Below are 72,089 nucleotides of genomic sequence, written 5' to 3' on the forward strand. Positions count from 1 at the left end.
GCGTGTGTGTGTATACGCCCATGAGGTGTCATGGTGCCAAACGTGAGGTTTCTAACTTCAACGGAAAAAAAGTTGTTTACTTTTTTAGCTTTCAATGCAAGCCTATGGGGGGGCAAAAACGGAGCTCCGGATCCGATCCGGAGCTCCGAGCGGAGCGGAGCGGAAGTGGGCGGAGCGGGGGCGGGGCGGAGCGACCCGCTCCGAAAAATGGCGGATCTGCAAGTGAAGCGGAGCGGGGGGTCCGTGCACACCCCTAGAAATTACATCACTCTTTTTTTTTTTTTACCCCCTTGGAAAGATGTACTTTAAACATTTCTGTTGCCCTTCCAAAGCACGTTGATGTTACAAAACATTATGTGAAAGGGGCAATCCACCCTCATTTGTATGTCTTACAGGCATGCCCTGGAAATTTTGAACTGAAGGGCAAGATAGAACTGTTAGAAATAAATAAGTTTAGGGTGCAATTCCACGCATATTTAGACAGAAAAAAGTCCTACAACTCCAAGCATTCCATAGCCAACTATGCCTTTTTCTGTCTAAAAATGCATAAGATGGTGCCTTTAGAGTAATCTTTGTATCAGTTTCTTGTTTTATTCTGATGTTCACCACTCAAGAATCTATTTTAGACAAGGAACAGTACATAAATATTGTAAACAAATGAATAAAAGTGTATTTATTTATTTATTTATTTATTTATTTATTTATTTATTTCATTTCATTTCTATACCGCCCAATAGCCGGAGCTCTCTGGGCGGTTCACAAAAATTAAAAACATTCAAAGTATAAAACAACAGTATAAAACCATAATATAAAATACAATACAAAATACAGAGCAGATAAGTGGGGAAAGGTGGAGGGGGGCTTACCTGGTTCCGCTGCTGCAGTCCATGCGGCAAGAGCGGCGGAGCCAGGGGAGGGGGAGGGGGGGGTTACCTGGGTCCACTGTGGTCTGGGTGGCGGCTTCACCTGAGGCCCAGTTTCCAGCCTTAAGCCTGGACCACAGTTGAAACCGCAACCCTGGCTGTGGCAGTGACAGAGCCAGGTAAGTGGGGGAGGTGGCTTACCTGGCTCTGCCACAGTCCATGCAGCAACGGTGGCAGAGCCAGGTAAGGGGGAGGGGGCTTATTCGGCCCCCATTTTGTCCCCCCTTCCCCACTTAAGTGGGGAAGGAGGGCAAAATGGGGGAGGGGCGAATATTGATCCAGACCTCTGGATCTCAGGTCCAGATCGACCCGAACTGGTTTGGGCCCGATCTGGAGGGTCCAGATCGGGATCCAAAGTGGTTTGGGTAGGGGGTGCACAGCCCTAGTTGGGAGATAATCTGGAGTAGATTTGATGACGTAGGGAACCAGAGGAGAGGTAGGAGAAAGTCCTACTGCCTAAGCCAAAATTCAGAGAGACAGAACAAGCAAGAGTTATCCTTCACTTGCATGCTGGATGTCAGCCAGAGTTTTTGTACAGTTTCCCCAATGTATTAGATTTTTAAGTGGGGCGTGGTTTCATCAATGTTTGAAAACTAAACATCTTTCATTAGTTTAATATTCTGCAGAAGTGGGGATACACTGTGGACAAAAATGTTGTTCAAAGATGAAGAGGATGTTACTGACCATGCTTGCAGGGTTGTCTTACAGACTACTGAGATAAGTATATGGAATAGTGGGAATGCTCTAAAGTAGCATTGATTGATATTTTTGATAGAAGTATGAGAGGGCTCCCACATCACCAGCTCAGCATTCACTTTCCTGGCATCTGTGTCCCTACCTGTTCATCTTGCATGACAGCTGGTGTAGCTTGCATGACTTTCACTTTTGCATTTGGTTACCTTAAATCCCTTCCAGCAGGTGGGCAGAGGTGTCCGTGTTTGCATCCTCTGCTGAGGCTATCATTGCCATCTGGACTCCGCCAGTGCCTGGATCTCTTCTCTGCTCACTCCTCCCTTGCTTGGCTGCAGAGAAGCTTTCTTTATAACCAGTGCAGGTGGCACTATACCACTTCCACTGTGGCTAAATTCTTGCTGAGTTTGTACTGCCATAGAGTCACTGAAGAGCCAAAAACTGCACAGCACCTGGCAGACCTGTGATCCCCTGCACTGTGGCATGATTTTGTCGACCAAGACATGAAGTAGCTTTAGTATAGGAAAGTCAGGCAAAGGTATATATGCTATTGCAATAGAACCTTAGGACCACAGTCATAGAAGAAGAAGAAGAAGAAGAAGAAGAAGAAGAAGAAGAAGAAGAAGAAGAAGAAGTCGTCACTGGCATCACATCAAAAAACTATACAGAAACTGGGCCTGCCAAAACACATCTGCACCAATATCCAGAAATCAGTCACATGCTCAATAGTCAGGAACTTCCTGTATCAGTAAAAGACAGCATGACTTGGATTAAACTGGATTAAAGACACAGTGGACTGCCCTGTCCCCTCTTTTCCATGGCAGCTCCTTCAACCTCCCGAAAATGCCACAAGGAGGTCAGAAGATGCTGCTGAATCAGTTGACATGTAGCCTGTAGAGGGCAATGGAGGCTGGTGGCTCCAATTTCAGTGGGACTGTGAATCCATTCTGGGTTTCAGTCAGAACCAGCCAGACCTCTAAAGGAAATATCCAAGGCGCTGAACCTCCTTTAGAGTTCTGGATGTTCTGAGTAAAATCCTGAGTGGATTCACACACACACCCTGCAAATCGGAGCCACCAACCTCCACTTGTGGAGCCTTCTCTGATCCCCGAAAATCAGCAGGGACCTTTTTTAGGGGAACCCTTCTTTTCCCAGAAGGTCCCTTCCTCTCGTGGAGAGCAAATCCAGAATCCAACCTATTGTTGTCAGGAAGAAGGAGGAGGAGGAGGAGACGACGAAGAAGACGACGCAGAAGATGAAGACGAAGACGAAGAAGACGACGCAGAAGATGAAGACGAAGACGAAGAAGACGCCGAAGAAGACAAAGACGAAGACGAAGACGAAGACGAAGACGAAGACGAAGAAGAAGAAGAAGAAGAAGAAGAAGAAGAAGAAGAAGAAGAGAAGTTGTTGTTGTTGTTTCCTGGTAATTCCAGTGCCTTATATCCCAAGCCTTTTTCTACAAGGTATGATTATTATTTTTAAGGAACATCCTTCCCATATGGGAAGTCAGGAGAATGACAGCTTTTTGCATTGAATTTAATAGGTGTGATGGCAAATGTATGCTCTCTTAAGTTTTGCTTCAGGGTATTTGGAGCAGCTCCTGTAGCTGAAATTAAGAAGGATACTATATAGATTGACTTGACTTTTCAGTTTCCCCCCCCCCTCCTCCCCATGAGGTCAGAGTATGGTAATTATTTATTATTTCATTCCAAGTATCGTGTTTGAAAACTACTGCAAGATTTATTGTAATAGCTGTTTTAGGGGGGAGGGATTATTTACCATATTTATATCTGTATACTTTAACCTTGTGTTTCATCTGATATAATAGAAGCAGGATACAATTATGAAGGTGTTTCTAGTGCAAATCTCCCTCTCTCTCTCTCTCTCTCTCTCTCTCTCTCTCTCTCTCTCTCTCTCTCTCTCTCTCTCTCTCTCTCTCTATATATATATCCCATCTTCTTTTAACTGTCATGACTCCCAAACAAATTTTCCTAGTCATGGTAGTTGTACAATATGTATTATTGGGCCTTATATTTGGGGTATTAAATATGATATTTGGAATTTGGAATTTTAATTTTTGTGAACTGCCCAAATAGCATTGGCTATTGGGCAGTATAGAAATAAAATTAATGAATGATATTCCTTTATTTCTTTAAAATATTTTCATCCCACCTTTCAGGACACACTGTGTGATGTTTTACTGTTTATTGCCAATCATATAAGATATAAGTATTTGTAGGGTGACCATATGAAAAGGAGGACAGGGCTCCTGTATCTTTAACAGTTGCATAGAAAAGGGAATTTCAGCAGGTATCATTTGTATATATGGAGAACCTGGTGAAATTCCCTCTTCATCACAACAGTTAAAGCTGCAGGAGCTATACTGGAGTGACCAGATTCAAAAGAGGGCAGAGCACCCAGTTATTCACAGCTAGCACCACCATCACCACCGCAGACCAGCTGCTCTTGGTGAGATGAAAGAAAAGAAAGAGATAGGAAAAAAGCACAACAGTGGAGAACCCCCTCAGGAGAAGTTTTGACACCAAGGACTTTTACCTCATTGACAGCACGACACAGCTTGTCTGCTTGGCTGCTGCTCTTAGGAAGAGAAATGGCAAAAGTTCAGGCCGTTAAAGGCGTGATTGATGGGTGCTGTCAGTCCCTACCTGTCAGGCTGCTATAATGGCAGGAATGAGCTACCCTCTCGGGACTCAGCCCTTCACAGCACAGCCACCGATCCCTTTCAATGAGAGTATAATATCCTGTTGCCACTCCCCACCCCCACTTCCCAGCAAGTGGGGGTCTGTTTCTCAGACAATGCCTATAAAGGCTGTGGAAGAACAAAATAAACCACCATTTTCATGGCAAGGCCAAGAAAGAGACTTCCACAGCTCTCTCCTCCAGAATCTTGTTTCCATTTCCCAATTTCTGCAGCCTGAGGCAACTGCCTCACTCTGCCTAATGGTAGGGCTGGCCCTGGACCAGAGGTTCCCATCCCTGTTAAAATTAAAGTAAGGTTGTTGTTGTTGGGGAAATGTTGAAGAAATTCAGAACAGCACAGCACTACTATTAAACCGTTGCTCATCTGGTGCTCTTGAGGTAGGGTGCAGCTTAGGTCAAGAATAAACTTTAATAAAAATGCAAAATAAAACAGAAATTAAAGCCCTGCTCATTCCATTGTGTACATATCAGAAGCAACGATCTGTGAATAAGGTTTTTAATCATCCCCCTTGTTTCCAGACCCTGGGCAACAATTCCAGCTGTCCAGCTTCCAGAGGTTTTTGTGCAGCCCATGCACATCTGGATTATCCTGCTCTATAAAGGAGCATGTAATTTTGAAACATACAAATAAGTCTTTCATCAAAATGATTCTACAGCTCCCTAAGTTAATTAAATGCTAATTTTCTAGTGAGGTGACAACAATGGTGGGGACCTGTTATCAGCATGGTAGCTGATGCCAGCAACCAATGAGAGAACCCGTGCTATTATTAAACCCCATTCCTACATTAATTAATTACCTTCACAGCTGTATTATTCAGAAGTGGGACAGCAGTGTGGATGGTAGTTAAAGACGAAAAATATACATTATTAGCAGTCACTTTGTGATAGTTATTGTTTCTATGACCTTGTTGTTCTCAAAACCTCTTGTGTGTTTGCATTCCTGTAGTGCTACTTTAGAAAGAACTATCCAGGGAAAACTCTCATTAAGTATAGGCTTCCTCTTGCTAAAGCCATTTCCGAAACTCAAGAACTGGGTACTTGAGTGGAATGTTAATTAAGGGCAAGCTATTTCCTTGAAATGTGTGCATGTAGGGAAAATAACTGAGGAGGGACCTCTCCCTCGCGTCCCCACAACCTGGGGACAGGAGAAGGTAGACATTGTAAGTACATTGATCTGGGCTGAAAAAACCAAGGATAAAGAATACACCCTCTAATAAGAAAAATGTTGTAACAAATGATCAAAGAAACCTTAAAAAGAAAGAAAGTAGGATGTAGTAATAATAAATTATAAATACTTGGTAAGATAACAGACAACGGCAGAAGGGAATTTACAGGTCAACTGTTACTGAATAGTTAATTGGGCCAGATTGGATATTTCCCTGATCATTCCTATAAGTCTGGTGGGAAACTGGCATGGCAGCACATGACACTAGGGATGGACAAAAGAGACATTCGTTAACTGCATCATTTTTGCACATGTTCACTGGTAAGTCCATTCCATCTCATCTTTTTGTACTGTTGTGGAATTTCAGAACACCGAACATGACTCAGGTTGCTTTCTTGCTCAAACGGCTTTTATTTCTTATCAGTAAGACAGACCACACACGCTGCAGTGGGAGAAGAGACTGCCGCCCAGCCTCTGTTGGTAAAATATATAGGTTACTTGTCGTCACTGATCATTCTATAGTTTTAACAAATCTGGTTACAGCTTATATTGATAACTACTCCCTGCTTCTTGTCTCAGGAAAAAGTTTGTTCAGCACTTTGGGTGTTTCCCACAGTGTTACATTCTAACGCATACGCTGGCCTTCAAGTAAAATTCCATCACTTGAAAAAGGCTCTTAATAAAATTCCATTACAGTACTGTTCAGATCTTGTAAAAAATAATAATCAAAAAATCACCCCCAAATTTGAACGTACATTCTTACTGTAACCATATTTTTCTCTCCAAATATACAGTTTGAAATATGGGTTTAACACATGTTTAATCTTTAAAGTCCTAAATTGCTTAGGGCCTAATCACACAGGGCCATGACATTCTGAAGGGCTCTACATCCGTCCAATCCAACAAGACTAGACTAGACCCACAAATAAAATCTGGGGATGGGCCATGTGACCTGACAGAGGAGCAGAATGTCAGTCCCTGGGGCTACATCCGGCTCTCTGAACACCCCAAACTGGTCCCCTGGAAGTCCTTGCCGCCTACTCCTGCCCCCCCTTCCTTTTCCCCTCACCACTGATGATTTGGTGGTCTCCCAGCTTTTTTGAACTTCTTTCCTCATTCCAAAGTGTAGAAATGTTTCTCCTAAGACTTAGTTACTGGTAGTAAGGGCTTTAAACTAGCATGTGCAGGGGTTGGCCCTGGTCTTGGCCCTGCACTTTATGCCTGTGGCCCTGGCTACCACTAGAATGTGGTCCTCAAAAGCTTCTCAGAAACAGAATTCGGCCTCTGTGCTGAAAGAGGTTCTGCTACATGAGCACACATTGTAATGTCCCAGGCAGCCTGGAAATAGGATGTTTTGCTTCCGACCGCCCCACCCCGCCGCCCCGTGTGAGGTGGGTGCCTATTACTAAAGTAAAAATGTTTGCTGCCAGGAATTTGAAAGAAGTGTCCCCCTACCTGGTTGTGACTGACATGTATAGTTAAACTGGTAGTAATCTCTTTCTAGCATTTTTATAACTATTATCTTAGCAGTACCAATCATAATAAGCAACAGGTCTGGTGCACCTGTAACGATTCCTTGGAGTGTTCTACAGCAGATGTAATGTTCTGCAAATAAATTCAAAAACCTGCCAGGATAATAAAGCTGTAATGTAGAAATCATGCTTGAACTTTCTTTCTTTCTTTCTTTCTTTCTTTCTTTCTTTCTTTCTTTCGACTGCTTCACCTAAATATCTTTGAATGCTGCTTCTTACCAACATCAGGTGAATAAATATATAAAAATACAGCATGGGCAAAGGAGAGCAAAACTCTTCTCACAGAGGAGTGGCCAGAACCTCAAAATACACCCGATACGCTTTATTCCACCAGATGCAGTGGGGTGGCATTTCTACTGTTTAATCCAGACCCGGTTCTGAGATGACAATATGCTAAATTGAATTTTATGTGACAGCATTTGAGAAATAGACATTTTCAGGGGTACAGTGACCTATAGCAGTGCTGGGCAATGATGGTTGCATTTTATTTTATTTTATTAATCTCTTTTTATTGTTTCCAAACACCAATAAATAAAAAACATTACAGCGCAAAATATAATACATATAGGCGCACACACAGAACAATCAAACGCAAAAACACACACACACAAATAAATAAATAAAGTGTTCTTCGAATATTCTCCCCAGCAGAAGTATGTAGCAATGTTGTAGTTATTTTTTTCTTACTCTATCACTGTCAAATCCAAATCTCTAATTTCTCTTAACATTTTCTCCATTATTGGTTGAATCCACAGAAGTACAAGCCATCTTTTTCTCATCCATTCAAAAAGTTTAGAAAAAGTTCCCATTCAGTTATAAATCTTAAAGCCGATTTTTCTCTCATTATTGCCATGAGTTTCGCCATCTCTGGTAGCTCAAACATCTTCAGTAGCCATTCCTCTGTTGTGGGCACTATTTTGCCCTTCCATCTTTGGGCATATACGTAGTAATCTGGCTGCTGTCATCATATATAAGAATATAGTCCCATGGTTCTTTTTCATCTGCTCATCCATAAATCCCAAAAGAAAGTATTCTAATTTCAGTTGGATATTAATTTTTAGGATTACAGAATGAATTTGTATCCAGAATTTTTTTGCTTTTTTACAGGTCCACCATGCATGGTAGGATGTTCCTTCCTGCTCTTCACATGATGATTGCATTTCACATTTGTTTCTTACAGGATTAAAAAAATGCACTGGTGTTTGTAGGGCTGACTTTTGCCTTCTGAAGCAGCCTTTTTTCTACAAATGGCAGTGAACTCCGAAACACAGGAGATCGGACACCAGGTTTTGCATATCCATGCCTCCCCAGATTTTTTGAGTAAGTGGTGCAAGGAGGGTGCCATTTATTCATCTATTTGTGGAATTTTTATACCACTGAATATAATAAAATCTCTCAGAGGTTCACAATAAATATTAAAATACATTTGAATACAATACTTTTTAAAAAACCACATTAAAAACATAACATTAAAAGCACAAAATTGAAACAACTACAGTAAAAGTAATTCAAGGAGCAGCAAAGCGGAGTGGCATGATTAATTTTCTTACAGCCCAGCAAAAACCTGGGTGAAAAAGTGTTTTCAAGACATGTTTAAAAGCTGTCACATTATCTGCCTCCCCAACTGCATGGGGGACAGTTTTCTGATGCCCACAGACCAGTGGTGTAGTGGAGGCGGGGCACACAGGGTCGAAGTGCCTTGACTTTTTAATGAGTAGGAATGATGATGTCATCTACCACCCGCTTCCCTGTGAGGTAAGCTGCAATCCTCACAGTAGCTGGTGGGAGAATGGGTTTTCCCAGCAACAATATATTGTTGTGGACTATCCAATGCACGCTTATATAATACACAGAGAGAGAGAGAGAGGGAGAGAGAGGGAGGGAGGGAGGGGGAGAGAGAGAGAGAGAGAGAGAGAGAGAGAGAGAGAGAGAGAGAGAGAGAGAGAGAGATGAATCAATACAGTTCATTTTGGAACTTTCCTTGAGGCATGGCTATGGGGACTGTCATGATGAGCACCTGCACTTGAAAATTTACCACTACACTATTGCTGTAGTCACTGGTAATGATGTAACTGGAAGTGCTGGGGACTAGCGGGCACAATGTCTATCATAATACCAGAACTCAATGGGGTCATCCTATGAATCTGATTGGTGAGAGATTCAGGACAGATAAAAGGAAGTACTTCTTCACACAATTAAACTTCCATGCAATGTAGTGATGGCCACCAATTTGGATGCCTTTCAACGAGAATTGGAATTCTCAACGAGAATTCCTAGAGAAGGTTATCAATGGCTACTAGTCCTGATGGCTATATAGTAATTCCAGTATCAGAGGAGGTATGCCTATGTATAGCAGTTGCTGAGAAACATGGGTGGGAGGGTGCTGTTGCACTGTGTCCTGCTTGTGAGTCCCTGGATGACAGCTGGTTGGCCATTGTATGAACTGAATACTGGACTAGATGGACCCTTGGTCTGATCCAGCATGGCTCTTTTTATGTTCTCCTCTGGAAGCTAGCATGGCACCTATGGTGCAGCTGTTCTACTGGTTAGTGAAAACATACCTATTCAGGTGGGCATTCCTAGATATTCTTACTGGTGGCTTCATTGTTGTATGCTTTAGTGTTCTTTTATCATATCATTTCTGTTTTGTAAACCGCCTGGTCATCTTTCATGATGAAAAGCTGTCTACAGATAAGGTTAATAAATCCATAAATAATAATGAAAAATGAAAGCTGAGTTTCTCCAGATGATGAATACTGTGCAGTATACCAAATTCTGCAGCTGTGCATATTCATGGACGATATACAGCTGGAACTAATTTAAGGGGTTTTGCTACTTTCCTGATATAGTAACAAAGTACAATCCACATTCCCTAGTTGTATGTAACCTGGATTGTCCCACAGAGATACAGCTATTTGGGGGTTATTTCACTCTCTGTGTTTCCCACTCCTGTTTCGTATAACTGGTTTGCTAGTCAGGAACTAGTTTCATTTACCCTGCCAATTTCAGTGTAAGCCAGCAGTCTCTAACTTGCCGGTCTCCAGATGTGTTGGTCTACAACACTTCAGCCAGCACAGCCAATAGGTTCTGCTGGTTGGGGGTGATGAGCGTGATATGCGGCAGGGCCTTGCTATTTACTGTTTTACTCTGTACAGCACCATATACATTGATGGTGCTATATAAATAAATAATAATAATAATAAATAAGTCCCAACACACCTGGAGGGCCCCAGGTTGGGGAAGGCTGGTGCAAGCCAATTGCAAGGTCAACATTCACCTTGCTGTGGTGCAGATGTAAGGCAATAAACCCCCAATCATGTGGTGCTTCCTGTATTCCTTTAGAGTGTTCCTATTCAGATCTTAATAGATCATGAAAGCATGGTCTACAGGTCAGGTTTTAATATGGGCCTTGGCAAGCTGTAATAGCGTACCTTTTACATAGAGGAATTCTACAAGCTGTAACTGAAATGAACCCAGACCCTAATATCTGTAGCCATTTAAACAGGAGTAGTTGGGCTACCATGTGGTTTCATTAAAATGTTCTTATTTCTGCAGAAAGATATAACTGGTGCATGTCTCCTTTTTCTTCAGCCGCTGAGGGGGATTGAGGTTTCAAAAGCCCATCCCCCACACTAGGGAGAACAGACCTGATCCTGACACAGTGTCAATAAAAGACATCCACTTCAACGGTACTTCTCAACACGAACAATGGAAATCAGTTAACGCAATACCAACGCTAAGGACTTTGCAAATGTAATGCTTCATCCTAGGAAGGAAATAATAAAATAGATGAACTAATATATACATTAATTGACAAACTGGGCAACTTAATCCATTCTGGGGAAGCATTTTGTATTCATCCAACCCAGAGAAATTACTATTGCATTATATTTTTAATTGAAGATTAAATAAAGGGATTTATTTATTTATTTTCAGCTGAAGGGGAAAGTCTGTTAGAAAAGGCATTTCCCCTTTAAAGCAAAGGTTCCTCTGGCTCATATTCAGGCCCAGGCTTCCCTGCAAAATATGCCATTCTTTATGGCTTTCCTCTTGCTGTCATGTCAGAAGCCTTTATAAATGTGATCTGAGATGCCACTGTAACAACTGTCTCAAGAGTTCTCACCGGCTTAATGAGCTGGTAGCTGCTTGTTCTGGAAAGGCAGGCAATCATATGTGTCTTTATCTGTTCATTAATCTTAGCCGTTCTCAAGCTGCTCTTCTCTGGCAATTCTTTACCTTTGTGCTGCATCGTCTCCCCCTCAAATGCCACCGAGTTGTGAGAAATAAAAGCTGAGAGTTGCAAGGCTCTCCCGTATCGTTATTAAAGCTAATAATGAATCCAAAACATTGGCAACGGATCCTGGGAGGAGATTTCCTCATAATTGGACGCTTTTGTCTTTGCCCGGTGTCGTTTTTAGGCACTAATACCTTCAGGAACCTGATCTATGGCAGTGTATCTCCATTTGACAATCTATTTGTCAGCAAGAGCTTAACTCCAGCAAAGCACACAGCACACGAAGTTAAGCACAGCTTTCAGCACGCTCTCTTTGGTGCCATGCTAAACCGAGTGTTTGGCTTCAGAATCCATGAAGAAATCAATTTTGCAAACAGGGAAATGGTTAATGTGGAGCAATCAGATGGCACAGAAAAGGGTTATGCCAGGATACATGGCAAGAGAACTGTGGTTCTACCACATCCACTGAGACGCTAAATCTTTGTGTGAATTTATAACTTTTGTTATGCCCCAGAGCTCATGAAGTGCTGGTTAACAATCGTTTGGTTGCAATACTGGTCCGGGAGCCAGGATTGTCACAACCACAAGGACAGAGGTGAGGAACCTCAGACATGTGGGCCAAATCCTGGGGTCCCAATCTGGCCCAATCACCAGAGGGCTGCAGCCCTTTTCACCTGACTGCTGACCTTTGATTGGTTTCCAAGCTTTTGCATGTCCCCCCCCCCACTTGACCCTGTTCAGATGACACACTAAGCCATGGCGATTAAGTATTTTGAGTTAAACATTACGTCTTAGCATGTTGTGTGAACGCATGGTGGCTATATAACCACGGTTTTAACACACTTACTGTTTGCTGCAAAAGGGTTACCGGCCTAACCATGGCTTAGCGTGTAGTCTGAACAGGCCCAATCTTATAGATCAGACTGCTTCTCCCAAGGCTGTAAGTTTTAAGCTAAAGCATGCTGGTGTTTTGGGCTCACCCCTTTTCTATTTGGCCCACCCACCACATGGACGCAGCTCCTGAGAACTTCTCTGAAATTGAATCCGACCCTTGGGACAGAAGAGGTTTCCCGCCGCTGCACTAAGAGAACGTAGTCTCTGCGGAAAGCATGGAGCACCCAGTTGCGTGTGTAGTGGTGGGGGACGATTTTGCATGCCTTGTTAGTAATAAACCTATAATACAGAGTTCAGTAATGGGCTTTTCCAAAGCATGGGTGCTGACCCCAGTAACATCTCTGAAATGGAATCACAAACTCCTGACTCCTCTAGACGAGTCCCAAAATTTGCCCTTTGTTAGGTGTTACCATTTCCATAGTTCACATAAATCCCAATTATTTGGGAATTATTACATCCGAATATTGGTATTCAGGCATTTAAACAGTCACTTGCTGAATAACTTAGTTATTACCCTCAGATGAGCAGGTAGGGGATCTTTGCAAATCAGTAGACGTGTTGCTATTTCTTTTTCTTTTAAGGCTTCTCATGGACTCATATACAGCTATGAATGAATAAGTGAGATAGTTGGTGTTGTGGAATTATTTGCAAGACCACTGCCCCCCCCCCAAAAAAGTGAATTTTTCTTCCTCACTTTTCTCCCTGGTTCCCATCAGTTCAACCATATCTGGCTGTTGATTTGTATTAAGTCTAACAACATGATCCCAAATATGTTTACTAGAAGTATGTCCTATTTAGTTCAATGGGACTTTCGCCCTAATAAGTGTGCTTAGGATTGCAGCCTAACCATGTCTTTACTGGAAATGAAAACCCATGTTCTGGGGAGTAAAGACGGAATGAAGATGCATGGATTTATGCCTACACTTTAACTTAGAAGTTAAAATTATTTGGGGGAGTTCAACATCGTTTGGGGGAGGAGAAGGAGAATATAGCCAGGAAAAATATTTGAGATATTTCAGAGTGCATCTTCTTCTTTATCAGCCTGCTCAGTTCCTGAAGTCATCGGATGAGGTGCTCCTGCTGGATTTGCATAGACCTGAGGTTTGTTTTGAGTAAACTTTTAATGTATTGGCTTCTCTCGATAGAGTTCATGTCAGGCAGGTGGCAACATTGCATTTTTTTTCCAGTGTCTGCTGAAGATATTTTTATTTAAACAAGCTTTCCTGAATGGCCTGCCACGGTTTATTACTCTAACTTGATTTTAAATATTTTGATTCTTTTGTATTTTGTTTCTTTTTGGCTTTACCGATCTATCCTTGGGAATCTTTTGTTTGTTTGTTTTTTAAGATATAGAACAATTTATAAATATTGGGCAGTATCTGATACTGCCGCTTAGCCTCCACCAGTTCCTCTACACTCGGATGATGGTTATGGAGCACTGCATGCACAGTGGGGGAATTGCAGCTCTAAAAGTAACTCTGGAAATGAGTGAAAACACTAGTTTCCAGAGCAAGACTGGTCAATGGAGCTCCCTTCTGCCAGTTCCACTGATCTGCACCCTTCTGGAAATGAGTGTTTGCACTCATCTTGGATTCCTTCAGAAATCCCTAGGCTTCCATTTCACTAGTGATAGGTCCTGATAACGCACTGACAATATTGGATACTGCCCTCTGTAAATGAATAATGAATGTGATTTTAATAATAATCTTGTTGTCTTTGGGCTCATCTACACCAAGCAGGATATTCCACTATGAAAGCAGTATATAAAAGGCAGGAGCCACACCAAGCAGTATATAGCAGTATGAAAGCGGTATATGGTATGTATCAAGGGGCCCCAATAGTGGTCAGTGCAATACCGCTATAAAGCAGTAGTGTGGCTCCTTTCATAGTGGAATATCCTGCTTGGTGTAGATGTGCCCTCTGATTTCATATGCAAAGCAAGTTTAATGCTTTTTGTTACTGAGCAGACTAAAAATGGGATAAATATATGATGCAATTATACTGTAGTTCCAAAAGCTTGAGTATGTGTGGGCTACCATCTTTCCCAGGTCCCTCTTTGGTCCCAGAGATTATAGTGCACAGCTATTGCTTCCAAAACTGGCAGCAAATGATACTGTTGTCTCAATTAGGACGGTAAACAGATTGTCCCATTTTTTAAATAAAAAAAGGCTCCTACAATGTAACATTTCACAGTTGTGCATGTTTATTCATCCAAGCAAGCTACAAAATAATGCTGAGACATCTGTTGGAGAGACACCGGTACCTAACGTTTTGGCTGTCTCCCCACAAATTTAGGTTTTCAGTAAAAAATAAAATAAAGTACAAATGAGGAGAGGCTGCTGTCAGTTAAGCACATTGACATGTAAATTAAAATTCCTTTCCCCTTCTTGCAAATATTTATCGGTATACCCTGCATATGCATTATATAAAATATGTTGTTCTGAGGAAAGTTAATTAGTAGCTTTAAAAGCTATGTATTAAAATATTATTTTTCTGTCATAGGGCTTGTCCACATAGCTTAACAGACCAATGCTGTTCCAATGTGGTTGAAAGAACTCCACACAGAGAACAGGACATGGTCTGAAATCACATAAGGCCACCACCTTGCTGAAGCTAAGCAGGTCTGAGTATGGCCAATACTTGGAGGGATCTGCATCTCATCACCTTCATTTCTACGATGGAAGAACGGTGGGATATAAATGTAATAAAATAAAATAAAAAATCACTAGTGAGCTAAGCACACTGTGTGGACACCAGGTTATGCCATTCTTCCCCCACAAAAGGGAGAAATTGGGCAGACCGGGTGTCAATGTGACCATGGGGTAGCAATACTGTCAGCTTGGCAAATTGGTTAGGAACCAAACCTCATTATGTTCAGTACTGGGAAAGAACAGTGCACATATAATCATTGTCAGTTTATTCATCTGCCAGTTTCACTTCCAAAATTACAAGTTAACTACAACATTATCAAAGAAACAATTCCACCATCACTTCCTTCTGTAAACTCAATGAAGTGCCAAATTATTTCCTTTGTCATAAACAATCTTAATGATCACATCAAATGAGGTAAAACTTCTCATGCAAAATGTACATTTTTTAACGGTTTGGTCTGCATTGTGTCATCGATTTTACGTGGCGATCCAATACACATCTACGCACATGTAAGTCCCACCGGATCCGACGGGACTTATTTTCAGGTGAACATGTATAGGGTTGCAGCCTGAGGAATGTTTTCATGGTGAATCAAGTCTTTCAACTTGAATACATAATAGCTCTCATTTTTTTAAAAACAAACAAACCACAACCCTGTCAATTGGTTCGTTGACAGACCTGGGTAGCATTATGGTCAAAATGCTAAAAAGAGCTTCAAGGTTTCAAACTTCCATATTCGGATCAACACCAGGGTTTGTGCTGATGCCACAGTGAAATGAATGGAGGATGTAAGCAGCAATGTCTGCTGGACTCAACTCCTCGCAACCTATCCAACCATCAGATCTGTACAGAAAATTAACCATGAGAGCGAAAAAGAGCAGACCTAATTAACGTTTTTTTATATTGTTTACTATTGTTTGTAACTCCGGAGGGGGGAAAGCCTTACACAGTATGGGAGTATCTGAACTGCCCATGTGCTAGAGGAAACGACTGGTAGTGTAAAAGGGAAGCTAGGGCTTGATAGCACAACTGGAAACCAACTCAAACTAGTGTTGTTTTTTTAAAAATGGGACATGTCAGCGCAGTGCCCAGAAGGGAGCTCTGCTGTCTTACACCATTCCAGAAGGGCTAGCTGGAGTTAGCATCCTGGGGATTGTACTAGTAGTTGTTTCCAGTAACCCAACATGATTGGCACTGACGGATTGCCAGTGTTAGATACTACCCATTATCTAGAATTAGATCTTAAAAGGAAGTATGAAGGAGCCAGGACGCTCCTCATTTAACTGGGACTGTGTATGAAAAAGGTTTGCCAACCAATATGAGAATAGATGGGAAATGACTGCCTAATTGCAAAAGAGGTCTTTTTTCCCCTTTTCTTTTTAAAACCCAGCACCAACCATGTATCTTTCACGATGATATTGCAGGCAGCGGCAATGGTGTATAATTAAAACAGAATATCAACTTTATATTAATGAAGCAATGCACTAATTAAAATCAACATCGACTGAACTTTCTATTTACACTCTTTCAGATAGCCCAAGAGGCAGGGAACTTTGCTTCAGAGGCATATGTGAATCCTTGAGCTTCTGTCATCCAGGTGCCATTTCTGACAGAACACATGTGCCTTGAACAGTTGGCAATAAATGAAAAAGATGATTGCTGATATACACATACACAAAGGAGCCAGGAGGACGCTGAAAATAAACTTGCACTGAAAATAATAATAATATGGAAGGCTCTTTCTGAACAGCTAAGTTTGCTGTGATTTTGTGCTGTATAGATGTGCTGAAATTACAAATCATTGAAGTATGTTTATTTGAGGATCTTTTCTTCCCACACCTCTTGATAAGTTAGAGGCTTTGATTAATAGAGTTTGATCAGAGTTGATTCCAAGCAGTCTTGATTAAGTTGAAGCTCTTCATATTTTACTCAAAGATCCATTGGAAGACACAACAGAGCAGGCATTGACGGGTGATGGAACTTGCTCTTTTCCTCTTGGGGTGCAGAAGAGACAAACCCATTCTATTTTCATTAGCTCCAATCTTAAAAAAATAAACTTCTCTTTTCTGGTTCTGGCGTCTCTCGTTGATGGCTATTACAAAATAAATCCAAGCACATCAGTTATAGACTGATACCAGAACGTGTTCTTATTTATTTCTTCCTTTTTTTCTTTTAATTGTTGTTGTTTTCCAATTAAAATCCCAGCTTTCTTACCTTCCCAATGGAAATTTGAGCTGGGTAATTCAAAGTGATCTTTGCAAATTGCCAAGAAGAAGAAGAAAAGGTTACATAAATGAAGGCTGCTTGCTTAATATCTCCACTTGCAGAAGTGCACTACGTACGCTGCAATCTTATACACACCTATCTGTGAGTAAGGTCCTATTGAACTGAATAGACCTTACTTCTGAACAGACATGTATCAGATTGCACTGTCAATGGCCTGGTTCAGATAACACCATTTTGTGGTTAAGCAGCATGGTTTAGCATGTTGTCTGAACCAGGCCAATGTCCCTTTCCTAGGGCGTTACTAGACGAGGCTCTAGCGCGCGTTACCTTCCGCAGTCACGTCGAGGCTTCCAGATGACGTTCACGAGGATCCGCCGTTATCCCGCGGTGAAGCCTCTTTCTCCCGACTTTAAAAAAGTGAGTTTTAGGACGCCTTTTCCTGCTGTCCCGCGGTAATTCGGAGTACGTGTGGGAGGATGTGAGGTCACTGCGGTCCGCACTGGGCAGGAAAAGGCGTGCTAAGGGGGAGTGGTCAGCGGCTTCGGTCAAGCCGCCTCCGCCATTTGCGCGCAGTCCGGCAGCTGGGGCAGCGCGGCGGAGCGGCTTTTTTTTTTTATTTCCCCAGTGACAGTTTGCGCAGGAACGGAGGACCGGAAAAGTGGCTGGTGACTCCTTGCGGTGGGCAGCTACCGTGGCCGCATAATGGCGGTGCTGTACGCTGCCTGTTAGTGTGGGTACCAGGCTGGCAGAGGGCAGAGCTGTTTGTGGGCTGCTGCCATGGCTACGGCCAGATGTGGGTTGGCTCCTTGGGATGGGGCACAGGGCACAGAGGCGGTCATCGCCGCCGACACCTCAGAGGCATGATGGGAGATGTAGGCACAGAGTGGCCATGCAGACGATTGACCTCGGGTCATATGACACCCGCCACGACCCCCATCAGGAAGTGAGCGCATCAATGTTGACCCTCAACAGCACCAGCAGCACTTCGGCTGGCACTGGCACTGCCGCCGCTGCCGCCGCCAGGGCCGGCGGCGGCATCGCTGACGGCTGCGCAAGTTTGCGGTCTTTCGGACGTGCGCAAACCGTGCAGCGAGCGAAAAAAAAAGCCGCGGCAATCAGGCCGGTGTGGCTGCGCAACCGTTCTCGCGGCGGCAGCAGCACAACCGGCGCAAACTTCCGCCACAAATCGAAGGCAGGTGTGGATGATGAGGCGTCACGGCTGAACGGGAAAAGCCGCTTTCACCGCTCCTCAACGACGGAACACCCGGTACGTCTAGCAACGCCCCTAGTCAGCATCTGTTGAACTCCTTGGAGCTCTGCATCTTGCACTAAATTGGTATTCATGTTTTTCAGTTTATACCAACAAGTGCATTTCAGCCAAAGATAAGCAATTTATAATCGCATCCGTTTCAATGGATTTTAAGCATGAAATCAGTAGGGCATAAAAGTGCTTTCATTGCATTGTGCACTTCCCTGCTCACCACCTTGTATCCGTGCTTTGCCTTGCATAGCTAACCATAGTGTAGACTTCTAGTTCTAACAAATATTGGGAATGGTCCAGGTAAAGTTAAGTACATTTAAATTGGTCTCCATGTGAGAATTAAGCATATGCTTGAATTTTTCCCACTGCAATGAATGTGACTTAAAAGTGAAGCACAGCCACAGGTAGGACATATGATGCGATTTAATTCCATACATCATATTTGGTTTTGGTTTTTGTTATTTTTGTAATTTCTATTTGTTGCCGGCCTTTGAAAATAGCAAATTACTCTAGTTCAGAAACAACTCCAAGGAAATCAGGGTCTATCCACCAACACTGTAATGCTAATAAGTGCAGGAAATCATCTTCTGGAATCAAATAGCTTCCTCTTGAGAAACAAACTATGAAAAGTGTCAACATCAGCCAATAAACTACAGTCTGAACAGCAGAAAGGACTCATTAAAATCTGTAAGGTTGGCTGAGATATTCTCATAACTATTGTTAGTTTTGGAACTGCAGGAACTAGTTCAAGATATGTCCATTTCCGTGAAGAGACAGTTTGTTCATGATCAGAGTGGTCAAGGTAATCCTTTTGTAGAAAAACAAGACATCCACTAGTTTTCATCTTGATCCAGGTCAAGGTCAACTTCTTCGGATAGGTTAAGATAAAAGAAAGCATAACATGCCAATAGAAATACCAATATGGATGCAAGGACAAGGCTGACTTCCTGTAGTAATGACAGATTTTTTTAAAAAAAAAAACAAGTTAGATATATCAGTGTTTCAGGTGAATTAAGAACAAATTGCAATTTAAACCTCATAAATCCACATTTACTACATCAACACTAGACCATATAATTTTTTCAAGCACAGTTTGATTACCCTCCCCATGAAAATATCCTTCAACCTGGGATTTCCAAGATAATGACCCCAATCCAGAGATTCTCGTATCTTGGACTGAAGTCCACACAGTGGACCTCACCAGCACCAGTTTACACAAAACAAAACACTGGAGTTGGGCCAATAAAGATATAATTTAAAGTTAACGTTGGTTCAAACAGTATAGGTTGTTTTGATTTTTTGTAATATTACCTGAGGAATTCCAAATTACATTTGGAAAAATGTAACATGTGAATCAGTCAATCATGGTTCAATCATGAGTGAACCAGTCAATCATGTGGTAAAATAGTAATAATGTAAGAAAAGCCCTGCTGGATCACACCAGAGGCCTGTCTAGTCTGACATTCAGCTCCTCACAGCAGTCAACCAAATGTCTCTGGGAATTCCAGAAAGGATGATAGCCATCTTCTGCTGTTGCTCCCCAAGAACTGGTATTCGGATATATGCTACTTTCACTACTGGTATCCATTGATAACCTTCAAAATGTTTTGATAAAAGTCTACAGTCCAGGGTGATATTTTAAACTGGGGGTGTAGAACCTCTTTCAGGCCAAGGGTTGAAGCTCTTGGGGGCTGCATTCCAGTGGTGGAGGGGGGAAAAGGCCCCTCCCAAATATCCTTCATGCACCCTAAATGATTTTCATGGGGCATGTAAATTCTCTATGCACAATTATGCAAATCTACATGCTAGACAAAATGCAGAACCTTGAAAGAGTTAAAATTCTTCTGTCAACTCCATAAAAAAAATATCAGCTCCCTGATCTGGCAAGCTCCCTTGGAACACACTTCATTTGCATTTACATGAATCCTTTTTATATTTTATCAGTATTTTAGATCCATAATTCAGTATATGCCACCTCATACACTTTTCAAATATTATAGCTTCTCTGGGCTACAATTTCCCTGCAAATTGTCATTCTGTAGGTAGCCCCGATGTCCTTTTCCTCACAAATAATTTGACTTATAAAAGCCTTGAAAAAAAACCCAAAACACAACTACTTAAATTACTGGTAGCCTTTCACTCACAATCTCAACTTGTGCAAAGGAATATGAGGTGTGTTTTTTTAAGCTTTCGTGTCTTCTTTTGGTTTTGTCTAATGGAATTAAAAACGAGAGTTGCATCAAATTTATACCGTCAAAAGGACAGGGGATACAATCACAAGTCTTTCATGTATGAAAAGGCAATGGCAGTATAAGGCAGGATTTGTTTATTTTCTTGTCTCTGTTACAGCTGTGCTCCCAGACCCATCTGGGCACCCAGCTACTCATCTTAAGAGGGTGCCATACACAACTGCAAGTTCCATCTGTTCTGGAGTAGACAGTGTTCACAGTCTACCGTGAACAGCGTTCAACAGTCAGTGCGAACACACCACAGTGTTCAGACTGATAAAAGAAGAAAACACAGTGGTTTCCTCTTCTCTGGGTAGAAAAGTTTCCACTCCATCACAGAACCATGTCCTCCTTCCTTGACCATTTTACCTTTACAAAGTTGCTAGTTTAACTACTATTCTAAGCATGCTACAGATCTGGGCCCCAACTGCTTAAGGGTGTTTGCTGTTGTGTATTCTCTGGAAGTTTTACCGTTAGGAAAAAGATCCATCCTGCTTTCTACATTGAGAACTGGATCCTTGTTAGCTACCAGGCTTTGTACAAGGTTATGATGTTATCCTATAAAGCCCTAAACAACTTGGGACCAGGATACCTAGCAGACCACTTTCCCTTATATACCCTCAGATGACATTTATGATCTTCAGAGGAGGTCTTGCTGGTCATTCCGAAATGAATGGAATGTCCCCATGAAGAACCTCTATGGCGGGCTTTCTCTGTATTTATTTATTTATTTATTTATTTATTTATTTCACTTATATACTGCTCCCATAGCCAGGGCTCTCTGGGCGGTTTACAGAAATTCTAAAATTGAGGTAAAAACAAGTATACAAAATTGGTATTCATGTTTTTCAGTTTATACCAACAAGTGCATTTCAGCCAAAGATAAGCAATTTATAATCGCATCCGTTTCAATGGATTTTAAGCATGAAATCAGTAGGGCATAAAAGCGCTTTTATAAAAGCACCCACCATTTGAAAAACCTTCCATCGTGTGGTTCTGGAGGCGGAAAAAGCCTCCTGAAAATACATCTTTTCACACAGGCTTTCCCTGGGATGTAACTTATTTATTTTAACTTTTAAAGTTCTATATTATATTCTAACTTGTTGTATTTTATGTTTTTAATTGTGAACTGCCCCAAGAACTCCAGCTGTTGGGTAGTATAAAAAAGTATAAATAATAAACTTTTAAACTTTCTACACTAGCCATTCCCTTATCATAATGGTTTTCAAACTGTATCTTGGAAGTCTCTCAGAGTTTGTGTCCTGTCCTGTGAACGCTGGAGCAAAATAGCTCTATGGGAATTGTTAGCCCAGCAAAGGTCTGGGGAAGACTGAATGCTCATTTGCTGGCTGAGTCACAGCTGGGTCTTCCTCCTCATAAGTAGACTGGGGGTTCCTGCAAGCCTCAGATGAGGCATTGCTGCCACAGGATCATGCAGGTTGCCCCAGGTCTCCCAGAGGAAAGGGTTGTGCCAAGGGATGGGACTCCCCCGCTCCCCTCAAGATGTCTTCTGTGGGTTTGGGTCAGCTGGGAACCTGACACCGTCTCAATGAGAAAATCATAATGGTGGATAAGCTTTCCTGAAAGACTGGGAATAGTCTGAAAGAACTGGGGGCAGTTTGGACGCTCACACTAATGTTGGTTGAATAATAGAAAAAAATGCATCAAAGAAATCTTCACTGGCATTTTTAACAGGAAAACTATCAGTACATGGAGAGCTTTTAATATATATAGAAAAACACATAAATCCTGCCGTCGAGAACAATCATCCTTCTTCAGTAACACAGAGTCAAAAACATCGGATATTTATTGCCCACAAGTTACTATGTTGACATTATCAACACACATAAAAATCACTCATTGGGGAAATTAACCAAGTATTAAATGGCAATGACTAAATGAAACTTTGTTACCTTCAATCCAGCATAAAAATGACAGGCAATCAAAATATGACAGGTTAGACTAATTAGCATGCCAGTTATGAAATCAAAAATACCACACTGGGGTTGGTTTAGAAAAGTTTAGTGCCCGTTTTGTGGGTGGGGGTGGGGGAGTTGTACATTTTCTAAAAGACCAAACTTTGTAAACTTTCTGTAAACTAAACCCCTGGTGGCAACTCAGTCTACTTCTCTCCATAAGTAATAAACAAAGTAATAATCAGGAAATGTTTAAAAGTGGTTTAATTAAATTACTGTTTCTGAAAAACTATGAAATCACAACCTTCTAAGCCAGGAGAGGAGAGATTGGGGAGGTCTAGGGGCCATTCCCACCCACCCACTGCTGAAACACCCTCATGGGCCACAGCTCTGCCCCCAAAATGAAAATGGTCAAAATTAGCTTGCCTTAAAAAGGGCCCCCAAAGCTTCAAAATGGCTGCTCCGGGTACCATTTTGTTTTTTAAATATCTTTTACAATTTTGAGGGGCCGTGGGGGCCACAAGTTGCCCACCCCTCTTCTAATCTCAATGGATCTTCTATACCCCCAACATCTAGGAATGTCAGTGCTCAGCTCCTATATATTCTATCTCACTTCTTCACCTGTCCAGTTCCTCCACCTCCCACTTGCAGCTGTTTCAAAGGTGACGAATTTCAATTATGGATAATTGGACAGGAAAATGCATTCAAATTGTGTATAGATCGTCGCGTGTTGCTTACCATGCCAATATTTTACTATATGCACACTTGCAGGGAATAGATCCAAAGGCCCTAAATTGGCACGCTGAGCACAGGAATTCCAAATTTGGCCCATTGGCCTGAGGTTCAACATGGTGCTTACCTTAAACCATGAAAAAATAATGCTGAATATAGCTCCACTTCTACAAGGTTTTATCATATAATCATTTGCATAGCATGCTTAATATGCAAAGTATTGCATAATATTTTCCTCGCTTACCCGTCACATTTTAATCAGGTAAGTTATTTCTGTTTTACACATGCGCAACTGAAGACAAGAAAATGTGAATCTTTCCATTTGGTTCTGCTTGTGTGAAGTTCCTAGTATGAGCTTGCAACCCAGCACTATGAGGCTGCTGAGGTGAATTTTTAGGGAGGTGAATTTTTAGCTCCAGTTTCTATTATCATGGGACTGTTCAGAAGACACCTTAAACCCTGCTGGTTAAAACTTTTGGTTAAGCAGCAGGGTTTAAGGTGTCTTGTTTGTGAGCCCCTGCCAAAGGAAGTGAGGCAGGTGGCTACCAGGAGGAGGGCCTTCTCTACTGTGGCACCCTGGCTGTGGAATGAGCTCCCTAAGGAGGTTCGCCTGGTATCTACACTATATTCTTTTAAGTGCCAGGTAAAGACCTTTTTATTCTCCCAGTATTTTAACAGTCTATTAATTAATTTTAACTATGCTGTTTTAAATTTGTATTTTAAATTTGTATTACTGCACTGCTGCTGATTTTATCCTGGTTGTCCTTTTATACTGTATTTTATATTATGGTTTTATACTGTTGTTTTATATTTTGAATGGTCTTAATTTTTGTGAACCGCCCAGAGAGCTTTGGCTATTGGGCGGTATAGAAATGCAATCAATCAATCAATAATACGATGTGTTTTGCTAAACCCTGCTCATTCACTAACCCCAGTCGGACTGTCTGCAGCAGGGTTAGTGGCTCTAACAGTGGCTTAAAGTGCTGTGTGCGGCAGCACGGCTTGTGGTTAGTGCTAACCCCAGAGAACCACAGTTTCACTAACCACGGAGCCCAAAGTGTCATCTGAACAGGCCCCCTGTCTATTTTGTCCCTTGCTGAAGATAGGTCCAAGTCCATCGCACAATGAACTGGAACACACAGCTCCCAACAGGAGGGGTAACATCAGGAAAGGGAAGAGAAAATGGTGCAACTCAAGAGGTTTATAATCTGCCTTTTAAACAAACAGAAAGAAAAAAAAGGGGGGAGAGGTAATCTACTTTTTTCTCATTAAAGCCTGACACACAGCACTAACTGAGGAGATTATGTTGTGAAAACAGACCGCATTGCATGGCAATGCTTGATCGAGATCAGCTATCGGGGAGCGAAAAGAAACCACTGTTTCGTGATTATAATAGCAAATTCTGGAAGACAACCAAATACATCATCTGGCAGCTCAACAGCTGTTACAGCACAGTAGTAATACCTTGCCATTTGCTGTAAGCTATAACTTGGAAGGGTGTGTGTGTGTGATTTCTCGTCTACCAGAAACAAGAAAATGTTCTTCTTTGAACATTACTGAAATTCCTTTCAATGGAAGCAGCTCATTTTTAACCTCCCCCACCTCCCGATCTGCATCTTTTTCTCAGCATGGGTTGCTAAGCTGATTTTATGTTAATTTATTTTGAACCAAAAATAAATTGAGAGGAAAATATCGGAAGCAATTTAAACAAACTACATATGTTCAAGCCTAACTCTACAACAGGGTCATGGGTATGTGTGTGTGTGTGTGTGTGTGTGTGTGTGTACAGGGGGTTGTGGGTGTGGGATACAGTATATTATATACACCCTTTGTGTTATTATTTATTGCTTTTACTTGTTAAGTCATAATTATACCTTCCTTACTCTTTAAATACAGGACGTTCTGAAATAATTTAAAGTCCACCAACCTCCTTGCTGGGCCAGTGATAGAGAAGGCAAGAATTTTCCATGCTGGAGACAAAGACAAAAACTGCAGCCTGGATATAGTGTGTGTGTGTGTGTGTGTGTGTGTGCGTGCGTGCGTATGTGTGCGTGCGTGTGTGTGTGTCTATAACAACCACCACACACATTATGGTCACCAATGATATGTAAAAATCAGTAAAGTTGTAATCATAGACACACTTACTTGGGAGTAAGTCCAACTGAAGTCAATGGGACTTACATCTGAGTACGATTGCACTGTAAGGCATTTCCTACATGCCTGTGGATAGTAGTGTTTTTTAAAAGGGTCCGGGACCATAGCTCAGTGGTAGAGCACCTGCTTTGCATGCAGAAAGGTCCCAGGTTCATTCCCCGGCATCTTCAGGTAGGGCTAAAAAATCTCCTGCCTGAAACTCTGGAGAGCTGCTGCCAGTCAGTGTCGACAATACTGGGCTAGATGGTCCAAGTGTTTCACTCTGTGACCCTGTTCAGGTGACACACTTAAGCCCTGGTGGTTAAGCATTTTGAGCTGTGTGGCTTAGTTATGGCTTAGCATGTTGTCTGAATCATTCCTAACCATGGCGGCTACATAACAGTGGTTTAAAAACCCTCACTAACCATTTGCTGCAAAAGGGTTAGCGGCCTAACCGTGGTTTAGCATGTCAGCTGAACAGAGTCAGCATAAGGCAGCTCCTGTGTTCCTAAAAATAGATTTATGACACACAGTTTTTCAGAGGCAGCATTAAAACAAGCACAGTTGTCAACCATTTGTAGAATCTAAAGTACTTTTCCACCCAATTCTATGCATGTTAACTCATAAGTATGTTTCATCAGGTTCAGTGGGACTGACTCCTAAGCAAAGATTTCAGCCTCTCAATTTCAGTCCATCTAGTTTGGCTGTGGGAAAAAGAAATCCATCATGAATATTTTAGATCCCAGCATTCCACTTAGGGTTTTGAAGTGTCATAAACAATATCTCTCAATGATCAATATTCACACAGCACATCTCTGGAGAAAAGAAACTCGATATCTATAGGATGTTGGTGTAAGCTATCAGCTAGATATACCTTCATGCCTGGTGCGGTTTTCTTGGCCTCTGCTTTTAATCTCGTTGCTTTTAACATTGGCCTGGTTTTCTTGTAATCTTGTTTTCCTATTGGAGGTGGGAGGGTGGGGGGAGAAACAGTTACTGAAAATATTCCATGGCAAATGAGGGACAATTATTTTAATGTCTGCAGCACATCCAAATTTTCCCTGAAAAAGCACACACACACACACACACACACACACACACACACACACACACACACAGCCACTGCAATCTTTAATGGCCATAGTGAGCAAGTGTGAATATTAGAGCTGGTTGCAAAGTGAGAAACTTTGTTTGCTCTAATGGGGAATACATGACAGTATAATTTGAGCAATTTATTATTTTGTGCTTGGGATGGTCACATTATTTACAAATGGTTACTCTAAAAGATTGCTGCTACAGCACAGTATGCGGTCATGCCAAACCGATCACACACCCCACCCCCAAACTAAAAGGAAAACCCTGTGATGAAAAAGTTATTGATAATTGAGAAATATATTATATAACATTTGCATGTATGGGGGCTAATTAGCCATAAGACCAAACTTTATATTTTGGAGATAATTCTTGTGAGTTAGCCATTCTGCTTGTATAATGTCAGGTTATTCCTGCCTAGTAATAATAGGCTTCTGACCATGTTGAAATTCTTTTAACGGTATCCATTTTCATGCCTCATGTCACAAGACTGCATTACAGTTGCACGTCTGCCTGCCTCTCGTTGTTAGATTAGCTCAAAGCTATACTTTTATAACCTTGTAGTTTTTAAGGTTGTGATCTTAAGCAAATGTGTTTAGAGCTGACGCTATGCCAAGCGTTTGTGAATTTCAATGCTTTTATTTATTTATTATTACATTTATATCCCACCCCTTTTTTCCTCTTGCAAAGATCCCAAGGCATGCTATGCTATCTTCCTCCTATTATTATTATTATTATTATTATTATTATTATTATTATTATTTATTTATTTATATAGCACCATCAATGTACATGGTGCTGTACAGAGTAAAACAATAAATAGCATGTGTTTTAACCTCACAACAACCATGTGAGGTAGGTTGGGCTGAGAATCTGTGACTGGCCCAAAGTCACCAGTGAGCTTCATGGCCAAGTGGGGACTAGAAGATGGACCTCCTGACTCCCAGTCCAACATTCTAGCCACTATGCCTCACTGGCTCCCATCTTTTAATGGGAAAGTTGCCATTTGGGGTAAGGAGTGGGATGGAGAAATAAAGGAGCCCATGAGAAAAGCCTTCGTTCCGCACTTTGGCACATTTCTTCCCTGCCTATTAACAGCTAGTTTCCTTATAGGGCAATCGGGCAGCGATCAAATGGTAGATTTGCACAAATCTCCCTTAAACGTGTGCAAATTTCCCCCACAGACTAAAGCGGGGTTGATCCTATCTACTGAGGAAATCTGTGCAAATTAGGAAATGTGCGCAAATCAAGCTGGGAATCAAGAACGAGATGAATATGAGTATGCATTCCACAATTTGCAATATTTTCAGTGGACAAGGCATGCTCACATCTTTTGCAGCAAAAACAAAATCCTCATGCTTCCCTAAAGGTGATGTATTTCTGCTTCCTCGAGACAGTTGCTCGCTTGCAGACAATTTTGTACCCTCGCACAAAGGCCTGCCAAAAAGAATAAAAAGGCTGAAAAGTTGGAGGCAGAATATTGGCAAAGCACACACAGCATTTTGGCTCCAGCACTATTTCAAACTGTGGGCCTAATTCTACATTAAATGCATCGCCTGCGGCACCTTGTGAGTTAAAAAATTTAAATGAACGCTAAGTGTTGGGGTGGGGGGCTCCTTTGAATTGGGTCCACAGTCCCTGACCAAAATTGCCCCTCCCTGAGGAGCAATTAGTGAAAGAGGAAAAGCTCCTTAGGCACCAACGGGAGCTTTTTTCCTGTTGATATTACAGTGCAGGCAAGGGAAATTTTGTCAAGATTATGGCTGGGGAGGAAGGATTAAAACCTCCTTCGCTACACACTGAGGTCCTAATTCAAAACAGACCGCACCCATACGCTTACCATTAAATAATAAAAATAAACAAGGAAGCTCCCAATGGATCAGGCGGTACATTTCACATCACGTCTAGTTAGCCCCTAAGGCATGACCTCCTCTGGATTTAAAGAAGATCAAAATCCCGTGCCAAGTCAACCCATGTTCTGCTGCATTTCCAGCCTTTATAGGTTATGAATTCTGAATCTTCGGCACAATTTCATCTATCTTTTGCAGAATTTATTGAACTTCCACCAATCTGGGCAGGGTAGGGAAGAAGCTACACAGGGCAGAGACTGCTAGAATACCCTGCCCCATCCTCCCAATGGGAGGGAAGCAAAGAAGGCCAACTCCAGGACTGGTGTACATTTACTCCTGTGGTGCGGGTGTGTGCCTGGGTGAGTAGAGACAGGGAAAGAGATTGATAAGAACATCAGAGCCCTGCTGGATCAGACCAAGGTTCCATCTAGTTCAGCAATCTGTTCACACCAGCTGTCAACCAGGAACCCTCCCACCCATGTTCCTCAGCAACCGATATATATATATATGCGCTTACTGTCTACAGCATGCCTCTTGATCTCCTCCAGTTTTGCCTCTACTGGTATTGGTGTTCCAACATCAGAGAGTCAGAAGCCTCTGAGGTTTCCACAGGGCTGGGAGGAGTTATCTGAGGTCGAATCTCCCCTAGGGCAGGCCTGTCTCCCCATTCTTGGAGGAGGACATCTGATCTATCCTGCGGCCTCCAGAATGCCTCCCCAAGGACCATACGATTGCAACCTTCAGGTGTAATGCACTGTTAAATCAGTTCTTTTCCAAGGAAATGGCTAAAGATAAGGGAAAGAGCTTCCATAGGTTGCTCCCTACCCATCATTACGATATTACCATGTGCTGTGCGATAGTAAAGGACCCGTCAGAATTTCCATTATGAATTGACTTGAGTTTATAAGCTCATAAAAATTCACGCCAGGGTGAAACTTGGCTTACAAAATTGTATCTCGACTTGTAATAGTTTTCGGAGCCAATTTGAACTAAAGACATGCAGCTGCGAAAAATTTATACTGAAGAACAAACTGTAGACATTTATTCACTTGGGGCTCTGATTTAGAAGACTTTAAGTAGGAGAATAACGTAAAGTGCTTGTTTCATTCAAGATAGGAGCAAGGCTGAAATAACCTCTTTTATCTGTGGTAAAAACAAAAGATAGGCCAACCAAGATAGGCGTGATTTACACCTGAAAGACCTGCCATTTCCAGAAAGGAACAAGAATTAAATAGAGAAATATGCAGTTTTGGAAAAGCGTGGAGACTTACATAGATATCTTGTTTGCTTGGCATTATTCCAGAGCAAGTTTGAGGACAACCCTGCCATAGACAAGGAGTGAAGAACCAAATACCCACCCCCTTCTCCTGGCTGAAGTTACTGGCAGTAAGAGCTTTGAGCTACAATATGCTCTTGTTTTTCGCAATTTTGGTTCCAACCCCTTTGCCTTTGCCCCGCCCACAACTGCAGAAACTCCCAGGGGCTGCATTTCAACAGTGAGTGGGGCTGTTGGCAAAGGGGGTGGGACAAAACGGACAGGGCCCCAAATACCAGAATATCTTAGCATAAAGCACTTACTGCCAGTAGCAAACCCTTAGGAGAGGTATTTCAATCGTTTAGAATGGGGTTAGGGTGGAAGTGCTCAACTACCATGAAACCACCAAAGGAATGGGGCCAGGGGAACAGGGCAGGACAATCTGGAAATCCCAAAGGGTTGGATTGAGAGCTGAGGGCAGATATTGTTCCTGGGCCTGAGATCCTTCATCATTGTTGCTTTATGAACGCCCTGAATGTGCAGATATTCAATGGGACAGAACATCTAGATTAGGGTGACCATATGGAAAGGAGGACAGAGCTGTGTCTTTAACAGTTGTATAGAAAAGGCAAGTTGAGCAGGTGTCATTTGTAGGCATGCAGCACCTGGTGAAATTCCCTCTCCATCACAGTTAAAGCTGCAGGAGCCCTGCCCTCGTTTGTAACTGTTCAAGAGGACACGGCTCCTGCAGCTTTCACTGTTGTGATGAAGAGGGAATTTCACCAGGTTGTGCATGCATACAAATGATACCTGCTGAAATTCCCTTTTCTACACAAATGTTAAAAGACATAGGAGCCCTGTCCTCCATTCCATATGGTTACCCTAATCTAGATCAACTTCAGGGCCAGAGCCAAGGATCCTCTTTCTCGTCGAAGCATAAACATACAAAGCCAGCCTTCCTTTTTGAAGCAAGGATGTAGAACAGAACAATCACATGCAGGCATAATTCCACAAAAACCAGAAATTTAAGTCCAGTTGAAAATACTTCGGACTGCAGCATGAAACACAATGCAGATTTTGTGGGCTGGATACACATCAGAGTGCATTGGAGGCAGATGTAATCATGGATTTTCATCAGCACTGTTATGCCCTAAGAACACTATCCAACAGCCACCCATCCCAGAGAAGACCCATGAACAGGAACATGATTGTCTCTGAGTAAGCAGTTTTAGGATTTCAGCTAAAGCAAATTCAACGTTCTCTGTTCCTATTTCTCTAAATCTGACTCTAAACCTTGGTGCAAGTTACCACAATATTTGCAGACTGAAATTAAAGTCGATATTAACAAATGAAACTACCTTTATTGCAAACAATCTATTTTAATAATGACTCTACAGCTGGTAAGTCTCCAAAACAAAGCATCTGTGATTAATTTACCGCTCTCCTTGCTAAATAGTATAGCCAGAAGAGAAAGTACATACCAGAGAATACAAGTCTGAATCAACTGTGTGTAAAAAATTTACAAAGGACATCTGTTAAGTTCTTGGTAATGAAAAACACATTTTACTATTGGACTTAAAACATACACACACACACCATTTTTAAACAGCTGAACTTTCTAAAAAAATATATCCCAGAATAACCACCTGTGCTAGAAAACTGCCATATGCACCCAAAGGGTTGCCACCTGAAATATCTGGCTTATATAAGCAATGTAAACTTCCTGGACTGTTGTTCAACCAATACATTCCACTCACAAAATATGTATTTATATTAATTTAGGCTGGATATACCCAGATAGTTGAAAGTTGTATGAAAGGACTGCTGCTTTTGGTCTGTATACATATTCCACTCCTGCCTTTGCAAAACTGATTTTGCAGACTTTTGTGTTGTTCAACCCACAGCAATAGTGGGGCAAACAGAATATTTGTACATACCATGGAAAGTGACGTTTTTCTCAAACCACCTTCTCTTAACAAAAATAATTTTAAAAGCTGTCTCCATATTTAATTTGTTACTTAGGGCATGTTTAGACAGAAAAAGGTCCTACACCTCCCAGCATTCCTTGTTTTTCTGTCTAAACATGCATAGGATTGCACCCGTAATTTACGTTGCGCATACATATTGGCCCATTTCAGACATTACATTCCAATCTTACAAAACCTAATTTGAACGACTGGGAAGTTGCCCAGCATTTCTGGGTTTTCTCTCAAATTTATTTCCCATGATGTCGATTTTGGGCAAACTACGGTTAACACTACTCTCCAAACCATGATTTGAAACAAGGCCTGAAATCAGTTTGCAACCCATGGCTTTATCGTTGCCCAATGACAAAAGTTAGCCAAAACTGGCATCATAACGATTTTCTAATCGTTTTCATAACTGATTAGAAAATCTGGAAGTGGGAGATAACAGGGGATGAGGGAGCAAAGACGACCATGACATGTTTTCAGTCTTTCAAAGCCATGGTTTAGAGGATCATCTGAACTGAGCCATTGTGAATGTCTCCTTTCATAACTACCCACCGAATCCTTTTCTTCTGCATAGGAAAAGGCAGCCAAAATCCATTTAGCTCCATCAGGCAAAGCTCCATTTGACTGTTTTCAAAATGCCGAACAACTATTCAAGAAAGTGCTGAATTTGTTGGGATTTGTTGGCTACACGTCTCTCTGGAGCCCAGCCCATATAGTCAAACTAATACAGCATAAACAACAAAGGCAACTTTAAGGGTCTTGTGGCACCTCAAAGACTAACAGATTTATTCTGGCAAGAGCTGTCTTGAGTGGACATTGTCCATGAAAGCTTATGCCAGAAGAAATCTGTTAGTCTTTAAGGTGCCACAAGACTCTTTGTTGTTTACGCTGTATTAGTCCGACTATATGGGCTGTGCTCCAAAGAAATGTGTAGCCAACAAATCCCATTGCCTGCTAACAGAAGACAGAGACAAGCATGCATATTCCACAGCTTACAATGGAGAGTAACGTCCTGATATTTATCTGGCAAATCAAGCCATATTTTACTGTATATGCCATAAGGTGCAGTGGTTAGAGTATTGGACTGGGACTCGGGAGAACCGAGTTTGAGTCCCCACTCAGCCATGAAGTTTACTGGATGACTTTGGGCTAATCATTGACTCTCAGCCTAACCAACTTCACACGGTTGTTGTGAGGATAAAATGTAGAGGACGAGGAGGAGGATCAGGAATGCCGCAATGGGCTCCTTGGAAGAAAGGAGAGATGTAAATGTAACAAACAAACAAATGAATGAAACAGCTTAGTAACATGGGTAGAGTGTGACACAATATTCTGAGGCATATTTTGTTGTGAGGGAGAGTTTTTCACTTTGTAATCCCACAAGTGGCAAGATTGATTGATTTTTTATGTTTTTGGTCAGACTCAGAACTTTCCTTAATATACAAATGGCTTGCCCTTCATTCCGCTGAAACTAACATTCCAGGGGGAGGAATTGTCCTTCCTTCTCCCAGAAAGGAACTGAGAAGTGTGAACGCAGGGCCAATATAGAAGACTGGCTAACTGGCGTCCACCTACTTCCTCGGCCAATTACACTTCCTTCCATTAAACGCTGCGACATCGCCCATTAGTGCTGCCTCTTGGTAGCCACCAAAATTGTTCTGCTGACTATTCTGCCAAACTCTCTGGATTGGTTTTGCAGGGAAATGAATATCTACCCATCTGAAATATGCCAGCACTTTAGAAAGTTTACTACTGGGCTTAAACAACCAACTAACAGTATCCAACTGCTTTTCAGTTTCCCAGTCGTAGCTATTAATGGGGTCTTCGTCTTTGCCCTTTGTTCTTGCTGCTGTCCAAGCTCATTATCATACGGATGTCTTGTTATTGTTTTATGAATGTTCACATTTCAGAAGCTCCTTGCTGTCCCCGTTCTCCTCCCCCATCCCATCGACTTTCCGATATCCACCCTCATTATCGTCATGAGGCAGCACTGCTCTTCGCTTGCATTTGCGACTTTAAAAATTAATGCACTCCTATTTTCTGAACACTGTAAAGTCTAAGCAGCTTAGGAGCACATTATGCTATCAAGCAAGCACATTCTTTCATAGAAAATACAGCTGGTTCTGATTCAAAGGCGTTTCTTTTCACCTGCAAATGGACTTGCTTCTAACTTGTTCCTCAATTCATTGTCTTGTATGGGTGCCTGCAAATCTTTAATTGTCTTTAATTCAAAAACAAAAGTAAATTCAGTTTCTTTAACTCTCGTCAAACGTGTTCAATCATAATTCCTCCTGGGATGATTACCAAGTTCTATTCACTGCCTGATCTTTCCAACAAAAGTCCATAAATTTATTGCCCATTTATACAGACCACGCCAATTATGCCACAATTGAATGGCAAACAAGGAAGAGTCAAAATATTTGAAACGAGAAGTGTGCAATCTAAATTTAATTACAGAGGCAAATTATTTGAAAATGAGTTATTTACTGCATGCCAAAAACTGACAGATAGTAAAAGAAATCAACAGTACAGATTTAAAATCCCTTTCAGCACTTTCTCTCCAATTTGTAACTGCCAAGAAATTGCTGCCCTGAATATTTTTTGTGCTAGTGCCACAATAATAACTAAAACAAAAACATTATATTTTTCCCCCTACAGTTTGCAACCCATCTTCTACATTACAATAATAAATGATGCCGGAATAAAAGGCAATGTGGCATCAAAAACACTGTGAAGCCAATACCCTTATTACCAGGGTTTATTGCAAGTCCTCGTCCCCGTGTAGCTGTGTTTTTCCCATTTATGTAGACTTTGAATAAGATTCCTTATGGGTACAGACAGAAGCTGAATGGCAGATCTCAGCACCAGGAGCAGGAGTTGACCTGAAAAGACACCCCTAATTTCAGAATTCCCCATAATTATAGAACAGATCTACTCCATGTCTGCAGTGTCTTTTATTTAGAATCAGGCATCATTAACCCTTGGCATATATTTTAAAATTACAGGAAAATATATTTAAAATAGAATTAATGGTGCTTTATATATTCAATATCACCCACTGTCAGCCTATCAGGTTCAACTAAGCTTCTTCTCCTTTCTAATCCCCAAGTATAGCCATTTAAACATGTGCTATGAAAGAGATAAATTTAAGCTACATGCAAGGGGACTTCTAAAGCCGCAGGGCCTTCACAGAGAGGGTAGCTTCAGCAAACCTTTCTTTTGCGTTGTCTCTGTGCTAAGCTAAACTGTATTACAGTGGCATGGAAACTTCAGCTGTCCTTCAAGCAGAAAAGGTTTAAACCATTTTATTTTATTTTTACATTTAATCAGCAAATAAATGAGCTACAATCTACCTCCAAAGATATTACGTTACCCACACGCAATGTTGTTACGGCTGATACCTTACCGTTTGAATGGCAGCATTGTCCAGGAAGTAGTGGCAATGCGGGAAACCTACATTTTGAAGGGAATTTCCAGCCATTGGCAAGATGTGTGACCAGAGCCCATTAAGTGGTTTGTTCACTATCATACCTCAAATCCCTTCTTTGCATAATGCAAAAGAATTGCACCTATTTTCCTCTGACAGAACGGCTCGGCATTAAAGTGATATTTGAGGACCCTGTTAAGGTGGGATGTTAAGATATTCAGAATGTTAATTGAAACTGCAATATGAAAAATCCCACATCAAATATAAAGGACCCAGCTTTACTGCCATTCAAACTGATGTCAAACTGGTCATCTACAGGATTCACAGGAGTCTTTTATAACATCTTACTATTAACATCCCTGGGTATGAGGAGACAGACACACACACACACACACACACACACACACACACATTCAAAAAAACAAGGAAGAGAGAGATTTGCTTTAATACAGTTTCGATTGCTGTGATTAAAGATGTTTTTGGAGCCTTTGACAAACAGAAACATTTTGATACATATTGAATTGAGTCGGAATGTAAGTACTCAAAGAGAGCATGAAAAAACCCCACAGTCACTCTCTTTTTTATTCAGGTTTAATGGTAGCTAAAATCACTGGCCATTTCTCAATCTTGAGAGATGGAACAGCTTGACACTAATAATACATTTTCAAAGGACACATCATCATTTAACACAACATTAAGTGCTCAGGAACAACTTTTTTTTACAGTAGACACAACGCGTTCCGAGCTCCGGGTTGACATATCATTACATTTTATGCTACAAAGATAATCCAGCCAGTCATTCATGAGAGGTAAATTAATTTTCAAGCAACTGTATTTCAGCTTTAAGCCAACAAGGAGGACGCATTAAAGTGAATAAGTTTCTTTTATGCTATCAGCAAGGGTTTCTTTGCCCTGAATAAAAGACTTTCTTGAATACACCAATATCTATACCTTCAATTATTTCCATTCTCTCCGCAGTTTCAACTTGGAGAGAGCTCCTTGTACAAGTTAAGCTACAATTTTAAATCCATAAAGCCACCATCTCACACATACGCTAACGGAATGAAGGATGCAGAATTGATACAAAGTGGGTGCACATGAACAGCCACTGGGGGGTGGGGGATGGTGTGTGTGGGGGGAGTGGACCACTACTTTTGTAAGCCTCTTATTGAACCCTAGCTGATCATGTATGGGCAGTGTGCTCATGCATGCTGCCCAATTGCTCCCGCTCCAAGTAGGAACAATTAAACAAATAACCCCCCGGTTTGTTGTTGGATTATTCCATAGAATCATAGAATCATAGAATAGCAGAGTTGGAAGGGGCCTACAAGGCCATCGAGTCCAACCCCCTGCTCAATGCAGGAATCCACCCTAAAGCATCCCTGACAGATGGTTGTCCAGCTGCCTCTTGAATGCCTCTAGTGTGGGAGAGCCCACAACCTCCCTAGGTAACTGATTCCACCGTCGCACTGCTCTAACAGTCAGGAAGTTTTTCCTGATGTCCAGCCGGAATCTGGCTTCCTTTAACTTGAGCCCGTTATTCCGTGTCCTGCACTCTGGGAGGATTGAGAAGAGATCCTGGCCCTCCTCTGTGTGACAACCTTTTAAGTATTTGAAGAGTGCTATCATGTCTCCCCTCAATCTTCTCTTCTCCAGGCTCTAAATTTCTCTAGTTTGTTGGGGGAAGAGACAAACCAGAGGTCTGGGTTTGCACATCAGGAAACAAATCTTGGGCTGAAGGTCTGTGGGTTGTTTAGCCAATTGTGCAGTGTTTCTGTGAAAGCCCTTCCAATGTGATGTGCAAACCCTCCAATTGTGTATGAGCAATGCTTGTGTTGTGGAGACTCTGCAAAGCAATCAAGATAGTATATATGGCTGCTTTCTGACAAATTGACCCAGTAAGATAAGACCAATGGGGGGAAACCTAGAAAGATCAGTGTTCTTCTTCAGTCTTCTTCTTCAGATCAGTGTTCTTCTTCTGCTAGTGGGGGGGGGGGAGGTTCTTAGTTGGTGGCAATATTTGGGGTGCAAGGCATTCCTGCTTTCCATATCCACAGCTTTAAGCATAAAGTGTTTCCTTCTATGTTGCTTCCAAAGCTACTAGTTCACTCTGGTCCTGAGGGCTGGTTCAAATATTTCAGCTTTCTACATGGAGGCCATGTGACCAATGATTTGCCACAGTGCACTTGGATCTATTTTCAGCTGGCTGACAGAAGCAAGAGGACCGTATTTTTAGTGAGCACATCAGTGTTACACAACTAGGAAAATGTTGGTAACTGTACACAGTTGTTACTATTGAAACATAACCACATGAAGTATTCTTCTCTCCACGTGGTTGAAATATAAGGCAGGATGTAGACAGGTTTTAGTTGAGAATTGAGGTCTTCTATCAACTGAAAACACATCTTAAATAGGGTATATGTACATGAGGAAGAGGGACAGAGCCATGCGTGCTACCTCCACCCCCAAAATGACCTCACCACATTGAAGCATTTATAGAATGCTTCATTGAAGCATTTATAGAAACTGAAGCATTTACCAGAATTGACAGGAAAGGGATCTACTCTTGTATGCATTAGTAGTATCTCTTGCAAAATTTACTCGTGAGGAATAATCTTCCCAAATAACTCATAATTTTAGCACTCCAGAGCCTTCAGGGCAGTTGGAATTCTAAACTACTTTCCTTCAACATGAACGCCACCTGACAGGCCTTAACTAAAAAATGAATGACACCAATAACAGCTTACACTAAAGATAGAGGCTGTACATATTTATGAGCTACTAGAGCAATGGTTCATGGACCTCATGATGTACTCCAGTTATGTTGGGAAATATTAACAACTAAAGCTAGCTATACGTAAAAGTATCAGCCAAGAAAGGGGACTGCAATTCATAAGCCACTTATTTGACTACTCTAACGGTGCAATCCTATGCGTGTTTAGACAGAAAACAGGCCTACAACTCCCATGCTGGCTGGAGCATGTCAGCCCTTTTTCTGCCTAAACATGCATGGGTCTGCACCTTCAAACTTGTTACCACACACCAAAAATGCAACCATCTACTAGTATATGCTTTTAGGATGCTTTTAGTATTTTTTTTTAGAAAGTTTTAACAATGTATACTGTGTTTTGATTAATATTTTATGTATGTTATACCTGTTGTTGTTCCCCGCCTCGATCAGGATGGAGAGGCGGGTTAGAAATAAATTATTATTATTATTATTATTATTATTATTATTATTATTATTGTTGTTGTTGTTATTATTATTGACACAAATGCTATACCACATAGAAAACAATAAAAAGAATACCAAGTTGACTTACATTATTATGCAGTAGAACATTATATACTATAATATATTATTACATAGTTCCATGCAAATCTATGGATATGCTTCTTTTCCTGTGTAATATTATCCCTGTGCCCATTCCATTTCTCAAATCTTGGCCATTCACACAACTCATATGCAATATTAATATTCTCATGCTTTTCACACACTATTCTCATACATTATTCCCATACCATTCCAATGCATGCATTCCAATGCATTCTCTCTCCTCACACACACAAACACTCTGACCATTATTTTAAGAATGCTGCCTACTCACTTTGCTGTTGGACCCATTCAAGCAACCAGCACACAGCCCCATCTGCTCCAAGGCCAGTGGTGGGCAGAAAGTAGATCTCCAGATGTTTTGGACTTCAACAAGCACCCACGGGCACCTCCAATGGCTCCTGTCAAGGGCTCCCCAACATGGCCCCCACCGGCACCCCCCATGCATTTGTATGAAACACATACAACATCCTATTTATTTATTTATTTATTTATTTATTACATTTTTATACCGCCCAATAGCCGAAGCTCTCTGGGCGGTTCCTAGCAATTATACTCAAACTCTAACAAAAGCAGATCAAATATCCAAATAAGTATCCATTGGAAGGTGGCATCTATATGCCACTGTTCAAACAGAGAAAGCTTTTTAAGGTCCTTAATCCATCACATTATAGGAGATGAGTTTTTTTATCCTTCCAACTTCTCCATGGCAGCCATACATGTATTTGGGGTTTGTTTTCTGTTACGCATTATTACCCATTTCTTATAGGCTGCCTTGGGAGTCATTTGATTGAAAGGTGGGATACAAATCTTCAAAATGAATGGATGTGATGGAATAGAAAACTGTGGCAGTTTCACACATCTGAATGAGCTTTGGACCGAGGGAGTAGAAAGCTGCAGTAGCCAGCAATGGAAATCAAAAACAGAAAAGGCAAGCATGCATTAGGACGGAAGGATGGTTGAAATTCTACCTTTGCAAATTGCAACATATCACAGATTGAGAGGAAAAGATTTCAGTGGCAGCCAGGAAAATATAAATGTTTGCAGAATGCAGAATAGAAATGAAAATGACTCCACCACGTCTGTTTACCTGGCTGTTAAATGCCAGCTCAAAGCCCTTCTGTTTAGCTACTGAGGCTTGGACCTCTCCTCTAGGGGGAGGGAGTTTCAACAAAAGAACTGGAAGAGGGCCACGGGGAAATGTCTACCTGCATAACCTTTCTGTTTGAAGTAGGTGCACAGATGGTGCAGTCAAGGAGGTGTGAGGGAACAAAGGAGTATCCATACAGACAATTCCAGTGGGAGGTCCCACACATAATGCAAGCTTTTTTGTTCAAATGGAGGCCATTTTCCCCTTTTCCCACTTGCAGTTTTAACTCAGTCCCGTATTTATTAACTTCCTTGTTCATGCGTTTCCCATTATACGTTGGGCTAATTTCACTGGCTTTATTTACTAAGCTTTGAAAAAGCAATCATGTTTGAAAGCTTAATAATTGTTTCGAGGAGATTTTACGGCGCCCCTTATAAAATTATTATTGGTCCTTAACCTCCCAGAAAGAAAAAAAAATAGCATTCGGGAACAATCTTTGTGGCTTTTTCGAGGAAGTGCTAGATGACTTTCAGCAAAGTACAATGAAGAGATGCTTCCCAACCGCATGATACGTCATGTCCTCAGTTTGGTGGACTTCTACACTCTGATATTCTCACACTGATTCCCCCTCCTCTACCTTTTTTCTTCTACTCTTTCCTTTGTGTTGTTGTTGTTTTGCATTATAAGCCTGAGAATTGAATCTGTAGGGGTTTTTTTTATTTTGGTTTATGTACATCACTTAGGCCTGAGTTAGACGGGGCAAAATCCCAGGGCAATCACCAGGATCGTCCCTTTGCGTTCACATGATGCAAAGGGGATCCTGGGATCAGGGAGGGATGATCCCTCCATTGCCCTTGGATCTCGCCCTATCCTTTGAGCCCAGGCTGAGCTGGGCGTCGTGGTTTGTGTGGCCGGGCGTCGCGATTTGTCCCGGTTCCTCGCGAGGAGCTGGAACCCACACACGGGGCGCAGAGCTCCTCAAGAGCACTGCGCCCATCAGCAGTGGGGTGGGGAGAGTGGGGAAAATTATAAAAAAAAATTAAAAAGCGTACCTTTTGCGCACGAGCACTCATGCGCATCTTCTCCTTTAAGAAAAAACAAAATGGCGGGTGCAACACCTCTCCCTTTGAGGTCGCCGCGCGCCGCGTGTGAACAGAGGGGGAGACCTCGCAATAAAAATATCACAAGATCTTTACCCCTCCATCCCACTAGACTGCTAGGTCTAGCTAAGGCCTAGTTACTGGTTCTCTAGAAATAGAGAATTCGGGATGGGAGTCAGCGATTCATGGAATCCACACAGGCGTTATTATTAACTTTTATATACTGCCTTATCTGCTAAAAACCCAGTTTAACACAATTAAAACTTGCAGCAACAAAAACGAGAACATTAAAAACAGTAAAACATAATACAACTATATATTTTAAAAGGTGAAATTGAAAAGTTGAGTCTTTACACCCTTTGTAAAGGCCAAGAGAGTGGTGGCCAATTGCAATTCATGACGGAGCACACCACATTCTATAGTTTGGGGGCAACGAAGGAGAAGGCCCTTTCGCACGTGGCTGACTAATGGGCCTCTGCCATACATGGCAGCCATACAAGGGCCTTTCCTGCAGGTCTTAGTACTCAGGCAGGTTCATAGCAAGACAGGAGGTCCCTTAGGCAGTACTGGAAAGAATCAGGAGCTGCTGCGACCCCAACCCAGTCCAACAGCCAGGGAGAGTAAGCAGCTGGATTGGGTAGAGCAATGGTACAAGCTGTGGAGGTGCTGAATCCAGACTCAGACCTCAACACCAAGCCTGAGCCAGGACCCCCCCTGAGCCAGAAACCTCCAACTGGGACCCCGAGGACTGGACTCCCTGAGCCAGGTTCCTCCCTCTACACCAGGGGCCTCATGCTCCCCAGTGCATGACTGCCAGTGGAGGCCATGCACAAGACAGGAATACTTGTGGTGCCCTGGCCATGGAATACCCTGCCCACGGATTACTGCCAACACTGCGGGGTTTGTTTTTTGTGGGGTGCCCACTCAAATCCCTTTTGTGTGTCCCAGGCATTTTAATTGGTTGGTATGATATGTCTGTAATACGTGCTGCCTTTCTTTTTTGGTTTTATTATAATGGTATTTTATTTTTTTATTATTTTTATTTTACTGATTTATTGTGTAGCATCTAACATGACAATTTTCATCATGCCTTTGTACACCATCCTGGTATCTGCAAGGATGAAGGATAGCCTAGAAATATTCATAATAAATAAATGAATGGCTGAGTGGTGATTTAGTTTTATGCTCAGGCCAAAAAGACTACCCTTTTCAAGACTCTCCACTCTTCTGAAAGGGATAGGAGGAGTCTGAATCCACAGAATAAGAAGAATGGAGCAAATTCAGAGTTGAGGAAAGCACTTTTAATATGCTTGTTTTTTGCAATTACCACTCTCCAATTCCCAGCTTGGACAGAGATGCAAAGGTTCATCACTGCTTAGAAAACCCACACAAAAGTGACACTGTGTTCAAGCTCACACATAATAGTAAGTCAGGAATCCTGGCTTATACAATTCCCACTTTGCTTCTCTTCCACTTGCAGGAACAGGTAAACAAAGCAGGCAGGGACAGTTTAATGTGATGCCTGAATCCAGGCTTATTGGGGGGGGGGGGTTGCACCCAAACAAGCTAGGATTGTAAACCAACTTTAAGATGGGATTTATTGTTGACTTACAAATCCTGACTAACTTGAGCAAATCAATCATAACCCAGGGTTAGCTTGTTTACCCGCTCATATGAATGGAAGGAGTGATACAGGAAAAACAGTGGTTTGTTCACAGTGAGGTTTAATAAGCCAGGTTTAGTGGTCTATTGTTATGTGTGAATGCACCCTCGGGCTTGTTGAAAGACAGATGACTGGCCCAATTAAAGCCAAGTTGCACCAACAGTCTACTTTCTAAAATATAACCAGATAATCAAACGGCCAAGTAATGCTTGTAAAGCATCTTGAAATTCATTGGATACAAGGTGCTACATATATGAAAAAGTATTAAGTGTAATTATTGGTTCGATATCGTAATGTATTGTAAGAACCATCTCCCCAATGGCATGTTATAAAAAAGCTCATAAATTACATTTACTACTAGTATGGAAAACAATTGCAAAAGTACCTCTTTCAAATTGACTCTTGCTATTACCGGACTTCAAAATCAATTTCTCATTTATATATATATAAAAAAAGTATTAAATATTTATAGACAAATGCATAATGATTTCACTTTCTGGAATTAAACCCAGGCTATGGCATGGCACGTACGAATAGTCTTTAGAAAAACACCAAAAAATGGTCAGTTTGCAAAATATACCGAGCCTGCCTAAATTCAAACGAATTCATGGAACATAGGGATGTAGCTACGATAGTCAAGGTAAGGGGGGAAATGGAATCTTTATGTTCAAATGTTTAGCTGTTTATCCCAAATTAAGATAAATAGCCCATTCTTACATAGGTGAGAATGTAACTGCTTTATGTGAGTGACACATTGACCACTTGTATTCTTTATCACATGATAGCTACATCTAAATGGGAAGCTACGCTAAGACAGCACTTTCTCCCATATCAGGCTGCCCATTCACTGAGATGTTCCGCTCAGGGCGCCTTGGTTGTTCCAGCGGCTGCACATCTGTATTTGACAGGAGCTCAAGGGTGGGGCTTTTCTGTTGTGGCCCCCTCTTTGGAATTGTTTCCCTGCTGCAGTGCAATAGCACCATCCTTGATGGTGTTTCTGTGCCTGCTAAAAACTCATCCATTTCTCTAGGCGTTTGGCAATTTTAATACCTACTTTAGTTGGATTTTCCATTTTCATCTCAGTATTTTATTTTTATTGTTGTTCTAATGAATTGTGTACCCTGCCCTGAGATTTGCTAATGATAAAAAAAAAACTTTAATAAATATTTTTTTCTGGTTAGGGTGGCTTTAAGGCACCATTACTTCTGCTTCCCAGTCTTTCAGCCTTCTGTGGGATTTATACACATCTGCCTTCTTAATGCCCTGCTCCATCCCTCCATTCCTTGCTTTCTATGCCTCTTCTATCTCTCCTCTCCTCATGAAAAAAGAGTGCTTAGCTAGGGTGACCATATGAAAAGGAGGACAGGGCTCCTGAATCTTTACCAGTTCCATAGAAAAGGGAATTTCAGCAGGTGTTATTCGTATGCATGTCACACCTGGTGAAATTTCCTCCATCACAACAGTTAAAGCTGCAGGAGCTATACTGCAGCTATACTGTGACCAGATTTAAAAGAGGGCAGGGCACCTGCAGCTTTAACTGTTGTGATGAAGAGGAAATTTCACCAGGTTCCCCATATATTCAAATGTCACCTGCTGAACTTCCCTTTTCAATACAACCATTGAAGATACAGGAGCCCTGTCCTCCTTTTCATATGGTCACCCTAGCTTAGCACCCCTAGCGCAGAAAGTCCTGTACACATCAAGCCAAATTAATGTTCCACTTCCTTTCAGATATACATTGATTTCCAGCATTCCATGAACTAGCCCTTCCCCCACAGAAGTTAGAATGTTTGTGATCATTTCATATGTCCAAAAATAAAGGACACAGAAGATCAGCCAAGGGCAGAGGAGGTTCCAAATGTAGGAAAATAAAAGGGGGAAAGATTTCCAAATGGCCTAAATCTGCAATCTTATATTCCCACCTGCCTAGGAGTAAGCCCCATTAAACCCAATGGGACTTACTTCTGAGTAGACGTCCACAGGATCGTACTGAAAGTGTTGTATTCAAGGCCAACACATTTTGGAATAAAACGCCGTCTTCAGGGGCATTCCTCTTACCAACACCCTGCAACAATGTGCTCCTTTGGCTTTCTCGTCTGCTAAATCAAGCTGTTTTTAAGCCAAAGTATATATTGTGGTTCATAAGTTTTATATGACTATAAGATACAGCAGTGACAATCAGGTATTTATTTGACAGGTTAAAAATACTATACTGTTAAAAAGTGCTGTGATGGAAACGAGCGCATTTCTGCTTCTTTAACCTGTGTCACTTTGATGGTTTTACTGTTTTGTGCTGGGAGCTCAAGGGATGCTTGACAAAGGTTAATAGTTACTACAGTCACTCAGCATGAATTTCCTATTCACTTCAACAAAAGGAAACAACCTGTTTAATTCATGATCGTATTCCTCCATTCTTTTGAATTGTACAGTTGGCTGTGATGGATATAGCATCTATTTGCTTTCAAATAACACACATGCCAGTAATACCTCTGAATGTTGGATCTGTAATGCAAGGGAAATAGCCCAGGCTTCTGGAAAACATAACCCCCTTTCCTCTTTTCTGCCTTTTGAAAAGTGGACAGAGGGGTACCAGAAATAAGGTGACCATGTGGAAAGGAGGACAGGGCTCCTGCATTTTTAACAGTTGTGTAGAAAAAGGAATTTCAGCAAGTGGTCCTTTGTATGCATGCAGTACCTGGTGAAATTCCCTCTTCATCACAACAGTAAGAGCTGCAGGAGCCCTACCCAGATACAAAAGAGGGCAGGGCTCCTGCAGCTTTCACTGTTGTGATGAAGAGGGAATTTCACCAGGTGCTACATGCATACAAATGACACCTGCTGAAATTACATTTTCTATACAACTGTTAAAAGATGCAGGAGCCCTGTCCTCCTCTTCATATGGTCACCCTAACCAGAAGGATCCAGGAAAGGACATTTGGCACCCTCCGAATCCTGATCCTCAAAGTGCCTTGTGGGGTTACTTGCATGCAGAACTATGCATGGAGCAGGAGACAAGGAAAGGAAGCAGAACTCTCATGTCCATGATCATTCTTCTGCTTCAGACACAATGCCTGAAGGCTATTGGTCATGTTCCTTTTGGACACGGGGATGGGAGAAGAACCTAATTTTCACCCTTAATTTGTTTAGGGCTGATTGAAACCTGCTCTGCGTAGAAACACTATCTAGAGAAGCTGAATACTACCTGTATTCAGGTAGAGCAGGGAGCTCCTACTAGATGCAATGGGTGACCACCCACCTCTAATTGGAGGAGACAACACTGCATGTGCAACATTATTCACTTCCCTCTTCTGCTAGCAGTGATGGAAGCAGAAAACGCACATGACTGTGGTGCGTGCACACATTCAAGAAGCTCTCCCATATCCAATTCATCAATCGTCTCTGCAGTTTGCTTTCCTCTTTCTTGTGTTAGCATTTTACAAGACTTGCAGTGCAAATCCATGCAGGTCTGCTCAGAAGTAAGTGCGTAAAGGATTGCAACTTTGAGTATGTAAAGGGTTGCAACTTTAAGTCATACATTATTATTAAAATTCCAAAGTATAATTTAACTCCCGGGAAGATACACACTCCATCTCAAAGAACAGAAGTTCGAAGGGGTGTGGGGGAAGCAATAAAACTTTGATTGTTTATGTCCTCAAACCAAGTACAAATTCTATTCTTGGTGCCAACAGAAATAAAATGTTCATAGTTTGCTACTGGATCTTCAGTCTAAATTTTGCAACAGCATTTCACTGGAGCTGGCAATGCTTTTCAATGATAATAAAATATCATAGTTTAATCAGCACCCCAGTAAATAACACACCTGCTTAACTGAAGCAGATGTAATAAAGGAGAGTTCATAGAGGGAAATGCCTTCATTTGGAACAAAGGACTAAAGACGGCTGTCTGTAAATCAATTCTCAGTAGTTAATGAGTATGAATTTGTGTTTCCTAACATAAATTCCTGACAACAGAGGCTTTGATTTCCTTTATTTAGCTTTCATGCTGCAGTGTGCCTGCTAAACCAATCAATTAATGATCAATTTATTTATTATTATTATTTATTTATTACATGTATAGCCTGCCTTTTTTCCTCCTTAAGGAACCCAAGGCAGCGTACATAATCCTCCCCCTCTCCATGTTATCCTCACAACAACAACCCTGTGAGGTAGGTTGGGCTGAGAGTATGTGACTGGCCCAAAATCACCCAGTGGGTTTTCATGGCCGAGCGGGGACTAGAAACCGGATCTCCCGACTCCCACTCCAACACCTTAGCCACTACACCACATGATGGATTCACTGATTGATCGATGATCGAGATATTTAACATATTTAATATCCTGAACTTTTGTTCCCAAAGGAACCCCCATGACTGTTTACAATTTTCCTTTAAAGGCACAATCCTATGAATATTTAGACAGAAAAAAGTCCTATAACTCCCAGAATTCACAGCGTAGCTAGCTGGGGAATGCTAGGAGTTGTAAGACTTTTTTTCTGCTTAAATATGCCTAGAATTGCGTTCTAAATTATATAATATATGCATTACAAAGGAGTGGGTTACTAGGCCTAAAAGGCCTTGCGGTGCATTTTAAAAAGTGGCATGCCACATGAAAAGGAAGAGCCTGGTTTGGGGAACAGACTCCACTCCCAAATATGCATTTTAATCTACTCACCTTGTGACTAATACTAAGGTGCAATCTGAAAAAGAGATTGCTGTGATTTCCCCCAAATTCCTCTGCTACTATACATTTAGAGTTCATGATTGTACCTAAGCAGCATCTTTGTCTTATGGATGGCATTTCAGGTTTGTTTTGTATCTGCATGAAGTTTCTGAGAGGAGCATGGCCCGGATCCAAAGTCCTGATCACATGCACACACTGGAACTTTTTGTCCCCTTTTACCATCCCCATTTCCAGCTGCCCCCAAAAACACTTGTTCTTGAAGGCCACAGGACGATATGCAGAAGAATTCTATGTGGTGTGCAGGGAGAAAATCAACAACACAGCCAGACTATCCCCCTTGGGATCCTGGACAACCCTCCTCTGATGCTGCAAAGGAAGGTGCATTCCTAAAAATCTCTATTTATCATAGAGATTTATGCCCTATGCCCTGCTTCAGGCAGGGCAACCCCTCTGTATGGTGAAACACCAGGGCCCCGGGAGGCGGGGGGAATAAACCACCATGCATGTGTGAAGATGGTAGATGAAAAAGAAGGATGTAAAATACAGAAGTATTATGTCAATACTGCATATTGGGAAAATGTATATAACTAAAGTGAGCATATGAAAAGGAGGACAGGGCTCCTGTATCTTTAACAATTGTATAGAAAAAGTAATTTCAGCAGGTGTCATTTGTATGCAGGCAGCACCTGGTGAAATTCCCTCTTCATCCCAACAGTCAAAGCTGTGGGAGCCCTGCCCTCTTGACCAGATACAAAGGAAGGCAGGGCTCCTGCAGCTTTAACTGCAGGAGCCCTGCACAATAACCTGCACAAGTTGTACACAGGCTGTGAAGAGCAGATTTGAAACTGAGCCGAGAAGCCATTTTATGGGAGAAGTGAAATCGACCAAGATTTAAAACCCCTGGTCAATTTCAAAAGGCCCTGTCACTTATTGCAGAAGTAGGAAGAAAGCTTGTCAGTTTCACTGTTTGTCTTTGCAGCCTTTGTATGGGAACTGCATAAGCAAACAGTGCTGAATTTTCCAGGAATGGCAGCTGGATGTGCAAACTGTTGTACATTTCAGCATGTGCAGATGGGGAAATAGCTTTTGGAGAAGGGGTGGTGGAAACATATGCATGTGTAGGAGTTGGGAAACTCCACGGAAATCCAAGACACTCCACAGTTTCCATGGATATCTGGCATTATAGAGTGGGCTGCCTGAAAACTCTACAGAAATAAAGAGATAAGTTTCCTACATCCTTAATTGCACTGTTGCAACTTAAAGAGTTAGTTGCTGGAATTATTACACAAAGACCAAAGGCAGTTATAGCACACGGGAGGATTGTGCAGAAAGCCTTCTGTAAGTATTATCTACAACAGACCGAAGAAGAAAGGGCAAAGCAGTGAAGCATGTACCAAATATAGCTCTACAGACTGAACCTTCTGGTGGCTGAGGCCCCGAACGTGCAACGGGAGAACAAAAGGAAGTTTTGTGTTGATTTCTTCTATCACTTTTATTCTTGTGCTAGAAAATTAAAGAGGGGTTTTACAGCCCATCCAGGGGAGTGAAGGGAGCAAAGGGGTGCATGAAATACATGCTGACCTAGAGGTCTTGCCTCACTCTGATGGATCAGAAGAACATTCATTCTTTTTTCTTTCTTGTTTTCTTTTTTGCCTTAAGCGAGGGCAACCTAGGCAGAGGAACAGCTTCTAGGATCTGGTGCTTGTCTGTGCGACAGATTGAGGCAAGGCGCTTGCTGGAGGATTCACTGGATTCAACTCTCTAAGGAACAGCCCACAAGCCACTGGGTTCCAGAATGATAATCAATTCTCATTCAAATATCAGTTGAGCAAATGGTGCCATTTTGAGTTTGCACTGAAGCAGCTGTGCGATTAGTTTGACTTGCATAGAAGTCCGGATTTTTTTCAGTATAAGTAGATGTTTCAGCACAGCACTGCCGAACAACTCTCCGAGCTGAAACACATGATCTGGACTATCACATCATTCAGGTCATGCTGAGCTGCATTTCAGACTGCAGGTCACACTTCAAATGCTCTCAAATATTATTTATTTGGATACTTGGAAGCCCCCGAATTCAGAGGTTTACGAGTATTCTATGCAGAGAGAGAGGCACGTCTCTTCGGGAAGGAGGCAGAGGTGGCGATAGGAAAAGGTGTAAGCCAGTTATCCCGGCCTCTTCCACCCCCGTCCCCAGAAAGGCCCCTTTTCCCCATCTCTGTGCTCCGTTTACCAAGTGCAGACAGGTAGCCGGTATGGTTCTCTTCATGCCAGCTATAAGGGGGATGGGGCGGGGACCGCGTTTCCTTGGCTCCCAGCTCAGAACCCTGGCTTCAAGTTCGGAGCCAGGAAACCAAAAAATCCTAGGTCCCTCAGATGCTGTCTGGGGCCAAATGATTGCTCCCTCCCTCCCTTATTTATTTATTTAAAGGATTTGTATACTGCTCGATATCCTAAGTTCTCTAAAAGATCTTTTTTAGTTTACCTAAAAAAATACATAAAATACAATATTAAAACTAATGTAATAATAGTACAAAACAAATACATTATACATATAAAATAACCTCTGCACAAATGCAACACTGGGCCTAGTGTTTTTCCTGACATACTATTGCTTTATGTGCATACTATGTTTTTCCTGACATACTATTGCTTTTTGTAAACCGCCCAGAGAGCTTCGGCTATTGGGCGGTATAGAAATGCAATAAATAAATAAATAAATAAATAAAGTGCAGGGAGGTTTGTTTTTAACAGAGTGAAGAAATCTGTAACCTACAGACGAAACTGATACAACCGAGAAAGACCTGCATCATGTTTCTCAGCTCACATGAAAAAAATATTGGGGAACTGGGTGCACAGTGAAGCAATCACATGCCCACTTCATCACTGGCCCAAACTCAGCATGCATTCACACAACCAACATTTCAAGCCACTCTCATCAGAGATGAATTTAACTGATACATGTTACGTGCAGTCACTCTTCATTTAACTGAGGCCTTAGCTAGACGAGGCAAAATCCCAGGGCGATCCCTGGTATCGTCCCTGTGCATTTACATGACGCACAGGGGATCCCGGGATCAGGGAGGGATGATCCCTCCCTTGCCCCAGAATCTCGCCCTACCCTTTGAGCCCGGTTTTTCCGTGGTCCCGGCCGAGCCTGAAGAATGTGTGGCCGGGCATTGCTGTTTGTCCGGTTCCTCTTGAGACACGGGAGTGGAGTGGGGTGGAGTGGGGCAAGTGGGGAAAATATTATTTTTTAAAAAAACAACAACCTTACCTCTTGCGCACGAGCGCTCGTGTGCATCTTCCCCTTTAAGGAAAAAAAACCAAAATGGCGGACACGACGCCTCTTCCTCTGAGGTCGTCACGTGCTGCGTGTGAACAGGGGGGAGATCTTGTGATAAAAATATCGCGAAACCTTTACGCCTCTGTCCCGCTAGACCAGTAGGTATAGCTAAGGCCTCAGTGATGTTATTAGTACTACACACACTGAATTTCAAATTGCCTACTCCTCTGAGTTGATTTCACAGTGCATAATTAGCTGTGAAACAGTACAGCAGGAGAAGGCAACCTGGCACTGTCCAGATGTTTTGGACTACAACTCCCATCGTTCCTCATCATTGGCCAAGTGGCTGGAACTGATGGGAGTTGAAGTCCAACCTGTCATGCAATAGAAGATTTGGCAGAGCTCTGCTAGCACTGTTTGAGTTTGTGGAATGACACCGCTGCATACAGCCCAAAAGGATCAGAGGCAATTTGAAACTCAATGTACTCAATTTGAAACGTGGCTCTTTCAGTTAAAAGAAAGCATTAGAGAGCTACTTAAGTGAAGAGTGATGCTATTCAAAACATGCTGATAGCTGGCAGTAAACAGTCTATTCACTGCCTTTTTTATAAGAATATAATAATCACAAAAACTCAAAAATAACGGGTTGCAGGAGCATTAAGTCACACAGGCTGATCTAAGGAACATTTTTACCTATTTGTTTTCTGTACTGATCAACAGGTGTTCTTGCGGAGGAAGCATCTTTTCTACCCATTTTTCTGTGTTTCGGAAATCTGTAAAGAAAGATGACAGGGTTTTAACACTGTCTACAGTTCCCTTTAATGTGTTGTGAGCCTCCCCAAGTGCTGCTTTTGCAGCAGAAGGGCAGGATCTTAAATAAAGAAATGAATTTCACAGATACACACAAAAAAGCATAAATGTAGTGCAAATAGATGGTGGAGAAAGTTATCCATATTTATGCATGACACAGGAAGGATTACCATCAGTATCTACCACTTGCCTAGAATTATTTTTCGAAACACTAAAGTTGTATGTTGTACGCATTTACCTGGGAATAAGTCCCAATCAACTTAGAGGGACTTTCTTATTAGTAGACATTCATAGAACTAGTGAGTTGCACTCATCCAATATTATTTATAGACATAGCTTTTCAGTTTGTGGGATGTAGTCACTGGACAGACCTCCCTTCCTCTTACATGAGTGGCAATGCCTTCTGCTCATGCTAGTATGTATTATTTTAGTTTACTACAACGCATTTACTAAAATGCAAGACTTTATTTACTACAGTGCATCTTTCCAGAAATTTCCCTAATATTTCTCCAATATTCACTTCTTAATAATTATAATAATTTACATCTTATAGATCAGCTGGTGCAAAATAGGGCAGCGAGGAGGTCTGGCCAATGTGATTATAGTATGCCAGTATTTTTTTTATCAGCACTGGCTGCAATTCCATGTCCACACCTAATTCAAAGTGCTGGTATTAACATTCAAAGCCCTAAACAACTTGGATCCAGGTTACCTGAACCACCTTCTCGTCCCATATACACTTGCCCAGACCCTAAGGTCGTCCCCAGCTTTTTTTCTTCAGGAGCCCCACCAAACGAAGTGAGGTGTGTGGCTACTAAGAAGAGGGCCTTTTCTGTTGTGGCACCCCAGTTGTGGAATAAGTTTCCCAGAGAGGCTCACCTGGCGTCTCCATTGTGCTCTTTCAGTATCAGGTGAAGACCTTCTTATTTTCCCAGGCATTTTAGGCTTTCAGTTTCTGTTGTTTTAAATCTGGTACAGTATTTTAAATCTTTGCATTGGTTTTGCTGGCTAGGACTCATGGGAGTTGCAGTCTAGCAGCAGCTGGAGTGCCACACATTCCCCACACATTATATATGGTATTGTGATGATCACTTGGTGTGTTGTCCTTTTCACCAGGAAACACCTTTCCATCTTGCTGATTATTCTGCTTAGGGGATATTTAACCACTAATTTCCCATGCTTTCCCATTTTGGTGCTTATGCTTTAAATCAGAAGTTCAGAAGAATGAAAAGACTGCCACTATTTCTGCAGGCTTGTTGTACTTCCACAGTGCAGGCCACATGGCCTGCCTGTCTCCCCTTTGCTATCTCTGGTGCGTACTCACAGGGGAACAGCTCTGTGTACATTCCAGAGCCCTACAGAGTTTGGGATTATGGTAAAAGCCATATGCAATAGTCCGATGTGTGTTGATAGAAATTAATTTGCATGTCTTCAGGGTCCCATGTATCTCTAAGGTGAAAATGAAACTCACCATGTGTTTCAGATTAGTAAATATTTTAAAATTGTATAGATCCAATGGAGGCTATAAGCTTTTACATTCATCTTTTAACTCTACAAATTACAGACTTGAACAGACTTGAACAGATTCATCAGCCGTCTTCCCGTCTCAAGCAAACCTAGGAATAAAGTTCCATCAGGGGGAGGCTCGAGAATTGCTGGCATCCTCACCAAACTACAATTCCCAGGATTCTATGTGGGAATTTATAACAGCTGAAGTGGTATAAAACAGATACAGATTTGCAATATAGATAGGGCCATACTGTACCATATAATAAAATTAAGGCAAGGAGAACAAAACTTTACACACAGAGAGACCTTTATTTTATTTTTCTGTGCAATCTTTAATGGCAATATATTCCAAATGAGAGGAAAAAAGGAACAAAGTACAAAGGTAACATTTGACCTAGCAAAGCCAATGAGACTAACCTTTATGTATAACATCCAGTTTATAGCTTACTTTATTACTAGAAGAAAGTCTTCTTTTAAAAAAATTGCCTTTGCAACCTTGTAATATTTTGCAAAATGCCAGCAATGAAAAATGAATGCACTTTTGTGGTCGCCAATAAAGCATGATGTGAAAAATAATTGTGTTATTAGAAAAATGAAATTTGGCCTAGTTAATATGAGCCACAGAGACCCTCCTCGATGTCTGTTTGGTTCAAGCTGTCCCTGATTTTGCAGCAACCAGGACCTCTAAAATTGCTGTGACTTTTCTTTGTTCTTCAAAGCTGTGCAGTAATCATCATTCATTTCTACTGCTTTGATGGTTAGATAGCAAACTCCCAAGAAACCCATGGAGACATTAGCACATACAGCCGCAATGTCTAATAAGACAGCTATTTGCATAAAAGATCAGCCACAATTTAAAACGTCTTGCAATAGATGTGGAAAGGGAATAACAGATCTATATTAGCATGTACGAAACCAAGATTGTTTTCGCAATTTAATTCCTGGGGGATCATAGCTCATCACCTTCTCTTGTAAAAAAAATAAAAATAAAAATTCTGCATTCCCTGAGGAAGTAACTTGCTATGAGCCAAAGTTAAACTAAAATATGGATTAATAAGAAAATATATTCATTATTTATGAATCTTGCTCAGGAATGGATTTCATTGTAATCATATCAGGTTTCTGCAGTTCATAATATACTTCAAAAAGAAAATGACCAACCCTATATTAAATAGCAATGGTCTTCTTAAAAATGCACCCCACTGGTTTGTTGGTTGTTGTTTTTTTAAGTAAAAAAGCAAAGGATTTGATTATTTTCCCATTGTTCTGTCTCTAAAAAATCCTAATGATGGCAATTAAGGCTGAAAGAACTTGTTTGCTGTGTGTGTTTTAAGGTGTGTGGTTTTTTTGTAGTAAAGGGAAAATTTGAAAGCAGTTTTTGGCAGAGCTAAGCCAAAAGGAAGTGGGACCTTTTTTCATTAAAGCTTTATGCAGGTTTCTAAATCACCTCAATCCCCTTCAACGATTTTGGGCATTTTGCCCATTCAGAGTGATGGTCCAGGGAACACTCCTATCCCTCTGAACTGGCTTTGTGACATCACATGACCAAAGTTGATTGGCTGCATCTTGTCATGATGTTGTCAAATTTCCTTACATGCTCCCCAAATGTTCCCGTGTTGTTTTTTAATGGTGCTCATAATGAAACAAACAACCAGCAAACAAGGTCGCTGAATGGGGAAGTTTCAGGGACTGTTCAGCCTCAATACTTTCACGCCTGTAATCAAAACAGGCAAAGGTTTAGCATAGCTCTAGTTTTTGGCCAAATGAGTTTATATTTGGCTGGATCATGCTTTCTGCTTTGGAACTACAACATCTCTGCGGTTGCTTTTGTATCCCAGCACTCCTTCTTCTCAACTTGTTCATTGATATCCCATCGATTGAGAAAGGTCAAGAAGAAAAAAAAAGATGACAGAATGCAGTAAAGATAAAGAAAGTAGGAAGAGAAATCCCTGGGTAATGCCCATCATTGTGGCGAAGTTCATACAAGCGTCTATTTTCAAGGCGCCTATTTATATATTGAGAAGTGACAATAGGGAAGCAGGTTTTCCACACATAGCAAATCAGATCTGTGTGATGCACGTCGTTCATTGCTTTTATGGCACTTAACCCGGGAGCTGTTTTTTAATTAAAAAAATATCTGTAATTGTTGTGTTTTTATTGTGTTCTATATTGCATTATTCTTTCAATCAATTTTAATTGCTTCTGTAAGCCTCCTTGAGTGCTATTTTTTGGGTAGAAAGGCAGGGTCCAAATGAAATGAACAACCTGTACACAAGGTACTGTGCCCTACTTAAGAAATAGGAAGGAAACCTGTTTTCGCCCTTGCTTTCTTTTAGGGCACTGATAAGGATGCACTGGCTTTTCCATGCAAAAAGGCAGGCTAGGCAGGACCGTATATCCAGGCCAGGGAAGCCTCCGGCCTGGGCCACCGGCCGCGCGGATCCTTTTCTGGGGCGGTGATGGGAGGTCGCTGATCGCCCAGACTCGCTTCCTTCCTGCCGTGGCCGCGGAACCGGGTCGCGGCTTTCGTTTTCGTTGAAAGCAGCGCGTGGCCTGCCGCGAACGGTCGGCCCACCGGAGGGGAGAGCCTGGCGGGCTCTTGACCCACCGCGCTGCCCCAAGCCGGGGCCGTCCCCGTAGGGAGGCCCCGGCGGAGAAGCGGCGGGTTGGAGAGCGCCGTGGCGCTCGCGTCTGCTGAGCCGAGCGGCCGCGGCGGGCGAAGAGGCGCGAAAGGCGCGAGCCCTCGGTCGCCACGGGAAGGGGGGGCGAGCGAGCCGAGGGCACAACAGCCCCCTCCCCACCTCCAGCCCCGGAAGCCGCAAGCAAGTAAATGTCTACCTACCGCCGGACGCGCGGCTGGCGGCAGAGAGTGGAAGAGGGGGCGGACGGAGCTGGCGGAGGCGGAGCGGGAGGAGGAGGAGGAGGGAGGCGGAGGCGGGTGCGCAGGCTCAGCGGAGCGGGGAGGGCGCACACGTGGCAGGGCGCACGGCAAAGGGGGCCTGGCTGGCTGGCTGGCTGGCGCTGCCCGTGTTGCCGCTCAGCCCTCCGCAGCTTGGAAGGGAGTTGGAAAGGGCCTCCTTTTCCTCTTCCAGGGATGCTAAAGGGGAGGAGAAGTGACAAAGGCAGGGCGCCTTCCCCCGTAAGGCTTGAGAGGGGGAGCCGGAGGGCTGAGTGAGGAACCTAAGAAGAACCGTGCATCGTCAGGGCCCACCTGGTCCAGCATTCTGTTCACACACACAGTAGCAGGCACCGGCTGCCTACCGGAAACCCACAAGCCGGACACGAGTGCAACAGCACCCTCCCACCCATGTTCCCCAGCAACTGGGGTAGATAGGCATACTGTTTCTGATCCTGAAGGTAGCATATAGCCATCAGGACTAATAGCCCTTGATATAGCCTACTCATCCGTGAATTTGTGTAATCCCTTTTTAAAGCCATCCAAATTGGTGGCCATCACTACGTCTTGGTACTGAATTCCCTAGTTTAGCTATTCACTGTGTGAAAAAGGACGTTTTTAATAGTTACCATTTTTCCCCTCTTGCAAGAAACCGAAGGCGGGGTGACAAGATCTTTCTCCTCTCCGTTTCTGTCCACACAACAACCCTGCAAGGTAGGTTAGGCTGAGATCTCCCAGTCCCACAATATCACCACACCTTCACACTGGTTGTCTATAGAACTTTAGCTGTTTTAGGCAGGCAGGCAGAAGTTGTGCAGTCTTAGAGTTGCTTTATTTGAAAATTAGTCACTCTTTTGGGTTAGCCAGCATGGCCTGGTTATTTTAAATAGTTGTAGATCTCATTTTAAGAGTAGAAAAACTTTTCAATGTGGTTTAGGGTGGGGGGGTGTCTTCCTCGGTGTTCTCTCTCTCTTTCTAGACGTCTAATCCTTAGTTGTTCCAGTCAATAGTTTTGATGAGACTAATAGAATCAATTCCATTTATCTTAGGCCTTAGCTAGACTTACCTCATAGTCTGCGACGCAGGAGGGAAGATCTTGCGTTGTGGTTAACGTGCGATCCCGCCTCCATTTACACATGAGGCGCGACGACCTCAGGAAGAGAGGCGTCGCGCCCGCCATCTTTTATTTTTAAAGGAGAAGCAGTGTGCGCTTAAAGTAGGTCTTTTTTAAATTTAACTTAATTTCCCCGCTCCCCTCACCCTACCCCCAATGGGCACAGCGGCTCCTGGCTCCGCGCGAGGAATTTCATGGAGCCGGGTCAAACCGCAGCAACGAGCCACACGTTCCACGGTCTTGGGCTCAGCCCAGGACCGCAGAAAAAGTGGGCCCAAAGGGGAGGGTCCCTGATCCTCGGGGTTCGCCCCATGATAAAGCCCAGTCTAGTTAAGGCCAAAGTATCTTAGATAAAGCATATCTACCCTTGTTCCAACACATAGTACCCCCACCCCACCCCTTCAGCTCTGAGAAGAGCAGGATGTGTTCCTAGAGGAAGCTCAGAGAAGTTCCCTTATATATATATATATATATATATATATATATATATATATATATATTATTCTGTTAGATTTCTAGATCTGTCTTCACTCTCATCACTCCAAAGTTCAGCTTCATATACCAATTGGCCTAAGACCTTGGCAGAAATATAATCTTCAAAACTGGAACCATTAGTTGCCCTCATTTACTACAAAAATAACCTTTGAAGCAGACATAGACCCTGTTCAGATGACACGCTAAGCCATGGTGGTTAAGCAGTTTGAGTTAAACGTTATGGCTTAGCATATCTGAAAACCGGTACTTGCTCTGCCGCCTGACCATCAAATAGCCATTTACCTTTCTGACACTTCTTCTGAGTACCACAGTTAGGACTTTCAAATAATTCATAACTAACTGCTCCACTCTACATAGGCATCCAAATTTAGTTAACATATTTAATTATATTAATGCTAAGTTATAAGCATAAAATAATACCACGATGCTCCGTTTTCCCAATATGGGAGGAAAAAAGGAAGGAGACATTTCCAAATCAATATAATTTCTACAGAAATTAAGAAATAACAGGCCTCCGCTTTGCCCCATTTTATTATTGATATTGCTTGTGTTAAGGCAACATAAGACTCAACTCTTACCTGCCTGCTGTTACTACGATGTCATTTCTATACAAGCCATAATAGTCTGCTATCAATATTGGTTGTGACCAGTGTATGCCACAACAATCTCTGTTTACTAGATCAAAAGCTGAAGTAAAATCGATGAAGGGTACAAATAAATGTTTGCTTGGACCCTTAATATATTTAGAAATTAAGTGACGTAGCACAAAAGACTGGTACATCATACACGTTCCTTTTCTAAGCTCAGCCTGCTCTTCTTTAATAAAAGAATTTTCTTTATCCCAAAGTTGTAGCTTTCTAGGGAGAAACCAAGTATGTAAACTGGAAGCTGCATCCCAAAGCCTAATCTTTTTCCTGGGCCAGAAGATAAAATGCCTTTTTAAAAAGCTGGAACAACTACATCTCGAAGGAAGAATCCTAATTGAGTTTAGGAGTTATATCCAATAAGTTGTATCAAACTTTAGTCCACCTTAAGTCTCATTCATTTCAATAAGTTGTATCAAAGTCGTACTAACGATGGACATAATCCAATATATACAGTTTATATCAACAACTTACATCCCACAAAGGCACCTCTTTTGGCTCTTAATGTTCAGTTATATTAAATCAGAGTAGAGAATTACATATCCAAAGGTTATGAAAGGTAAGACAGTCCTTACATCTCTAGTCCAGGAGGGGAAACATATACATGCACATTTACCCCCTGTTTCCGCAGTATTTCCAGAGGCACCCATGTTGATATCTTTGTTGTTAGTGGAGGAAATGTGAGATAACTATGGGCTCATCTACACCAAGCAAGATATTCCACTATGAAAGCGGTATATAAAAGGTAGGAGCCACACTACTGCTTTATAGCGGTATTGAAGTACACTGACAACTGTTGGGGCCTATGACACATACCATATACCACTTTCATACCACTTTCATAGTGTTATATCCTGCTTGGTGTAGATGTGTCATGAGCCCCAACAGTTGTCAGTGCACTTCAGTACCACTATAAAGCAGTAGTGTAGATCCTGCAGTGCACTTCAATACTGCTATAAAGCAATAGTGTGGCTCCTGTCTTTTATATACCGCTTTCATACAGGAATATCCTGCTTGGTGTAGATGAGCCCTATCTCATAAAAGCACATATATTGTGGGGTTTGGTAGTGTGCAAATTTATTGAAATGTAATCAATTAATAAAATGGATGGATGGATGAAAAGAGATGAGCAAACAACTGAAACTTCCTCAGGCTAAAATACTATGCACCCTTACCTAGAAGTAAGTCCCAATTAACTCACGGGGGTTATTTCTGAGTAGAAATAGATAGATTACATAGGGAGGTTGTGGTCTCTCCCACACTAGAGGCATTCAAGAGGCAGCTGGACAGCCATCTGTCAGGGATGCTTTAAGGTAGATTCCTGCAATGAGCAGGGGGTTGGACTCGATGGCCTTGTAGGCCCCTTCCAACTCTGCTATTCTATGATTCTATGATTACATCAGTTGATGGCCCAATAATAATACTGCTTTGCAGGCTTACAGTCTAACTGTTTGCAATGTGTGGCTTGTGTATTTTCCTACATTCATGTGGGCACTTGCAGGAAAGAGTCCCATGTGAAACAATTGCTGTGGCTTGGCTTTTACCAGGGTATCCTGGAGCAAAACCTAGCACTTCATTATTTTTATTTTAGTTTAAATTAGTTTAAATTATTATGTTTTAAAAAATATATTTGCAAATATAACGGGAAAAAGCATTAAAAGAAAAAAAGTCAATTTGCAACAATGTTAGTAAATATTCAACACTCATATCTTACTTATATGCATTTTAATATAAGCACTCCATATATCTGAATAATCATCCACATGAGATTGGCAATTAAAGGATACACCTTCAAATGTAGGCAGAACAGAAAGTACCTCAGACCATTGAATGAAAAGTTGTGGGTGATTATCCTTCCCGGCTTGGAATGTAAGTCTCTTTAGAACGGCATAGACTCTAAAAATCCAAGTTCACTGCCCAACGGTTAGTCCCCGCGTCACAGAAGTAGAATTTAAAAACATGAATATCCATGATTATCCAAGTTTTTTCTAAAACAAAATTATTGCGAGTAATAACTTCAAACCAACAAGAAACCACCTCTGAGTGTGCCCACGTCATATGCCTCAACAAGGCTACCCAACTTCTTCCTAACAAGCCGCAGCAGTGTCCAATATACACAAAAGGTCCATTTTTGCTCAATCCATCTCAATATTACATCTAAAGAAATAGTACATCTGGAAGCTAAGACAACTTTCCATTGATCAGGGTGTAGAGAGCATTCTAATTCCCTTTTATTCATTTCTGTCATTCTGAACATCCACTTTATTATATTCAAAAAGGAATTTATAAACAGTTATTTCGCTTTCTTTAAAGAGCCAATTAGTTCCTCCAGCAATATAGGTGGTGTCGAAGCACTCGGTGGTAATGGTCCATCGACAGACACCAAAAGGTGCTGTAGTTGGACCGAGATATTGCCACTCAGCAGTAGAAGGTAAGTGATACCTAAGCTGCAGTACTGAGAATGGTAAAAACGCTTCTTCCAATCCTGTTACGTGATCTAGGGTGCAATCCTATGCATGCTTTGACAGAAAAAAGTCCTACAACCCCTAGCATGCTGGAACTTGTAGGACTTGTTTCTGTCTGAATATGCATAGGATTGTGCCCCTAATGTATAAATTCCACTATCAACCTAGTTCTTCCATGCACAAAAAACAGCACTCTATTTTTCAGATCAGGATTCCCCCATAAAGTTAACTTAGCATGTAAATATGGATCAAACTAGAGCTGACGAGATGCTATACGCCATATCGTTTTAGCCCTGAATTTGCAGGTGGAGACACTCCTTTCTTTTTAATATACTGAGATCCTAACACCAGCCAGCCAGAAACAAGTCCCAGATAATTTGACCCCAGGATAACCCATGGAGATTCATGGGAAAAGAACCTAATTATTTGCATGAGCTGAAAGGTATGCCTTATGGTATAGACTAAGATTTAGAAAAGTAAATCCTTCCACAATAGGCAACTGCATCTTCTTAAGCAAGAGACAGGAAGGAGCAATAAACTTCTACTATATTGCATTACATTTTTGAAAATACATTTGGGGGGGAATACATAAAGAAATACGATGCAATAGATAGATGACTCATGGCAAACCATTCAGCTTAAATATATTAACCCTACCCCAAGGACACAGTTTAACTGATGCCCATCTCTCCAAATCAAGAGATATTTCTGCCAACAACATACTTAATTTCAATTTAATCATTTGAGATATATCTCCAGGAACCAGTACACCAGGATAAGTTGCAGCATCTGCACACCAATGGAATTCTCATTTTGCAAAAACATGTCTTTACACTGTTCTGCAATGATATCTGACAGTGCAACACCCAGTCTGTTGTAGTGTTTAGAGTCTCAGTCCGACTAGCACTGGGGAGACATGGGCTCAAATTCCTACTGTGCCAGAAAGCTTATTTGGTGACTTTGGGCAATTCACACTGTCAGAGTTCTTGTGAGGGTAAAAAAGTTGAGGGTATGAGCTCCTTGGGGGAAAGGTGGGATACAGATGTAATAAATAGATGCAGTATTTATTTATTTATTACATTTATATACCACCTCATAGCTGAAGCTCTCTGGGCAGTTTACAAAAGGTAAAAACAGTGAACATTAAAAACGAATATACAGAAATTTAAAACCATCAAAAGCATAAAAACAGCAATATCCATTTAAAACAATTAATAGATGCAATAAGTAAATCTAGTCTTCCAATAATAGCGATATACAAATCCGTCTATGTCCAATTCATATCAGGTCCATACGTAGTGAGTCATAAGTCTGTTCCATCCGATTTTTGCATCCATCGGCATATTTTTAAAACAAAAAAGTTGCAATTACTTTCATAAACAACTTTCCATAACATACACATTTTGCACACATTTTCCCCAAGGTACACATTTTTGCACATATCTTGCCCTAATACATAGATTTTTGTACACTGCATGTTAGTATGCAATTTTTGAGCCCAAAACCGCATTGTAAAATTCAGACAAGTGTGGAATCCATGGTGTGTGCCTTAAAAGGCACCAAACAGCTTGGTAAAAGATCTTTCCTCGTCATGTGACAGGGTGTGTTTCTCTGTTAAACCCCTTCTGTATTTGGAAAAAGCCTGTATGATGAACACATAGGATTATGTGAAATCAGGTCTAATGGGTCTTTTCAGGATATAGTCCTGACCTTATGGGCATCCTAGAATCATAGAATAGTAGAGTTGGAAGGGGCCTATAAGGCCATCAAGTTCAACCCCCTGCTCAATGCAGGAATCCACCCTAAAGCATCCCTGACAGATGGCTGTCCAGCTGCCTCTTGAACGTCTCTAGTGTGGGAGAGCCCACAACCTCCCTAGGTAACTGGTTCCATTGTCGTACTGCTCTAACAGTCAGGAAGTTAGTTTGAAGAACTACGCTGGGGTCAGGCCAAGTGAAAACTTTGTGTCCAGTCAGGAGTGACTGATGCAAGTCCAGAAATGATATAATACAGTTAGGTCCCATTATTTTGCATGATGGAGGGTGGTTTTCTTTCAGCATTACAGAAAGGAAGCATAAAGCTCGGTTCACTTTAGAAAACTTATGTAATTTATGTACAGCCTCTAAGAGAATATATTTGAGCTCTCTACTCATGAAGTACCCATTATTTTTACATTTTGAGGGGATTTATTGCCTTATTCTCACTATCTCAGGGATCACGCATTCCCTTTCATTAATAAAAAAAAAGTATTGTGAATGACTCAACTAATAAAAATGAATATAAGAGCTATAAACTAGGTAGCACTGTGCTTTGTACATTTATGGTCCTATATAAATGATTAATAAGAATAATAAGGTCCAAAGGGATTTCCAGTGTACATAGCAATATCTACCGGCACACGAAATTTCATGAAAATTAAACAGGATTTTACATAACGTATTTTGGTTCTTCCAACATAGAAGATACTTAAGTACTAAGGTTTTGGTTTTTTTTTATCATAATAGAATCTAGTAAGGTTGTCCTTCATTACATAGAAAAGAAATTAAGAAGTTGTGATTAATCAAATGAGCTACGTTTTTAAGCAATGGTGCTCCAGCAGAAAAATCTGTATATTTAATTATGTATCCAGGTTTATACATTTCTAGGTTTTAGTAGGTACTGCAGAACAAACAGGAAAACAATAGTTTCTCCCATGAATCAGGGCAGGTTATTGTTCCCCCTTCTGCAAAACAGCTGCAAAAAGATAGGTTTTGAGTCACGAAATAACCAAATTAGGCACACCTTAATTTCTCGGGGCTGCCTCCACTTTCCTACCCCCTTCTCCGCACTGCTCAAATTGGGGCTTTTAAGGAAGATGGGAAAGTGCTTTCCGGAGCCTCCAAAAAGTGCATAATTCCCCTGGGGATGCTAATGACAGCTGTCACTAGTATGCCCGAGGGAACTATACACTTTCCGGAAGCCCCAGAAAGTGCACTTTTCCACCTCCCACTGCTCCAATCGGGACCCAGTGTGGTGGGTGGATGAGGAAGTGTGCTTTCTGGGGCCTCTGGGAAGTAAGTAATTTCCCCCACTGCTCCAATTGGGGCCTTTAAGTAGGGTGACCCTATGAAAAAGAGAACAGGGTTCCTGTATCTTTAACAGTTGTTTTGAAAGGGGAATTTCAACAGGTGTCATTTCTATGCACACAGGACCTGGTGAAATTCCCTCTTCATCACAACAGTGAAAGCTGCAAGAGCCCTGTCCCTTTTTGTATCTGGTCAAGAGGGCAGGGCTCATGCAGCTTCCACTGTTGTGATGAAGAGGGAATTTCACCAAGTGCTGCATGCGTACAAATGACACCTTTTCTACACAACACAATTGTTAAAGCTACAGGAGCCCGGTCCTCCTTTTCATAGGGTCACCCTTCTTTAAGGTGCACACCCTAATGGAATGAGCTGCAGATGCCTGTGTTATAAGGCTAGTTTAGCAACAGACTAAATTGCCTGAAATGCTTTGAAATCTCTTTCCTTTGAGGTTTTCAAGTTGAGGGCACACAACACATAATTAACTTATGGAATGTGCACGTTCATGGAATTCACTGTCCCAAGATACTATGGTAGCCAAAGGCTTAGATGTCTTAAACAAAAAAGGATTAGATGCCTTGAAGGGGTAATGGTCTATCCATGGCTATTAGCCACATTAGACAAATCGGACCTCCATGCTTAGAGACAGTGTACTGCTGACTATTGGATGCTGGAGGCAAATAGCAAGGATTAACAAACACGATCATGCTGTGCTTGTGAGTTTGTATGTTCTTTGAGCCAAACTCTGCCAATGGTGGCTTTTTGGAGGGATTTTGGTGGAAATACAGGTTTAATCTTCCTCTTCTGGTGTTTGACAGTCCTCATCTGAATCAGGGCTCTGTGTGCTTACATCAGAGTAAACAAAAAGCTACCCTTCAGCAATACACTGTGCAATAAGCGTGTCAGGTCATTTGGGCCCTTATTCTGTCAGGGTGGGGGGGGTGTAGTGATCCACTGGATTGCCTTTGTGTCTCCGACTCTATGAATTCAAGAGATGCTAATAAGAAATGCTAATAAGAGATGCTAATAAGAAATAAAGAACAAGAAATGTAGAAGATGGCAGTCGGAGTTCAAAATGAGCAAAGACACTGTTGCAATTCGGTCATTTGGTTGGGGAAGTATCCTCACTCAGTGGCAGAAGATGTGCTTTGTTGTATTCAGAAAGCTGTAGGTTCACACCCTGGTGCCTACTTTTTATTGTTGTTGTTTAAAGGTTCAGGTAGCAGTTGCTGGGAAAGGTCATTCTTTGCTTGAGAGTTGCTACCAATCATAATAGACAATACTGGACCAAATGGACAATTGGTCTGACCAGGTATGAGGCAACTTCCTATGTTCCCTATAAGAGATGAATAGGAGACTTGGAGCTCTATCCAGTAAAGCAGGAGTGGGCAGAAGGTAGATCTCCAGATGTTTTGGACTGCCACCATGGCCAATGGGCAGGAATGTTGGGAGTTGGAAATCCCAAACTTCTGGAAATCTACTTTCTGATCCCTGCAGTAAATAACACTATTGCCATGTAAATGCCATTTATTTGAATGATGCATGATTTTTGCTAGATTATACTCTTGGCCATTGCTTTTATAAACAACCACCACAACCTTACATAAGCAATTGGCTCAGAGAACTGGGTATTAAAATATGCCGGACACATGTAAAAGGCTTTTCTCCTGTGTTGCCCCCAAACTATCGGATGTGCTCCATCAAGGGCTTGGATTGGCTTTGCATACAGAAGGTTCCAGGTTCAATCCTGGCATCTCCAGATAGGAAGTAAAACCCGGTAGAATCTCTGCCAGTAGGGATTTATGAGAAATTTATTTCAGTTTGTTTTTGATCAGGATTTTATCCAGTTCACACCTTCCAGACTGAACACAGATTCGAACGCAATCAGTGGTCGAAGCCCAAACACTTCTAAGCTTGCAGTCTGATTCGCAGACCAAAGAGAACGTGCACACTTTTAAAATATGCATAAAAATGCACACTTTTGAAAAATGCACACAAATATGCTTTAATCAATGGGAGAAGAATGAGTACATTTCAAAAAGGTGCAGAACTGATAGCGTACATTTGAAAAAGCATGCACAAAAATACTTATGGGTTTTTATGTGGAAAAACAAAGCTTACAATCTGGTATGGGCTAAAGTCAGAATGAGCTTTGAGATGAATTCATAGAATCATAGAATAGTAGAGTTGGAAGGGGCCTACAAGGCCATCGAGTCCAACCCCCTGCTCAGTGCAGGAATCCACCCTAAAGCATCCCTGACAGATGGTTGTCCAGCTGCCTCTTGAAGGCCTCTAGTGTGGGAGAGCCCACAACCTTCCTAGGTAACTGATTCCATTGTCGTACTGCTCTAACAGGAAGTTTTTCCTGATATCCAGCTGGAATCTGGTTTCCTTTAACTTGAGCCCGTTATTCAGTGTCCTGCACTCTGGGAAGATCGAGAAGAGATCCTGGCCCTCCTCTGTGTGACAACCTTTTAAGTATTTGAAGAGTGCTATCATGTCTCCCCTCAGTCTTCTCTTCTCCAGGCTAAACATGCCCAGTTCTTTCAGTCTCTCTTCATAGGGCTTTGTTTCCAGACCCCTGATCATCCTGGTTGCCCTCCTCTGAACACGCTCCAGCTTGTCTGCGTCCTTCTTGAATTGTGGAGCCCAGAACTGGACGCAATACTCTAGATGAGGCCTAAACAGGGCCAAATAGAGAGGAACCAGGACCTCACGTGATTTGGAAGCTATACTTCTATTAATGCAGCCCAAAACAGCATTTGCCTTTCTTGCAGCCATATCGCACTGTTGGCTCATATTCATCTTGTGATCTACAACAATTCCAAGATCCTTCTCGTTTGTAGTATTGCTGAGCCAAGTATCCCCCATCTTGTAACTGTGCATTTGGTTTCTATTTCCTAAATGTAGAACTTGGCATTTATCCCTATTAAATTTCATCCTGTTGTTTTCAGCCCAGCACTCCAGCCTATCAAGATCACTTTGAAATTTGTTTCTGTCTTCCAGGGTATTAGCTATCCCACCCAATTTTGTGTCATCTGCAAATTTGATCAGCGTTCCCTGCACCTCCTCATCCAAATCATTAATAAAAATGTTGAAGAGCACTGGGCCCAGGACTGAGCCCTGTGGTACCCCACTCGTTGCCTCTCCCCAGTTTGAGAAGGTTCCATTGATAAGTACTCTTTGAATCCGATTCTGTAGCTCCATCAAGTTTTCGGAAAACTTCAGTGAGTTCAACTTTTGCTGATTTGCACATCCCTAGGACTGCCAGCCAGTGTTGACAATACTGGGCTAGCTGAGCCAAAGGTCTGACTCCATATAAGGTGGCTTCCTATGTTCCTAAGTAACATTTCAAACAGTATTTCATCATTTGTAACATTGCTTCTGCTTCTTGCGCCTTCTAGACAGTTGCAGATAGCAAGGTGATGAATAGAGCTGCAACGTCTTTTTATTTCTTTCCGTTCCGAACACCTAAGCTGACAAAGAGCTCGCTTCCAATATTTTTAGGGCTAGCTGGTCCAATAAATGCATCATCTCATTCATGTTTCACATTTCTTGTCTATAAAAACTAGAACCAAACACCCGTAACAATAGCCATGCCCCAGGCTCCTGGGTGGAATAAGTATACTGCGGATTGCACAAGCACATGTTCAAATCCTGCCGAAAGCAGTAAAAGTTAATGATTGACTCTTCCCTGGTCCACATCACATAGCTAACGTACAGCTTGGCAAGTTTTGCTTGAGAAACCCCAGGGGCGAAACAGCAAAGGGGCCGACATGACTTGATAAAGGTTTGTGCAGAACGTCTGCATATCATGCCATCCATCCTTCTGCCTTGTCAAAGTCAGCGCTACCACTATCTCTTCGTCAGAGAGCTGCTAATGTGTTGAAAAATTGCTACAGCTCTGGTTTCAATTTGCCGTTTGCCAAGATCGTCTGCTTTGTAAAGAGAAACTAGGATCAGCCAAAACACTACATGAAAGGTTTGGTAACTGAATCCATGATCAGTCCCCCGTTACAACCCAAAAATGAATAGACAAGAATTCATCATAATATTCTGTGGTTATCCTTCCAATGGCAGTCACTATTCCGGTATGTGGCATCCTCCTAACATAAAAGGTTTTACCTCCACAGCTACAAAGGCAATCTGAAAAAGCACAATTTGAAGTTCTTAACAAAGATGTGTATGATATTTTGATGATCTGAACAAACCTTCATGGATTCAAGTACTTTTAGTGCCATACATTCTCATTAATATGTCAAAATACAAAATGTTCATATTAGAATAAGTATTCAGTCCCTGAATAAGAGATGGACTTGTAGAAAGTATAAGAACATAAGAAGAGTCATGCTGGATCAGACCAAGGGTCCATCCAGTCCAGCACTCTGTTCACACAGTGGCCAACCAGCCATTGGCCAGGGATGAACAAGCAGGACATGGTGCAATAGCATCCTCTCACCCATGTTCCCCAGCAACTGATGCACACAGGCTTACTGCCTCAAATACTGGAGATAGCACACAACCATCAGGGCTAGTAGCCCTTGATAGCCTTCTCCTCCAGGAATTTATCCAACCCCCTTTTAAAGCCATCCAAATTGGTGGCCATCACTTCATCTTGTGGTTTGCTGAATAGTTCCCAGTTTGCCCTGTTCTTCATTTTAAGGGTTTTCAAATTTGAAGGTACTGACCTGATTTTCCTGGGCCTTTATTGCAGGCAGTTCCACGTAGGCAGACACATAAATGCAGAAAAAGGAACAAATGCAAGTTCAAACAAACTCAGCCAACAATAATACTTGCCAAACTAAATTGTTGTATGTAAGAGCAAACAAGGTATTTCTTAAAGCAAACAAATTAGATGGAGGCAGTGTGAGGTGTGTGTGTGTGTATGCCCACATTTGAAAAGAAGTGGATCGAAGCTCCTCTTAAAAACCTTAACCTTAACCTAGAAATTCCTTCCCTCTCCCATGTTCACCACTCCCGACCTATAAATCCCTCAGCCTTTGACCTGTGTTTTAAGTAAAGCTAACAAAAACTAATTTAGGTTTTTTAATATTTGGTTTCATTCAGAGTATGACATGCCTGTTCTCTATTAAAAGCCCCAACCCCACTAACCCTGCTTATGATCACACTGCATGATTCTTCCATCTTGGCATGTCTGAATACTGTGTAAAGTCTCAGTGTTCTGCCTTGCTTTTAGATCCTAACTCCCATCGACTTCCAATGGAACATTCACAGCTTGCACAGAGCAGCAGTGATAACTACTAGGATTGCCACCAGCAGGGCTGACCCAAGACCTTTTAATGCTTGAGGTGAAAGACAAGAAGGCACCCACCCACCCCATTCTGGATATCTATTGATTTGATTTGTACCCCAGCTTTATACCAAGAAAATGGGCACTCAAGATGGCACTCAGTGACATGCAGAAGCTGTCTGGACTGCCAGTTGACTCCTGCTTCAATACTGGTGATGAGAATGTATTCCATCACACCTAAAAGCAACAGGACAATTTAGGGGATGGGAACAGGTCATGTGGCACACACATTTCTGTTGTCCAACAAAAGAGAATGAATGGAGGATTTAGAAGGAACAGCCAGAGGACTATTACGGCTGCCCCAGAGCATCTGCCACTTGAGGTAGTTGCCTCACTCCACCTCATGGTAGGGCCAGTCCCAAGCTGACTTTTCTTTTCTTTTTTTACCAGCTTTCAAGCTTATTAGATGTCTAAACCAGCTGCCAGAACGAGGCCAGCAATATACAAGCCATTTTCGGGGTGCATGGTCAGCTGTCTTATGGAAGAAAGATGAATGGCATGATTTAACACATTCTGGACATGTCTACACCAGGGGAGGGGACGGGGAGGATCTTGCGATATGCTGATTGCGAGATCCTCCCCCTGGGTTCACACATGGTGCGCAACGTCCAGGGAGGAAGCAGGATGTTGCTCCCTCCATTTAAAAAAAAGGGGGGGGAAGAAGATAGGAGCTGGAGCACACTTGCGCTCCAGCAAAAAAGTAAGTGTTTGGGGAGGGTTTTTTACCAAAAAAAAAGTCCCGACCCCACTCCCCCTCACCCCCGATGGCCCTGGACTCTCCTGAGCCAGGCTCCTTCCCTCTGATGACCCCTGCTACTCACAGGGAAGAGGGAAGAAGCCGGGATAGGCGGCCACACCACCCTCATTCCTCAGGATCGTCCCGGGACCGTAGGAAAAACCACGAAGGAAGTGTAGGGCAATATCCCGGGGAAATGGAGAGATCATCCCTCCCTGCTCCCGGGATCCCCTGTGCGTCATGTGGATGCACAGGGACGATCCTGGGACATGCCCATGGTGAGCACAGTAGGACCATCCAGTATCCTGGGGCCAACTGGGGTGCTGCTCCATTCTCAATCATACATTGACCCTACTGCCAGCCAGGCTCTGGAGCAACAGCAAGGCCCACCACCCAACTACAATAGGAACGTAGAGCTTCTGCCTGACCAGTGCCAAGCAGGGTTACAGCAGCACCTAGGGGGAGATGATGAAAGAGATGTTGAAAGAGAGTTTAGTTCAATAGATGGGGAACTAGTAGAAGACCATGTGTTGTGGAGAGACATTTGAATGATGCCTACTGCACCACACTAGCTTTTTGTTAGCCTTTTCAGATCTACTGATCTTCAGCAGAGGGGAAAGCTGCCAGGTATACACACAAGCTACTTTTGCCCAAGTTCCTCACACCCACCCACTAAAAAAATTGGAGACATCTGTCTGGATCTTGCAGCATCAGCTAGCTATAATCCCAGTGTCGCTGACAGGGAAGGAACTTGGCCATTCTCTCCTATGCCCACTGCCATCACACATAGGTTTAGGAACGCATACGTGCAAAGCATCCTTGGTTTCCTAAGAAGAACTAGACAAGCCAGACAAGGCACATCTATAGCCCAGTTTCCCTATCCTGGATAGACCTTTTACAGTTCTGACTGCTTGTGACTGAAACCCATAGAGCAGTGGTTCTCAACCTTCCTAATGCCGCGACCCTTTAATACAGTTCCTCATGTTGTGGTGACCCCCAACCATAAAATTATTTTCGTTCTTCTCTACACGATCCATTGTCATTGGATGGTTTGCTAATGAAAATAATACATAACAATAGCTTTAATAATACAAAAGATGATACATGACATAGTTCAGTCAATACAGTTTCCTAAGACCATCGGAAATATGTGTTTTCCGATGGTCTTAGGCGACCCCTGTGAAAGGGTCATTCGACCCCCAAAGGGGTCCCGACCCACAGGTTGAGAACCGCTGCCATAGAGCGTTTACTGCCCCACTGATATCAGAGCCACCAGCCTCCACTGGTGAGATGTACTGTATTTCTATTTAAAATACAATCAGACTTCCTAGCATATGAAAATCTTACGCAGACCAGTGTCCTCTTTTCTGGCGATGCATGTCCTCTGTTTTGGTGATTCATAAGTGGCCACCCTACTTCTAACCAGCCATCAGGAAGTTGTCGCATTTGGTCACCTCGGCCTCTTTCATCTGGTGAGTGGAGGACAAAACCCTGCAGGTTTCGTTACTCGGACTCTGAGCCATCAAGTCTGCTCCTGCCCTTCCTCTACTTTCTCTCTATTGATTTTATAGCATTTTGCTAAATGCTCTCATCCATACAGATGTCTGCCATCATTTTGTTGACATAGTGAGTCAATACTTCATTAAATGTTACCTTTCAGCTTTACCCTTAATTGTCTAAAGTATATGTAGTGTTTTCATTATTTATGTGGCTGTGCCATTAAATTATACATTCTTGAATCTGAATATATATATATATATATATATATATATATATATATATATATAAAAAAAAAGGTTTTGTTTACTTTTATTATTATTGCTCTGGCATCAACTTTTGGATTTCTATGTAAAGAAATTAATCTTCTTTTGGAGGGGGAAATGGAAGATGACAAGCACTAGCTCCTGCTGCCTGGGGGACATAATTATGCTCACAAATACAAAACCAGAAAAATCATAAGCTGAACAGAGTTGAGACTCTTGAAAGTTTCATCTCAGCATGAAGCTATGTTTTAATTATTATTTTTGTCTGCATTGTTCAGATTGTCAGTGCACCAGATAGAATAAGTGCTTATCCTAGTTAATTCTTCATGAGACTTGTGTCACTGGAAGATGCATTTAATTTCTTTTCTTTTTTTGTCTTTCTTTCATGCCAGTACTTACAGAGTTGTGTTTTACGGCCATATTCATAGTCTTGGAATATCAGTGGAAAGACCGTCTTGCAAAGGGCTGGCCAGGGCGAACTCCAAAAGGCAAAGTTATAGTTGTAATTTGATCCTTACAATCACTTTTCCCTTTCCCAAGGTGATGTTTCTATTGTAATTATCTTTGGTCGACAGATGAAAGACTGCTATTTTGTTATTATTGTAAGCATATTTACCCCACTCTTTGACCCAAAACACTTCCAGAATGGCTTACACAGATCCATAGTAAGACAGCAGTATTAAGATAGTCCCTGCCTTCAGGATTACAATGCAAAAGTCATGGCACGCAAGGAAAAGGGGATATAGAGGGAGGAAGAAACAAGCAAACCCAGAAACCACTTCTTAATGTTACAGTTCTTAGAATGACAAGCTGGGGTGGGAACCGTTCAGGTAGCCTGATGGTATGGTGAATGGCTTTCCAGATATGACTATGATAAAACTCCACCTTTTGCAGACCAACAAAGTGAGTTTGCGTATTAGAGGAGTACATCATGTTTCTCGAAGGCTTGGTTCCAATATCTTGTAAAGGATTATGAACAGGGTTCATTTAGAATGTCATCATCATATCTGTTACAGTAAGTAACGACAACATTGATAGTCAAGTTGGATGGAAAACCCTTGGGGGCAGACATGTGCTATATCGATAGTATTATATTAACCTTTTCTTCCAAAGAAGCATAGAGCACTTATTTACGTGCTTATTCATTTGCTTCACAGCAACCCTACATGCTAGGTTAGGCTAAGAGAGATGGATTTCCCAAAGATCCCCCCTTGAGCTGAACCTTTGG

At 42.0% G+C, this 72,089-nt stretch overlaps 1 protein-coding gene across 1 annotated transcript; it reads right to left on the bottom strand.

Annotated features, from left to right (window-relative positions):
* Nucleotides 1-18,330: 18,330 nt before the first annotated feature.
* Nucleotides 18,331-55,267, bottom strand: TRIQK (triple QxxK/R motif containing). Its single transcript, XM_063129887.1, has 4 exons — nucleotides 55,218-55,267; nucleotides 50,750-50,829; nucleotides 26,185-26,270; nucleotides 18,331-19,248 (listed from the first exon to the last, which is right to left on the bottom strand). The coding sequence occupies exons 2-4, from the start codon at nucleotides 50,808-50,810 to the stop codon at nucleotides 19,135-19,137; spliced, it is 261 nt and encodes an 86-aa protein (XP_062985957.1). The 5' UTR covers nucleotides 50,811-50,829; nucleotides 55,218-55,267; the 3' UTR covers nucleotides 18,331-19,134.
* Between the last annotated feature and the right edge of the window lie 16,822 nt (nucleotides 55,268-72,089).

Source organism: Elgaria multicarinata, chromosome 7 (assembly GCF_023053635.1).
Source record: "Elgaria multicarinata webbii isolate HBS135686 ecotype San Diego chromosome 7, rElgMul1.1.pri, whole genome shotgun sequence".
NCBI lineage: Eukaryota > Metazoa > Chordata > Lepidosauria > Squamata > Anguidae > Elgaria > Elgaria multicarinata.

Bases quoted from the DNA above. Each gene is read 5' to 3' on its own strand.
- TRIQK (XM_063129887.1), bottom strand. From the start codon at position 50,810: ATGGGTAGAAAAGATGCTTCCTCCGCAAGAACACCTGTTGATCAGTAC. The intron at 26,271-50,749 runs GTAAAAATGTTC...CACCTCCAATAG, and splicing joins TCAGTACAGAAAACAAATAG to GAAAACAAGATTACAAGAAA. The intron at 19,249-26,184 runs GTATATCTAGCT...TCATTACTACAG, and splicing joins AAACCGCACCAGGCATGAAG to GAAGTCAGCCTTGTCCTTGC.